The sequence below is a fragment of the Haliotis rufescens genome, unplaced genomic scaffold (genome assembly GCF_023055435.1).
Source record: "Haliotis rufescens isolate VD_foot unplaced genomic scaffold, xgHalRufe1.0.p SCAF_9, whole genome shotgun sequence".
Taxonomy (NCBI): Eukaryota; Metazoa; Mollusca; class Gastropoda; order Lepetellida; family Haliotidae; genus Haliotis; species Haliotis rufescens.
The window spans coordinates 45,285,376-45,357,464 of NW_025964383.1; the positions used below are offsets into that span (position 1 = coordinate 45,285,376).

The 72,089-nt window shown below is 40.1% G+C and overlaps 4 protein-coding genes across 4 annotated transcripts; 1 reads left to right on the forward strand and 3 right to left on the reverse strand.

The window, feature by feature from the left end:
* The first annotated feature begins 1,327 nt into the window (after positions 1-1,327).
* On the forward strand, positions 1,328-8,137 carry LOC124145114. Its single transcript, XM_048391398.1, has 6 exons — positions 1,328-1,388; positions 3,369-3,455; positions 5,878-5,975; positions 6,382-6,718; positions 7,139-7,582; positions 7,921-8,137. Coding segments are annotated over exons 2-6 (957 nt in total). The 5' UTR covers positions 1,328-1,388; positions 3,369-3,379; the 3' UTR covers positions 7,923-8,137.
* An 11,304-nt stretch (positions 8,138-19,441) lies between these two features.
* On the reverse strand, positions 19,442-22,347 carry LOC125377570 (C3 and PZP-like alpha-2-macroglobulin domain-containing protein 8). The gene is made up of 2 exons (XM_048391495.1): positions 22,251-22,347; positions 19,442-20,122 (listed from the first exon to the last, which is right to left on the reverse strand). The coding sequence occupies exons 1-2, from the start codon at positions 22,333-22,335 to the stop codon at positions 19,671-19,673; spliced, it is 537 nt and encodes a 178-aa protein (XP_048247452.1). The 5' UTR covers positions 22,336-22,347; the 3' UTR covers positions 19,442-19,670.
* A 156-nt stretch (positions 22,348-22,503) lies between these two features.
* LOC124149943 (C3 and PZP-like alpha-2-macroglobulin domain-containing protein 8) lies at positions 22,504-36,320 on the reverse strand. The gene is made up of 6 exons (XM_046521789.2): positions 36,300-36,320; positions 33,016-33,095; positions 23,969-24,066; positions 23,277-23,613; positions 23,009-23,115; positions 22,504-22,586 (listed from the first exon to the last, which is right to left on the reverse strand). Exons 2-6 carry the CDS (start codon positions 33,092-33,094, stop codon positions 22,536-22,538), a joined length of 672 nt encoding a protein of 223 aa, XP_046377745.2. The 5' UTR covers position 33,095; positions 36,300-36,320; the 3' UTR covers positions 22,504-22,535.
* A 12,231-nt stretch (positions 36,321-48,551) lies between these two features.
* Positions 48,552-60,962, reverse strand: LOC124149944. The gene is made up of 7 exons (XM_046521790.2): positions 60,951-60,962; positions 56,131-56,217; positions 54,823-54,920; positions 54,237-54,573; positions 51,129-51,235; positions 50,399-50,735; positions 48,552-49,552 (listed from the first exon to the last, which is right to left on the reverse strand). Exons 2-7 carry the CDS (start codon positions 56,204-56,206, stop codon positions 49,092-49,094), a joined length of 1,416 nt encoding a protein of 471 aa, XP_046377746.2. The 5' UTR covers positions 56,207-56,217; positions 60,951-60,962; the 3' UTR covers positions 48,552-49,091.
* Positions 60,963-72,089: the final 11,127 nt, after the last annotated feature.

Below are 72,089 nucleotides of genomic sequence, written 5' to 3' on the forward strand. Positions count from 1 at the left end.
ATTAGGCTCCAGGCTATAAAAAGACAAAATCACGAAAAAGGTTCAAAACTAATACTTCAGGTACTTAAAAGCTACGACAATCTCCGTAAACTAGGCGAAGACATTGAAATATCAGTGTTTGATAACGAACATGGCGTTAGAGCAGCTAAATCGACACTTAACTGAGAAAAAAAAGCATCAACCTTCCAATATATTGAAGCGAAATTAAAAATACTACTAAGGAAAAGTTTTTCCAAAAGTGGCAAAACAACTATCAGAAGTCAAAATGCAAACTAAAACACGTGCTACAAAAGCCACACCACGAACATGTTTTACGAACATCGTTAAATATTTTATATATTAAATACTTCACGCGATTGCGGTGGTGGTGAAATGGGGTTTAACGTCGCGTCCAAGATTATTGCACTTATAAAGCGACGTGCATGTGCGTGCATGTGTTTGTGTGCCTGCTTGTACCAGTCCGGACTGATGCCGATTTATAGTGATAGCTCACTGAGATACCATGCCACAGTTAAACATGAATACTCCACTCAGACACAGTATATTGACTCCGAGCCGACCAGTCCTCGTTTTAGCCCCTTAATGCCGAGCGCCAGACAGGGTAACAACAAGTACCATCTTTTAACGTCTTTTTGTATGACGCGGTCGGGGATCGAACCCCGGACCTTCCGCCACGCGATTGCGTATCATCTTCTGTTGCAAATCCTGAACTGCAGGGACAAACCACTCACATCAACGAAACAGAATACAGCTTAAAGACAGACGGAAAATGAAAACACAAAAGTGCATAAATTGTTTGCTTTCTCCCCATTGAAGACGAACGTGTAAAAATTATATTTATTTCAGTGTCATTGTTTTCTTACAACACCAATTTCCTATTTAAAAATATATCTTAATAATCATATATCGGTAAATTAATATGCATATTCTCAAAGTAAATTCAATGCATTAACTGACCGTCGCATACAAGATATTATATATTTTACATATGCGACTGACCAGTCACTCCAGCTGTGAGACAGTGGACCATTACGCACGTCTACCTGGCCAGGCTGACACAAAGGTAAATCCCTCAGATAGCCAGTGATTAGTGTGTTTACGTCCATCACAGGGTCGGCACACATGGTCAGTCCGACTGTACAATAAGGGTCAGTTTGGAAAGATAACAGCCTACTTGAATGCAATTCGTAAACAAACACAATCTTCAATGGTTACAAGTGACAAACCGCTGACACCTTGATGTTGTGAAAGATATAGGAATTCGTAGCATTTAGTTATGTAACGTAATGAAGGCCTGAGTTGTGTATAAACGGCGGTCGGTGGTAGCAACTTCATTCTGCTACCACGATTAAAAGCCACCACCTCAGCAGCCTGCTCTGGGTTTCAAAGTAAGAAACTATTTGACTTTAACTGTTAACTTAATCTTCTGCAACGATTTTAATACGTTAGGTTTAAGTTAGATCTATTTGGACTATATGGTAGCATTGTGGCAGTTACCACTGCGTAAATATCTAGTTGGCAATACTTTCTTTTGCGAACATATTCTATGTATAGTATATTAGTATAATATTCGCATGACAATTTCCCCATGTGAGTATGTGTACCAATATCATCAAAAAGTAAGTTCCTACATTCAAAGATACACACTCATAACAATGATAAATAGTACCAATGCAAAATGAGTCGGTTCTGTTCATTATATTCTGAAAGATGTTTTCTTTTTAGAATATGTCTACCAAATATCCACGCATGACAACGTGACTATTTCATAAACATTTTTTCTCGTATTAAATGCCTATGACATAACTATCTATTAAACCGTCAGGTACAATGTATTTCCATCTACAATATATATAGAGTCATAAAAATATAATCATGATAACAATTCAATACATGTAGAACACATATGCACCCTCATCACAATAGTATAATCGTTAAACAACAAATGAGGAAATGAAAATAAATGTATGATGTATGATGATGTATGCGTGTTGAAAACGTATTGGATTGTTATTGTGATTAAATGTATATGACTTTGCCTCTGTATAGGTGTTGCCCACGTATTGTATTATTATTATGAGTATAAGTATGCCTCACCGACAAGAACAACTCAGCAGCCTTCTTGGTTCCAAGGTTATAGCCATTTTTGGCCGCTCTACTACCGCTAGGGGCGGTCGGGAAGCCTAGTGGTTAAAGCGTTCGCTCGTCACACCGAAGACCCGGGTTCTATTCCCGACATGGGAACAATGTGTGAAGCCCATTTCTGGTATCCCCCGCCGTGATATTGCTGGAACATTGCTAAAAGCGGCGTAAAACCACACTCACTCACACACTCACTCCACTACTGCTAATTCCCCCGATTACGTTGTAATGTTGAAGTGCGCCATTTGCGATGGTATTCTTAAAAATACATTTTGATATTTGATAAAATATCATATGTAAATGTGCTTAACATATATGGTCTATTTTCTATTATTCAAAGTTTCAATTAGAATAGCCTAGGATTGAACCCCCTTATGCTTCTTTGTTTAAATAAGTTCAAGTCTCCTTCAAATACAAATGTATCGGGTTAACTATGTAAGCTTGGTTACATCCAAGAACAACACATGAACAGAAAGCATGTGTCAATTTGACGTTGACCAGAAATAGTAAACAATGGCGATACAGTTGACCAATCAGAGTAAACTGTATGTTCTACCCCATCTTCGGAACACTGAAAAGCACACGTTGCTCTTCGTCATCTACATTATTCTTACTTCTACTTCAAGGTAAGTCGTTTTCATGTGTTGTCACCTAAATAACACTTGAATTTATGTGTTTATTTTATGTTTAGTATGTGTTTTGATACTGTGAACATTTGACACTTGTATATGTTTGTTCAACGTCAGGAATATTATTAATAATCAGAGAGTATATGTATATTCTCGTTAAACGGCTTTCACAAATCACTCCTATCGTGAGTTGCATGCTAAATAACAATTACATGACCTGTCGTTAGTGAAGCACGGTATTCCGTAATGGCGTAGTCATTCCTAAATAAGATATCATTAGTATAAAATATAGCTGACGTTGGCAATGCTTGTATTTCGTTTATGTTGTTGTATGTAATCTATACAGCCATGTTCCAGTTTAGTTACTTAAACTGATATGATTATCTATCATCTATTATATATATATTATCATCATCTGTAGTAGGCACATATCTCACTGGTAGATTGGAATATTACACTGCCCATAATGTCATAAACTTGCCATTGTACAATGAAACACATGCGCTCCGCACTCACTATACTAGTTAACATGATACTCAGCGATATATACTCATCATCTCAGTGATTCTGACACTCAACAACATGTACTTTTTGTAGAACTAACAAGGATGACGACGATGCAGTTGTTGATGACGATGGTGGCTGCTGCACTGGTGCCGTCTGTTACTAACGGGATATGTCTGCGTGAGTATTTTGGATAGTCCTCCTTTCGGACCGACCATTTCATGTTCTTGGGAACAAAATTCCAGAACCCCCCCCCCCCCCACACACACACACCCACACACACACACATCCCCACACCCCCATACAAACACCCAGACACCACTCCCTCCTCTCACGCTCCCTTTTCCAACAGGTTACTAAAACGGACTAGAGTACAGATTGATTAACTTTTCATCTGAAGTTTTGAGTGTTTGCACAATCGCTGACGAAGAGGTCGGTCTGACCCCCTTCCAAAGTTCAGTATTCATGTGAGTACAAGTTTTGGCCAAAGGGTTCTATATGTTATGTTCGTGGTAACATTACTAATAGGCCAGTACCAGCTGAAAAAAAGGTAATATATACCTTATGTTCGTGGTCACATTACTAATAGGCCAGTAGCAGCTGCCTAAAGGGTAATATATACCTTATGTTCGTGGTTACATTACTAATACGCCTGTACCACCTTCTGCCAAACGGGTAATATATACCTTATGTTCGTGGTAACATTACTAATAGGCCAGTACCAGCTGCCTAAAGGGTAATATATACCTTATGTTCATGGTAACATTACTAATAGGCCAGTACCAGCTGCCAAAAGGGTAATATATACCTTATGTTCGTGGTAACATTACTAATATGCCAGCACCACTTTCTGCTAAACGGGTAATATATACCTTATGTTCTTGGTCACATTACTAATAGGCCAGTACCAGCTGCCAAAAGGGTAATATATACCTTATGTTCGTGGTAACATTACTAATAGGCCAGTACCACCTTCTGCCAAACGGGTAATATACACCTTATGTTCATGGTAACATTACTAATAGGCCAGTACCAGCTGCCAAAAGGGTAATATATACCTTATGTTCGTGGTAACATTACTAATAGGCCAGCACCACCTTCTGCCAAACGGGTAATATATACCTTATGCTCGTGGTCACATTACTAATAGGCCAGTACCAGCTGCCAAAAGGGTAATATATACCTTATGTTCGTGGTCCCATTACTAATAGGCCAGCACCACCTTCTGCCAAACGGGTAATATATACCTTATGTTCGTTGTAACATTACTAATAGGCCAGTACCAGCTGCCCAAAGGGTAATATATACCTTATGTTCGTGGTAACATTACTAATAGGCCAGTACCACCTTCTGCCAAACGGGTAATATATACCTTATGTTCATGGTAACATTACTAATAGGCCAGTACCAGCTGCCCAAAGGGTAATATATACCTTATGTTCGTGGTAACATTACTAATAGGCCAGCACCACCTTCTGCCAAACGGGTAATATATACCTTATGTTCATGGTCACATTACTAATAGGCCAGTACCAGCTGCCAAAAGCGTAATATATACCTTATGTTCGTGGTCACATTACTAATACGCCTGTACCACCTTCTGCCAAACGGGTAATATATACCTTATGTTCATGGTAACATTTCTAATAGGCCAGTACCACCTTTGTTCAAACGGGTAATATATACCTTATGTTCGTGGTAACATTACCCGTAGGCCAGCACCACCTTCTGCCAAACGGGTAATATATACCTTATGTTCGTGGTCACATTACTAATAGGCCAGTACCACCTTCTGTCAAACGGGTAATATATACCTTATGTTCGTGGTAACATTACTGATAAGCAAGCTTCTGCCAAATCTAAAAAAGCCTTATGTTCGTGGTAACATTATGTGAACCAAGGGGGAACAAATAACATTGTCAAAATGGAATTGCTGACTCCAGACTTAATGAAATTGGTCAAACGTCCTTAGGTTGTCACCTTCTATTTGTACCATTGATCCATTAATACATCGGCTGTGCCTGTGTGGGTGCCCTGCTTTACTCTGTGTTGATCTTAGGTGTGCTGATGATGTTCATTGTTTAAGAGATATTACCATTCATACATACGTACATTGTGGCGTTAAGGTCATGTGAAAGTCCTTGAGTATTAGTTGTACTTTGTGTTTGTTTGAAGTCAAGGTCACACACTGGGGTATAACGTCAGTAAGTTGCGTCAGATTACTTTATTGCAATTAAACATAACAAGCAAAGGTTAAATGTACTATACGTTATTTGTAAATATCCACTGTACTTTATCCAACACGTTCATTGTGTTTTCTACACGTGTGCTTGTGATGCATGCGGATGTGTCCGACCACGTAAGTTATGACTACCTACTCCAATATAAATACGTTTACTGAGTCAATGGAACAAGGACTACGTCCATGAGTTTGTGATGGGGATGCCATCTATTTCATGTCATGTCATGTCATGTCATACAAACAATATTAACATAGAATAAGCATTTACCATATGTAGCTGCATTTCCTTTGACTGACGAGTCTTAAAGATCTGGATTTTCCTTTCCTAATCTACACTTTTCTTCACAACATGTGGTGTAGCCTACGTGGAACTTGCGACTACCACAACTCACAACTACCAATCCCTCTCCGAACAGGGCGTGGATTTGGCTCCTGGTACAACGTCATTTAAGTTCAAGGTAAGCCAGGGACTATCACCATGTCAATATCTGTTCATATAAATAATCAGTATTTTGGGTTCCGGTATAAACGGACAGCCAAACCAAACTTTGATCTTGGTTATAACATGGGAAAATAATAAAGCCAACATTCTATTAATTCCGAACTTGCGACTACCACAACTCACAACTACCAATCCCTCTCCGAGCAGGGCGTGGATTTGGCTCCTGGTACAACGTCATTTAAGTTCAAGGTAAGCCAGGGACTATCACCATGTCAATATCTGTTCATATAAATAATCACTATTTTGGGTTCCGGTATAAACGGACAGCCAAACCAAAGTTTGATCTTGGTTATTACATGGGAAAATAATAAAGAAAACATTCTATAAATTCCGAGTCGTAAAGTTTACTTGGTTTCTCCAAGGTCCGCGCGTCAAATGATGCTCACCTGGTCCTGCTGCAGGCCGATGGCGTAACCGACGAGAACGCATACGAGGTGGTGATTGGTGGATGGAACAACACCCAATCAGTTATTAGAAAAGGCATGGCACAAGCCAACAGAGTGACAACCAGACACACGCCATTGTTTGCGTTCCACTCCCATGATTTCTGGATTTCTTGGGAGAATGGTGTGATCGCTGTTGGGACGGGGATGGAGGTCGGAGTTGGGACGTTCATGTCGTGGACGGATCCTTCCCCTCATGCCGTAAGGGACATCGCTGTGTATACTGGATGGGGATCCACGGGTCTGTGGCAGTTTGGTAAGTAGCCGCCAGCAGAGGTAGTTCCTGAGTGAGTGAGTTGTGCTTTATTCCTCTTTGTACAGTATTTCATAGTGTGACCTGCGCTGGATGTAGACGCTTTACCGTGAATATTGCAGACATTTGTTTCTTTAAAATGTTTACCTATAAAACTCAGAGCCGACGACTGGCTACTTGTGCACTACTGGGCATTTCAGCCTATGAAGAAACGTTTTCTTATGTTAATGTTTTTGAATATAGGATGAATATGTGTTCGGCTAAAACTATACAATCCTGTTGTCCTGTATGTACTACCTGGCCGAGCAATGACACGATATAGTATCTGTACACACAAGTTAAACAACCATAATTAACCAGAAACAGTTTTCTCTACAATATGAATACAACAACATAACTGTATTTGCTAAGTTCGTATTGCAGAGAGCAACCTTCCATTGGTTTGTTTGGAAACGGCCGACGACTACCACTACCACTCCGTCGATGACGGTGGATTTCACCTCAATGGACAATCATCCTTCACCTTCTGGGTTAGGGCTACCAATGACGCTCACATCGCGTTACTAAGAAACAAAGGCCTCTACGAGAATGACATGTACGAAATCGTCATCGGAGGCTGGCATAACACAAAGTCTGTCATCAGAGACAGGAAGGGAGGGCCAATCCTTGCGCTTGCGCGCCACGTTCCACTATCAGGGAACAAGCACCTGCCCTTCTGGATCAGCTTCAGCGGTGGCACAATCTCCGTGGGTGCTGGCACAGAGGTCGGAACACGTCAGTTCATGTCGTGGACAGACCCAACTCCAACACAGATCAGATACGTTGGCGTGGCAACGGGCTGGGGGTCCACGGGAAAATGGCTTTTCTGTAAGTAATCGTTTTTCACCCCATGACGTTACTGACATTATTTCTCGTTGTGTTGCTTCAAACTTAACAAAAAGTTCAAAAGAATTCTAATCCTGTCCAGCTGGCATTTAATAGCAAAATAGATATGTGTCTTACACAACCATCAAAGGAAATACTTTTATCAACTTATGTTGTCTGTGTGCAGTTTTGATAGCCACTGGCGACCACACGGTGAAAAAGCTGGAAGACTGTTTTTGGATGATAAATAGAATCTCGCCCTCATAATCTTGTTAGATTCTCTATCTCTGTATTAATGAAATAGATATGTTTCGCTCATGCCAAACATGTCTCTGTTTTAGAACCAGCCGCTCCACAAGTTGACAAAACTGGACTTTTCACATGCTGAAACCATAGCAATGGTTGTGAAGATGGGAAACAAATACCTGGCTCCACCTGTCGGGCGATAACAGCAGAACAATTGAAGATCCTATTCCAATGCATGTACATGAATGATGAACTTTTAATAATATAAAGGATAATCCCTTCCTTGCTACTTCTACCTTAGAAGTGCTGAAATAAAGTAACTACAATATGAATGAGTATTGTGTCTACAGTAGGTTATGCGCATACTTTATACTGCAAACTGAAGTGAACAGTGTATTGTCCAGTGTGGTACGTGCATATCTACAACAGAGTCACGTGAGTTGACACACTGTGACAATCTTCATGGGCCAGCACTTTAAAACAATCAAAGCATTCATACGCACGCACGCACGCACGCACGCAGGCAGGCAGCCAGGCACGCACGCACGCACGCACGCACTGTATAAGTGCAATGGTCTTAAAAAACAATTGACCTCATCTCACCTTAATGCCAGTTAGACATTCACATTTCTCCCTTGTTTAATGGGGAGACATATTTCTTCTTCCTTGCGGTAGCATTGCCAAGATGTGAAACAACGGTGACTCACTGACCTCAAGTCGAAAGCATATAAATAATTAATATTATTTTGAATGATATTATATTGCTGAAAAATGTGTTTCTTTTGAATTGACATGGTTTTAAATATCAGTATTCTGTCAAATGTTAATGAACAATTGTCATTCATCGGAAGTTGCAATCGTCTAAGCGATCAGTCATTGCACTCCTCAAATCTTCACAGCACTGGATTGTTCTTGGCGTCTTTTCCTGACATCAAAACATAATAGGTCCAAATGTTCTTTTAAGCGGCACAAGCGATTCGCTACCTCTCGGTAGACTTGTTTTCTACTCCTGGGGGCAGTACCAAAGTCGATCTGCGATATCTTGGCCCGATCTGCATGTTCTACCTTCTTGATGACTTCAATGAAGCGGTAGATGTTCGGATGTCGATGTGGAAACCTTCCAGATTGTTGTTTGATTTCGGACCTATCGTTGAGTGATGGTTCCACAATGGCAGCGGGAATCGTGCTCCGTCGTCAACCCAGTTGACAACCACATAGTCATTGCGTTCAACAGCTCTTGGAACGTTGGGAGTGTCATCAGTGGCTTCGATCCAGGTGTCTTTCATAACTGCTTGTGGATGCAGCTCTTCTTATCCACGCGCACACTTCAAGGTCTTCTTTGTACAAAAGTCCTATGTTCTGTGTCTCCCTCCAAATGGCTTGGCTGTAATGAAATAGGCTTAAGGAGATCTACGACAGATACCGGATCTAACTGCAATTCCTGTTTTAACCGAGCCAGGTCTGGGGCGTGGTCTTGACATTCCAGTTACAAGTGGTAAATTTAAATACTTTAGGTACATTCATGCTTTAACCTTTATTCGGTTTTAAACCAATTCTGTATTTCACGAAACAGTGTTAAAATAAGCAAACCTGCTTGTTCACCAATTTAGGTTTCTTTAGAAATATAGCATGTTTAAACAAACCAATCTTAAGTTGATTAATATAATCTTTTACTCAGTTTCAGTCAATCTTTCCAAAAGTTAATCCAGCTATCTTTACTTGGTTCATCCATTACTCTCATGGATTTACCAGGGACTGTTCCACTATAAAAAGGTGAATTCCCTTTGTTGTTTTAACCAAGTGTGGGGTCAGTGGGCTGTAGGTGTTTTGGGAGATAACCCTAAGTTCCAGACTTCCATAATTATATTGGTACCAGTGAGGAATGTATTACCCCTTAACGTTGCAGACATGGGGTAATGGTCTGATACATCAATTGGAATGTATCTATTAGTGGTAGGTTTCAGAAGTGACGCCTGGATCGTTTCATACTCAATAATTGAACTTTGAGAGCTGGAAGGCATCCTTCGTGTAACAGTACAGTCTCTGTCCATTTGATCATATGTTGATCATATGTTAATCATATGTTATCATGTTTATATGTAAATATCATGGTGATATCTTGTTTATCATATGTTGATGTCATTTTGAATATATGTTGATATCATGTTGATCATATTTTGATCGGGGCGGTCGGGTAGCCTAGTGGTTAAAGCGTTCGCTCCTCACGCCGAAGACCTGAGTTCGATTCCCGACATGGGTACATTGTGTGAAGCCCGTTTCTGGTGTCTCCCGCCGAGATATTGCTGGAATATTGCTACAAGCGGCGTAAAACCATACTCACTCACTCATATTTTGATCATCCATTAAATGTTGAACACATGTTGATATCACGTTGAGCACATGCTGATTACATACTGATCATATGCTATCATGTTAATCATATGTTATCATGATGAAGATGCGTGCTCATATGCTGATATCATGCTGATCATATTCTATCATGTTGATCATATGTTATCATGATGAACATGTGTTGATCATATGCTGATATCATGCTGATCATATGCTATCATGTTGATCATATGTTATCATGATAAACATGTGTTGATCATATGCTGATATCATGTTGATCATATGTTTTCATGTTGATCATATGTTTATCATATGCTGATATCATGCTGATCATATGCTATCATGTTGATCATATGTTATCATGATGAACATGTGTTGATCATATGCTGATATCATGTTGATCATATGCTATCATATTGATCATATGCTATCATGTTGATCATATGTTTTCATGATGAACATGTGTTGATCATATGCTGATATCATATTTATCACATACTGTCATGTTGATCATATGCTACAATCATGTTGATCATGGGGCAATGGTCTGATACATCAATTGGAATGTATCTATTAGTGGTAGGCTTCAGAAGTGACGCCTGGATCGTTTCATACTCAAGAATTGAATTTTGAGAGCTGGATGGCATCCTTCGTGTAACTGTACAGTCTCTGTCCATTTGATCATATGTTGATCATATGTTAATCATATGTTATCATGTTTATATGTAAATATCATGTTGATATCTTGTTTATCATATGTTGATGTCATTTTGAATATATGTTGATATCATGTTGATCATATTTTGATCGGGGCGGTCGGGTAGCCTAGTGGTTAAAGCGTTCGCTCCTCACGCCGAAGACCTGAGTTCGATTCCCGACATGGGTACATTGTGTGAAGCCCGTTTCTGGTGTCTCCCGCCGAGATATTGCTGGAATATTGCTACAAGCGGCGTAAAACCATACTCACTCACTCATATTTTGATCATCCATTAAATGTTGAACACATGTTGATATCACGTTGAGCACATGCTGATTACATACTGATCATATGCTATCATGTTAATCATATGTTATCATGATGAAGATGCGTGCTCATATGCTGATATCATGCTGATCATATTCTATCATGTTGATCATATGTTATCATGATGAACATGTGTTGATCATATGCTGATATCATGCTGATCATATGCTATCATGTTGATCATATGTTATCATGATAAACATGTGTTGATCATATGCTGATATCATGTTGATCATATGTTTTCATGTTGATCATATGTTTATCATATGCTGATATCATGCTGATCATATGCTATCATGTTGATCATATGTTATCATGATGAACATGTGTTGATCATATGCTGATATCATGTTGATCATATGCTATCATATTGATCATATGCTATCATGTTGATCATATGTTTTCATGATGAACATGTGTTGATCATATGCTGATATCATATTTATCACATACTGTCATGTTGATCATATGCTACAATCATGTTGATCATGGGGCAATGGTCTGATACATCAATTGGAATGTATCTATTAGTGGTAGGCTTCAGAAGTGACGCCTGGATCGTTTCATACTCAAGAATTGAATTTTGAGAGCTGGATGGCATCCTTCGTGTAACTGTACAGTCTCTGTCCATTTGATCATATGTTGATCATATGTTAATCATATGTTATCATGTTTATATGTAAATATCATGTTGATATCTTGTTTATCATATGTTGATGTCATTTTGAATATATGTTGATATCATGTTGATCATATTTTGATCGGGGCGGTCGGGTAGCCTAGTGGTTAAAGCGTTCGCTCCTCACGCCGAAGACCTGAGTTCGATTCCCGACATGGGTACAATGTGTGAAGCCCGTCTCTGGTGTCTCCCGCCGCGATATTGCTGGAATATTGCTACAAGCGGCGTAAAACCGTACTCACTCACTCATATTTTGATAATCCATTATATGTTGATCACATGTTGATATCACGTTGAGCTCTTGCTGATTACATACTGATCATATGCTATCATGTTAATCATATGTTATCATGATGAAGATGCGTGCTCATATGCTGATATCATGCTGATCATATTCTATCATGTTGATCATATGTTATCATGTTGATCATATGCTATCATGTTGATCATATGTTATCATGTTGATCATATGCTATCATGTTGATCATATGCTATCATGTTGATCATATGTTATCATGTTGATCATATGTTATCATGATGAACACGTGTAAATCATATGCTGATATCATGTTGATCATATGTTATCATGTGGATCATATGTTGATCATAAGCTGATATCATGCTGATCATATGCTATCTTGTTGATCATATGCTATCATGATGAACATGTGTTGATCATATGCTGATATCATGTTGATCATATGTTATCTTGTTGATCATATGTTGATATCATGCTGATCATATGTTATCTTGTTGATCATATGCTATCATGATGAACATGTGTTGATCATATGCTGATATCATGTTGATCATATGCTATCATATTGATCATATGTTTTCATGATGAACATGTGTTGATCATATGCTGATATCATATTTATCACATGCTGTCATGTTGATCATATGCTATCATGTTGATCATGGGGTAATGGTCTGATACATCAATTTGAATGTATCTATTAGTGGTAGGCTTCAGAAGTGACGCCTGGATCGTTTCATACTCAAGAATTGAATTTTGAGAGCTGGATGGCATCCTTCATGTAACTGTACAGTCTCTGTCCATTTGATCATATGTTGATCATATGTTAATCATATGTTATCATGTTTATATGTAAATATCATGGTGATATCTTGTTTATCATATGTTGATGTCATTTTGAATATATGTTGATATCATGTTGATCATATTTTGATCGGGGCGGTCGGGTAGCCTAGTGGTTAAAGCGTTCGCTCCTCACGCCGAAGACCTGAGTTCGATTCCCGACATGGGTACAATGTGTGAAGCCCATTTCTGGTGTCCCCCGCCGTGATAGTGCTAGAATATTGCTAAAAGCGGCGTAAAATCATACTCACTCACCACACACCACCAAATTAATGGACAACTAATTGCACAACCCTATATATCTATATATCCGCAAAACAATCAGATTTAGAAACAGAATTTAAACTACAGCACCACAAAACCGCTTAACAGTTCAGCACTTGAAAGACTGATACCGTGCTCTACTCGTGGCTACTTCCATACCATTGGACGTAAAATGTCACAATAATTTAGCTATATTATTATCTTATCCAGCAGGTAAGCTGTCGGCGGTTGACAGTAAGAACATCATTACTGGACCGTTTACACTGGTGTGTCTTGGAGGATTCCTGTTTGCAAGCTGCATGTGTCTTCGAAAATATTCGTTCAAATGCAGGTAAGTACTTATCAGTTCCACAGGTACATGTATATGATTCATCTCTACGTTTTGCTACTAGTACTCAAACTGATTAAAGGAGTATCGTGGCAGTTTAGTTCAATGTCATCAAGCGTCTACATAATAACAAAACGACAGGGCTGTATTTGTCAGAATTGGTCTTCAGATATTGTAGCTTAATATGAAATATGAAACAGCATTAAATAAAATACGCAAAAGATTATTCATGAATTTTGCAAATCACAACTGTTAAATTCCCTCAGTTACAAAGTTCCATATCGGCTCTTGTCTACTCCTCCCTGGCAGCTGGTGAGGCCAGAAGTAGACGTTTCTCTCACCCGTTTTATTAAATCTGACACAAACCAACTATTACATCAACAGGAATATTTACAGTTAGCATGTGTCACTGTTGTTGGATGACAATATTTATCATCTAGAATACCAAAAATAGCTCTATTTTCACTGCTGAGGCCAATGCTATCCTTACAGCCTTAGTATACATAAAACGACAATCTGCATATAAACAATTTATCATCTTTTCGGATTCTTTATCTTGTCTTCAGGCACTGAAAAAGTATCTTCAAATCATCTAATTATTTTAAACATTTTAGAACTTTGTAATGATCTTTCAACTTGCCAATATGACATCGTCTTTTGTTGGCTGCCCAGTCATGTGGGCATAAAAAGCAACACAACGGCTGATGTTGTTGCTTTAGCAACACTCAACAAATCTGTGACACCACTTCTAATTCCATACAGTGATTGTAAACCTATGATCAGATGATACATCAGGGATCTTATGCAAAAGACATGGGACACCCAAGTAGGTATAAATAGAATACATAAAATTAAGCCAACTATCGGTTAGACTTACTTGGGTTGTAAGTCCAGATTTGAAGAGGTCATTTTACGACGATGTCGTATTGGCCATTCACGATATACACACGAATATTTATTAAAAGGTGAGGATCCTACGTTTTGATCCCTTGGGATGAGAGAATCACAATCAAGCACGTACCGCTTGACTGTATTGATTTTGCCATTTTGCCATTACAAGGGATCAATATTTCAAAGACACGCCGCAATATAACTGGAATACTGTTAAAAGCGGGGTTAAACGAAACTCACTCACTCACTCGCTCGTCACGATATGGCTGAAATATTGCCGATGTGACGTTCAATTTTAACTCACTCACTCATTACAAAGTTTCGTGCCGCATTCACTAGCTGCCTTAAGCGACGATAATTTGTGACTATGGTGAATAATTAATGATGATAAGAAACGTGTGTGGTAAAAAAGGTGTTTTTTTATTGTTATATTTCCTTGGAGGTTGTAAATCATCTAACCAAATCAGTTTCATAGAAGAGTCCAAGGATGACGATAATCAAAGACTATATATCAATTAAAGATTAAGCCATCACTGATAATCTGTAGTTTGCAAGTACCAGGGTGTTATTTCCATGTCGCGCTTGTTGTCGTTTGATGTAAAAAAAAGAAAACATCTCCGAACTTTATATATATGAAATATGCATAATTTACATTGGCTCACGTGAGAACCCACGTGATAACTACTTCCTTCTATTTGAATACTCATGAGTATTTTGAGGTCTCTACTAAAACGAATCTATTTCCGTGTCACGATTTCTGTTTTTGTAGTTTGACCTGGAAAATTGTTTCTTAAACAACTCATCGACTGTTCAATATTTCTTCGTGAAAACGCCAAACGTACGCCATCGTCTATTTGAAATGTTGATCTCTCTGACTAATTAGGGAAAAATTCTTGATGCGTCGGAATTTTATTTATTTAGAATGGTAATTATATAGAGATGACTATTATCTGTGGCAAACCTTCACTTTTCACAGAGAGAGGTCTGCATCAGGTTTGGTACATCATCTGACATACTTAAATACTAAAATTGTTTTGTTTTCTTACACCACGGGTCTATGTAGAGAAAGTGAAAAAACAACCTAATCTGTACTGTCTTATACCTTTATGCCAAACGTTTTTTAAAGCCAGTACACGTGAATGTCATGTTCCATGTTTTATAACCTTTACCTGTTTTTCTAATTGTATACCCGACATTTCTAACTGTAATATCAATATTATACACGGCAGTAGGGTGAGATACAGTTTATTGTCATGCCTTTTCTGAGGTGCCGTTTCATACCATACGTCGCACATCAGTCAACCTGTACTTATACATTTACTCACCTACTACTAAAATACATATATTGTGTAGTACTAAAATACATATTTTGTCCATTAACTCATAGCAAAAGTTATTTCTGCTTGTTTATTTACACTGTACATTGAGCTAATACATATATCTTACATACTTTGACTGTTGGTGTGAATTATGGCCTCCGGTTTTCTCTTGTTATTGTTCTATACATTATGTAGTACGAGGCCCACACTCTCGAGAAAGTAAGTGCATGTTGTTTCATGCCTATAATATTCTGTATTATGGCAGCCTTCTTGTATTTGTTCCCTTCATGTTTATTTGATTGCAAGTAAAACTTTACGTTCCAAATTGTTTGTTTGCATGGATATCTTTATAGACTTGTCCTCAGTGGAATTATAAATATATTGCAATTCATAGCAAGAAAATAACCCCAAACTGCACCCCACACTCCTATTTAGCTTCTCCATCATGAGATGGCAGGCAGCATATTTTCTTGAATTTTCCGTTATTCACATGGTAGTGCATTATTTAGGACAAATTTATTCTCCTTTAGAAGCACTAAATGAAGTCAGATCAACTAATTACATAATCTGAGCAGTTATAGTTTACTGATCATGGAATAAATGGAATACGTAGGGACAATCATACATAAAGTACATAAAACTCTAACCAATAGTATGGAATACGTGAGTGAGTTAGTGAGTGAGTTTTGACCTTAAAGTTTACATCGCATCGGCAATGTTGCAGCCATATGGCGATGATACTATATTAACAAATACATTTAGAAATATAAAATCTGGCTACAAAGGACATAACATAATAAGATTATCACAGCGTTGTCGTTAAAACTTGCATGTGACGCTTAAATGTTATCACTATATAAAATAATACATTATACAAACGGACTATCGATCGCCAGCAACCGGCAACCAGCCACCGTACTACGGACCATGGGGATTTACAGTACCGGTACCGTCATGGTACCCATCCCTTTAGACACTGGCGACAGGTAGCATGTTGAACACATACCTGTATCAAGTTTCAAGTATATGGAGTGACGATTGGTATTTACATGTAGGAACTATGCGCTTTACTGAATAGGAATATTCTGCTGTGGTTGAAGGTCAAATCTTTATAACAATACTATGAATAACCCGGAAACGAAAGTAGTAAGTGGTACTGATATCGCATTTCCACATTCTTAATGCCTAAACTGAGCAACGCCGGATAAACAGCTTAACCACGATAACGATGATATGACCAGTGTAGTATACTATTAGAGCATATACAACCAGGGAATCAGATTTGTATATGTCATAGACGCTCGTCATTGCAGCATGTACATGCATAAATCACTGCACAGAAACGACTAATTAGTATTTACAAGCACCGTGATTAGTGGTGTGATGAGACAGATATCACAGTTACATGTATGTGTCATGGATAATTCACATGTACTGAAACTCCTGAGCTGTAAGGAAGCTGCTCTCTAGAAACCGCACATGCGTATCAAGTAATGGTTCATAAAAGATATAAATTAACATGTTATCTAAATTGTTGCATAATAACTTTACAAAAAAGTACTTATATTTTTAACAATCTTATTTTTTAGTGGAAAATATCAAGACACAATTCAAAATGTTGGGATATTTACGATAATATTATGGCTTACACATAGTTCTGATTTGAAAAAGGGGACAGATTAATCGATCATGGAAATCACCACCGATGTCATCTGTATCACATAATGAACGTTATCTATTTGTTAATAGTATTTTGTTCCATCTGCCTTTTTCAGTTCGAAGTCGGTGAAAATGTTCAATAACGACATATCCAAAATATTAAGATACAGTTGAAAACGTAGATCAGATTTAACAAAAACCTTTTGTACATTTTGAAGTGTTTCTATTTCGTTTCTCCATTATTGTAGATATCGATAGTGCTTTGTGCATGGTGCATGGTGCATTGTGCGTCTTGTGGTAATGACATTATTTGGCGAGTTGACTGACTAGTTCAGCTGACGTGACCCGGTGGTAGACATACACGTGAGGAGGCAGGACACTGAACAATAAAATGTAGTTCAACTGACGTGACTCGATGGTAGACATACACTTATCGAGGAAGGACACTGAACAATAAATTGTAGTTCAGCTGACGTGACCCGGTGGTAGACATGCCCTTGTCGAGTCAGGACACTGAACAATAAATTGTAGTTCAACTGACGTGACTCGGTGGTAGACATACACTTGTCGAGGCAGGACACTGAACAATAAATTGTTGTTCAACTGACGTGACTCGGTGGTAGACATACACTTGTCGAGGCAGGACACTGAACAATAAATTGTAGTTCAGCTGACGTGACTCGGTGGTAGACATACACTTGCCGAGGCAGGACACTGAACAATAAATTGTAGTTCAGCTGACGTGACTCGGTGGTAGACATACACTTGCCGAGGCAGGACACTGAACAATAAATTGTAGTTCAGCTGACGTGACCCGGTGGTAGACATACACTTGCCGAGGCAGGACACTGAACAATAAATTGTAGTTCAGCTGACGTGACTCGGTGGTAGACATACACTTGTCGAGGCAGGACACTGAACAATAAATTGTAGTTCAACTGACGTGACTCGGTGGTAGACATACACTTGTCGAGGCAGGACACTGAACAATAAATTGTAGTTTAACTGACGTGACTCGGTGGTAGACATACACTTGTCGAGGCAGGACACTGAACAATAAATTGTAGTTCAGCTGACGTGACTCGGTGGTAGACATACACTTGCCGAGGCAGGACACTGAACAATAAATTGTAGTTCAACTGACGTGACTCGGTGGTAGATATACACTTGTCGAGGCAGGACAATGAACAATAAATTGTAGTTCAATTGTCGTGACTCGGTGGTAGATATACACTTGTCGAGGCAGGACACTGAACAATAAATTGTAGTTCAGCTGACGTGACTCGGTGGTAGATAAACACTTGTCGAGGTAGGACAATGAACAATAAATTGTAGTTCAACTGACGTGACTCGGTGGTAGACATACACTTGCCGAGGCAGGACACTGAACAATAAATTGTAGTTCAACTGTCGTGACTCGGTGGTAGACATACACTTGCCGAGGCAGGACACTGAACAATAAATTGTAGTTCAACTGACGTGACTCGGTGGTAGATATACACTTGTCGAGGCAGGACAATGAACAATAAATTGTAGTTCAGCTGACGTGACTCGGTGGTAGATATACACTTGTCGAGGCAGGACACTGAACAATAAATTGTAGTTCAGCTGACGTGACTCGGTGGTAGATATACACTTGTCGAGGCAGGACAATGAACAATAAATTGTAGTTCAACTGACGTGACTCGGTGGTAGACATACACTTGCCGAGGCAGGACACTGAACAATAAATTGTAGTTCAACTGTCGTGACTCGGTGGTAGACATACACTTGCCGAGGCAGGACACTGAACAATAAATTGTAGTTCAACTGTCGTGACTCGGTGGTAGACATACACTTGCCGAGGCAGGACACTGAACAATAAATTGTAGTTCAACTGTCGTGACTCGATGGTAGACACCGACTCGAGTCAGGACACTGAATAGAATTATATTGTGGTTTAGAGTATAAATTATGGGTAGACCCTTGAGTAGAATTATATATAATAACACATACACATTCATGTTGCGGTCAGTTTTATTGGAGTTGGTGTTGGTTTTGCATACCTTTTCAACACTTGCAATAGTTTCATCACACTAAAGATACAGATCGTGCTTCCTGGTTATGAGAGCCGTATATTGGATAGACAGAAAACATTTGAAACTATTGAAAGCAAGCTAAAGGATGGATGTTAGTTACACTGAATCATGCGCATTTTGTTTTAAGCTTGATTTCATTAGGGAAAAGATTACTTAGAGAAAAGCCATTTTCCCGTGGACCCCCATCCTGTTGAAACGCCCACATATCTGATCTGTGTTGGAGTTGGGTCTGTCCACGACATGAACTGACGTGTTCCGACCACTGTGCCAGCACCCACGGAGATTGTGCCACCGCTGAAGCTGATCCAGAAGGACAGGTGCTTGTTCCCTGATAGTGGAGCGTGGATCGCATGCGCAAGGATTGGCCCCAGCTTTTTTTCTCTGATGACAGAATTTGTATTTCGCCCTCCTCCGATGACGATTTCGTACATGTTTTTATTGTAGACACCTTTGTTGCGAAGTAACGCGATGTGAGCGTCATTGGTAGCCTTTACCCAGAAGGTGAAGGATGTTCGCCCTTTGAGGTGAACGCCGAGGTCGTTGACGGAGTGGTACTGGTAGCTGTTGGCCGTCTCCATACAAACCAATGGAAGGTAGCGCTCTGTAACACGGACATAGTGAATAAAGTTACGTTCTTGTATTTGTCTGATAGAGAAGACTAGCTATGTCTAAAATCGATGGTTTTACCTATTCTTATCAAGACAACGAAACATCTCGTTTATCCATTTGAAGACAGATCAAAAAGCAAAATAATATTTCATGATTATAAAAGAACATGCTTCTACACATATATACTGAACAACAAAAGTTCCTGGAACATTGAATAAGATTTAATGCAAAGTTATGTTTTTTACCAAATCTAACACAATTTCGGTTTGCAACAGATAAAAGACTCCTGTAAGTGTTCAAATGGTTTAATTTGCCATACTGACTTTGGGAAATGCGTGATTTCATAACAAACTTGAACATGCCAAAATGTCAATTCACAAATCAATAGCGTGTGTGTCCACCTGTGGTTGCAATGCAAGCAACACATCTTCGTCTCATGAAATGGACCAGGCGTCGCACAAAGTCCTGTGGGATATCTGTCCATATCTGCTGGAGCATGTTTCGAAGTTCCTGGAGTGTCTGTGGAACACGTGGTTGACGTAATTGAAAGGTTGATCTCGTCGCGGTAGCGCTGTCCATTAAGATTTCCCTCTACCACTATCAAACTGGTCCTCTATCTTACTGTAATCCCACCCAATACCATAACGCTGCCGCCCCCGAACCGATCTTCTTCCATGACACAATGATTGACGTAACGTTCACCTCGACGTCGGTACACTCGAATCCGTCCATCGCTGTGGTTGAGGTGAAAGCGAGACTCGTCAATAAAGAGAACTTGTTCCCACTGCATGCCGTCCAGCGTAGACGCTGTCTGCACCACTATAGACGTGTTTGACGATGGGTTCCTGTCAAAATGGGACGTCTGGCGAGTCTTCTGGAGACAATACCTGCACATCTGAGGCGACGACGTAGGTTTGTGAAGATATTCGTCGAAGGCCAGGGATGCTTCTTGTAGTCACTGTTGCTGGCTGGAATCGATTTCGTAGGTGTGTTGTTCGAATCCAGATGTCATGTTGATTATTGGTCACTCGTGGCCTGCCACTCCAAGGATGGTCTCTGATCGCATTCGTCTGTTGCCTACGTTGCCATAAACACCAAATGGTGTTTCTGTGGACGTTAAATCGTCTTGCAACATCACGTTGACTCGATCCTGCTTCAAGCATGCCAATGACTCGCAGAGGCTCATTTTCGAACAGGCGTGGCATTTCGTAATGTTGAATTATTGCGTAATTTTGTTGTTTTTCTGAGTGGTTGTTGTCAGCACGATGCTGAACAATGCTTTGGAATCCCGTTAACGCACATGTTTTTATACCCATTCTTGGGTAGTGAAATGCATGGGGCTTGCATAAAAGTCAACCTTTGCAAGGAATGCATGCTTACCTGTAGCAGTTGCGTTTTTGTGACTTGATTCCATACATGTACTACAGTCTTGAAAACCAAACTTTACTTGTTTGAATAAGACACTAAAATATTGGTGTCACAGGAACTTTGGTTGTTGAGTATATTACCAAAAAAATAAATACATTTGAATGTGACGTGAGACACACGCACTTGAACAGCGACGTGTAAGCACGTGTCTATGCATGTGTACTAATTCGGACGAACGAAGGCTTTAGAGAGCTACCCCACTTGAACACTATGTCACAATATAAGAATGATACCCCAACACATACACACTATATTGGTTACCAGGCAGAGTAAACACACGTTCACGTTTCTTTTAACCTCTTTTGGGATGACGTGGGTGGGCTCGAACCCCGACCTTCCGCTCTTCCAGCAGATAGTTTGTGGACTAGATCTCAAATGTTAGAAGTAAACATTTAGTTTATCTCTACTTGATTCGTGTCATAGTAGGGCACGAGTACCCGCGTGGACTAAGACTTTGGAAATCACTGTGCAGGGTTGCGTCCCTTATTGTACCAGGATCAGCTGATCACTCAGCACCATTTCTATGCTTCTCTCTCAGCCTCTACAACCAGCGTATGTCACTTTATGATTACCTTCCACGTCAACATCACACGCTGTAAAATAATGTACAAAGAGGCAAAAAAGCACAACTCACTCACTCACCCAGGTACAACTAGTTTACAACTGACCGTCGCTGACACAAAGATACATACCAAATTTCCACAGACCCGTTGACCCCCATCCAGTTGACACCGCGATGTAGTTGACAGGGTGAGGGAAGGGATCCGTCCACGTCATGAACCTCCCAACTCCTACCACCGTTCCCGATCAAACAGAGATCACGCCACTCTTCCAAGAAATCCAGAAATCCCGGAACTGGGTTGCACTCAGAGGTCTGTGGTGAGCTATCACTCTGTTTGTGTACTGCTTGCCTGCTCTTATAGAGGATCCGGCGTTGCGCCATGCGCCAATCGCAACCTCGTATATGTTCTGACTGGTTACTCTACATACCGTTGCAGGGCCACGTGAGCATCGTTTGACGCGCGGACCTTGGAGAAAACAACTGAACTTTACCTCCTTTGATCTATAGAATCAACTTCTGTTGTATTTTCTCATCTTCAAATAACATTGTGGAATCGTCGGTTTAACCATATGCACTGCCAGCTGTCATACGAACTATATTATTCAATATAAAATATTTAATGATAATGTGTTTATTCATTCGTAACCTTGAAACCCCGTTTTGACTTGGGTTTGAATAGGTCCCAGGCACTCTATTGTTTACCATAAGAGGCGACTTAATTTGGTCGGATGGAAAGGCTTGCCGTTGTACCTGTACATCATTCGTTGGGCGTTGGAAATAATATCAACAACACCCGGATAATTTGACCCAGACCCTATTATTTACAGGCTGCAGTGATATAGCGTTAATTGGTTGACTGCGCGATAAACAACAACCAACAAGGCTTACCTTGAACGTGAATGACGTGGCTCCAGGCGTCAGATCCACACCCAGATCATGAAGGGACTGGTATCGGTAAACTGTGTTTGTTGCAAGTGAGACATCCGAAGTCGGGGCTGATCCACATGTATTGTAGAAAATGTTTTAATTAGAAGAAAAAGAAGATGATATTTTCAATTGTACTTCTGTTCACACTATGGTGCAGTAACTGAACGTCATCATTAATTATCTTGTGATACACGTCATTGTTTACAGACACTGGCACTAAACTACTTACCAAACTGCCACAGTCCTGGTGACCCCCATCCAGTAGACACAGCAATGTACCTGACGGCGTGAGGGGAGGGATCCGTCCACGTCATGAACCTCCCAACTCCGACCTCCACCCCCGATCCAACAGAGATTACGCCATTCGCCCAAGATATCCAGAAATCACGGATCAGGGATGCACTCAACGGAGTGTGGTGAGCTGACGCTTGGACGTTGTGCCCTCTGCGTGATCTGATCTGTGATAGAGTGTTGCTCGATGCGCCAATCACCACCTCGTATATGTTCTGACTGGTTACTCCATCATCCTGTAGCAGGGCCACGTGGACATCGTTTGACGCGCGGACCTTGGAGGAAACAATTTACCTTAACAACTCTGAATTTGTAATTTAGAACCAGTTGTCTTTATTTTTATCTCTTTTGATAACCACGATGAATCAATCAATGGCTTGGCTGTTCCTGTATACAGGAAATGCAAACTAGTGATTATTTACATGAACTCCCAGTGACATGGTATAAGTTCCTGTCTTACCCCGTGCGGTGGGGTAGCCTAGTGCTTAAAGCGTTTGCACGTCACGGCAAAGGCCCGGGTTCGATTCCCCACATTGGTACAATGTGTGAACCCATTTTCCGGTGTCCTATGCCGTGGAATATTGCTAAAAGCAGCTTTCAACCCTACTCCCTCACTTACTCCTGCCTTACCTTGAACTTGAATGATGTAGCGCCAGGAGCCAAATCAACACCCAGGTCATGGAGGGACTGGTAGCTGTACGTTGTATTAGTTTCAAGTTCCACGAAGGCTACACCACATGTAGTTCAGAAAATATTAGATTAGAAAAGTGAAATCCTTATCATTAAGACAGTTACGTCAAAAGAATAGTGGCTGTATATGGCACATACCTATTCTGTGTGAAGTTCACATTTTTACTAGAAAACGGCATGACATGACTTCATAAAACATAGATGCAGTCCCATCACACACTCATGCACGTAGCCTGTGCCCCATTTACACAGAAAAAATAGGTCCCCGTTGGACATATAGATCAGTAAATAAGTCCCTTGCAATACACTCACGATTGTAATAAACACGGTATATGACGGATACGAGTGTACTTATATATTTAGTACCATTTTAAGGTTTGCTATAGCGAAATTCAGCGTAAAAAAGACGTCGTTGGTATAAGATAGGCGTATAAATGCAATGTTAGCAGCTGAGGACACGACCATGCATTTGTTCAGAGCACAGCTTTTGTCCAATATCGATTATAAAACACCTAAGACATTCAAGAGATTGAACTGTGAACAGATGTCTTTTGTAGATGTGCAAACTTCACAGACATATCCGAAATTGGCGCACAAAAGGAGATACGCCTGCAACTTACACAGTCATATCTCATCAAGGGTCCAGCATTGTTCTCTGTTTCCTCAATGACAATGCCTCTGTTTTAATGCTTTTACTTCGGATGAGATCAGACCATGGGCCACTTAAAGTACGGGGGCCATTCAATATATAACCAGCCTAACCTATTTGCTACTGCTCCTCACTTCTTCTTTGTCCACATAATCACCATTGAGGTCTATGCACTTTGTCCAGCGATGTGTGAGAGCTAAAAGCCCGTTGTGATAGAAACCATGGGGTTGTTCGTGTAACCACCCCTCCACTGCTGTCGTGAGTTCATCATCGGACCGGAAATTACGTCCACGCAGTTCTTTCTTCAAGTTTGGGAAGAGAATGTAGTCGCTTGGTGCCAGGTCTGGTGAGTAAGGTGGATGAGGCATGTTTTTGAACCCGTTCCGCTTCACTGTGGCAACCGCAAGTCGACAGGTGTGCACTCTGGCATTATCATGTTGGAGCAGCACACCTTTTGTGATCTTTCCACGACGTTTGGCAAGAATAGCAGTCCGCAAACGGTCCAGGAGATCGGAGTAGTACTCTCCAGTAATAGTCTGGCCACGTGGCAAGTAGTCAATGAGCAAGACCCCTTTTGGTATCCCAAAAGATGGTTGCCATTACTTTGCCAGCCGATGGTTGAGTCTTAAACTTTTTGGGACGGGGTGAAGCAAAGCCAGTCCACTGCTTACTCTGTTCTTTGGTTTCTGGGTCATAGTGGTGAACCCAGGATTCATCACCAGTAACAATTCTCTCCATAAAGTTGTCTGCATCAGGACTGCATTGCGTCAAAAGGGCTGACACATTGACGCACGTACAGCCTTCTGATCACCACTCAGACATTTCGGGACCCATCGGGCAGACAGCTTCCTCATACCCAGACGATCATGCAAAATGGTATGGACACTTCCCTCTGAAATGTCCAAGGCCTTGCCCATTTCTGACACCTTCATTCGCCTGTCTTTGACAACCAGTTGTCTCACAGCTTCACTGGTTTGGTCATTGGTCACCTCTACAGGCCTGCCAGGGCGTGGCTCATCTTCCAGGTTCACCCGACCCCTCTTAAATTCTGCAACCCAGAATTTGACCTGTGCACACGAAGGTGCACTGTCACCATAAACATCTGACAATTCATCATGTATCTCCTTTCCCGGTTTCCCTTTTAAGTAGAGGTACCTAATAACAGCCCTGTATTCAACCTTTGACGAAAATTTGGCAGAATCTACCCTTGCCATCTTTAGAGATCACGTGCGTGACTTCAAGTACAATTTCCTCAGTGAAACAGTGACATACATTGGTGCACAGTACGTGACAAGCATGCAACCGTTAAGATCTGATAAATAGGTTAGGCTGGTTATATATATTGAATGGCCCTCGTATATTACAGCCGTTTCAATCAGGACCACCAACCAACATTTTACGACTGACTCCCTTGATAGGACGCAATCTTCCTGAATGTGAAACAACCAGCTTCTGAGATGTTTTACGATGAACTCGTCCCTAACAGGTGTTTGAGAAATACAGACAATTAGTTTAAACAATTAGACACAGCTGTGGCTACTTATAGATTGACGGATATATCTTAGAATTGTGGCTGTAAAATGTTTCAGCGAAATACGAAGATGCGTACTATTTCTGGTTTTTTTCTAAATAAACTTTTTCGCAAAAATATTTGGCAGTCAAATTCTGTTTTTTATCATCAGTATGAAGCAAGACTTTAAGGGGCCAATTATTTTTTTGCGATAATAACTTTGGCTCCTCAAAATATCATGTAACATTAGAAACATCAGACATGATGCAATTACAAATTCTAACTTTTTCCCATTACAGTGCAGTTAGAGTATTTCCCTTTGCACAAGAATCTTATATCAATCTAGACGATCGAACCCTAAGAAGAGTTTTCTGTAAATTTAGAATATTTTTGTCATACCTTTAAGATAAATAGCTCAAGAAAACGTAAGAAAATGTAGATAACACTTATGCCCTTGAGAAGTGTTATGTTGATACATAAGTACACCATGATTAGAAGAAGGTATTTTGTCGATCTCGAGGGGTATATGGTGTGATGTACCCAATGTGTGAGTCTAGGTATCCCAAGCTGCCAGTCTCACATGCATCACACCATATGCCACGATGGATCGGCTGACAACAAACACATCTCACCGACATTCACTCATACAAACCCGGAATATATGTCCGGAGGTTCACTGTGGTACCACAACTCGTTGCACGTCTCTTCAGTAAAAGAGAACACAACGGGCAGACTCTGTTATGTTTGATATGGTATTTGGGTTTAAGGGCGATTTGGACTATTAAAGGTATATTTGCACTCAACACTTTACATCGGTTCTTTGAAAGGCATTTAGAAGTGATACACGTAAGGAAGAGAATACATGGGCGTCAACCTCTTTATTATGAGGAACACAACGTTTCAGGGTATATGCTTACTCCTTCATCGGGGGAGAGAATGCCACGAGGCAGAGAACATATATATGTATATGTAAGGAAACAAAACAAAATTAACAAGATAACAAAAGGTGGAAAATATCAAAGGATAGAAACTAACAAGGGAAGCCGACAGATGATTGGCGCTGATATAGGTGATTAACAACCCACAATAGTAGCCAACACTGTACAGTAATTAGCGCTGATAGTATGGAAGCCAGTACTTAAGTATCATTGAAAAGGAATAGGTAATGGACACTGGGCAAACGGGAGGCTGGGGGTAATTAGCGCCGATAGGTGAACGAATGGACATAGCAAAAAGCAACACTTTAAATGTTTTTAATAAAGAGCAAACGGAAAAGTAAGAACTCTTTCCATTGAAAATATAGTCAAGACAAAAATAGAAAACTGTTCAAATGGTTTAAAAGTCAGTGCACAATATATGTATACATTTAATTTCTATAATCTATCAGATTTTCAAGATGCTGTCACAAAGTCTAATATTGCTCGCTAAATTAAACCATAAAATACGTTGGAGCCCACAAGTGTAATACGATTAATTGAGCTGTCTCTCTGTGATACTACACTTCTTTAATTTAATCTGATATGAGTGTGGTCATGGTATTCAATTATGTAATGCTTCACTGTCTCGGAAGTATTTTCGTCACAGTGTGTACATTCAGGGGAGACCTTTTTATCAAAGACACTGCTGTGAGCATTTAACCCACAGTGTCCAAGTGTTATAATTATGAGTTAATCTAAGATGACGATGCAAAAATCATGATCATAATAGCGTTTATACACAACAGTCACGAAGTTACAAACATCTGGCATCAACCTTTGTTCGGAGCAGAGGAGAGAGCCTGTGGTAAAGTTATGCCCCTTGTTATGTTAAGACGCGTGTTGATGCGCTCCGTCAAAAATCATCTTAATGTCGTATTATGACCGAACTTGACAGAATTGAAGCTAAAATACGTGATTAACATTATACCAGAGACCGAAGTAAGACAAGAAATGGTGTCGATCGACGTCTATAGAGCAAGAATTGGACTTTTCACTCAACCAAAAGGCATCCGTTAAGTAGCACTTGACAAACATGGCGAGTATTCACCGACTGTCGTTGGGTCTGATATACACTTCAGAATCGTTGTATGTACAGCTGTGTTTATCTTGCATATTGGTTTAAACTATGCTGTTTTGGACGCATGTGAAAATGTTGATGTGTGTTCATATTTACCAAAAAGCATGTTTGTGAACTTGCTTACACCAGTGACGTCACGTCATTCAAAACTGAATTGTCAGCTTGGCCATCTCAATCTTCACGTGCTCCAGTCGCTTGCCTTTAAGGTGGTAATCTGCTCCCCGCTGAGGTTATAACACATATAATCCTGTGTGCAAACGGTATCGAAATGAATCCTGGACCACTTACCTCAGCATAAGTCAAAGATACCATTTTGAAGGAAATCCAATGCGTGAAATGTAACCTCAGAAGTCAGATAACCACACTCTCAAATGAGGTTCGAGATTTGAGTACCAGATTTAATAACATTGAATCAAAGATTACCAAACTTCAGAGTGACATGGAAACACAATCAGAGAATACGGTACGAGGACCTTGGTTTGATCCACGGTAAGATGGAAAACGTGGAAGAGAAACAAGCACAGTTCGATGGCGAGATCGACAAGCTAGAGGCATTCAGCAGGCGTGACAACGTTATCCTCTATAACGTGACAGAGGAAACAGGGGAGACGCACACTGATTGCAAGGTCAAGATACTATACATCTTGAACAGCAATGTTCAGACCAAGACATGGGTTAGTGATGACGTTATTCGTGCACATCAACTCGGCGCCCAACGTGAAGATACTTCTAAACCAAGACCGCTTTTTGCTAAATTACGGCTATCAGATGACAAGATCGAAGTATTGAAAGCTCGAACAACACTCAACAACTTAAAGCCGTGAAAGAAAGAGGGCTGATTGGATATTTCAAGAATGGTAAGCTGTTAACTAAACCACGAAATGATGAACATAACCATGGCACCCAGGAATCAGAGAGCTCCAAACGACAATTGAGGAGTACCTCACGGCGTGGTGGCTACCATAGGAAATAACAATCCGGTCAGGTCCAGTATTCGACACAGAATGGAAATAACACCGGTAACCATAAACATTTGTCATTGTTGTCCTGGAACATTGTTGTCCTGTGGCCCACATAAAATGTTTGATGATTGTGACTTTATTGCCTACCTCCAATCGTTTGATATTGTGTGTATCTTGGATACATTTATATAATATTTCCCAAACTTAAACTGGCTGCCTGGTTGCCAAATGTACTTTGCCCCATGAGCTTAAACATCATTTTCAGGTGCATGTTCCGGTGGTGTGTGTCTCTTCGTTAGGCAAGATGTTGTGAACCAGTGCATATATCTTAGCACCGATATTGAAAACTTCATATGTTTGAAATTTCCAAAATCTGTGTTTAATTTAAAATATGATTGAATGTTGTTGTGTACATATGTCCCTCCGGCAGGTTCTACATTTTACAAAGGGAGAACACATTCAGGTTGCCTTATGGAACAAGTGGAAGTTTTTATATTGGAGCATTGGTCTGATTTCACTTCTTCACATGTGCTACACTGCGGTGATTTTAATGCGCGCACAGGCGACGAAAATAATCCCATTTCTGAGGACAGTGATGACTTTGGACATGATGATTTATACATTGATGTAGACAATGCCGCTGTTGAACAGCGTGTATCTCACGATGACACTATCAATAGATTCGGTCGCATTTTATTAAATCTATGCATTGTTCTTCGTATGTTTATACTAAATGGGAGAGTTTTTGGTGATAGAGCAGGCGAGTTTACGTTTGTAGGAGATACTGGTTCTAGTGTTGTTGATTATCTTATTGCATCTGTTGATTTTTTTCCAGTATGTAGATATGTTAAATGTTGCTGATCGATCAGATTCAGACCATTTCCCTCTTGAGTTATCCTGCAGGTTTCCTTGTAGCAATCGTGCCATACATAGTTTAGACCGTGAGAATAGTACATTTTCATGGAACGAAACAACACTTAGAGGGCCCTTGCATATTCATGAAAATTCCTTGATGGATAAATTTGTAGCTAATGCAGAGGAGGGGATTACATATTTGGTACAGTATGTTCTGGACTCGGAGTCCTGTATGAAGAAACAGACTAAATATGGTGAAAATAAACACGATAAGCTTGTAGGGCAGCAAGATCTGAATCCAGGAAGGCTTTCAGAAGGTATAGGTGTTGCCGCAGTGAATGCAACAGAAAACGCTACTGTAAACTGAGAAATGTGTATAAAACCTTTTGTAGGAAGTTCACATATGATCTTAAATTGTCACGGCTAGTCAGAATAAACAGCACTTTATACAGTCCGAAATTATTTTGGAAAACCATAGTTCTCTTCAGAGACATTCTACCCCCAGAGGACCTGTATCCCCAACAGAATGGTTACATCATTTCAAGAAGTTATTCTCAAAGGATGATTCTATATAATTGATAGACAATGAGTGCTTTGAACGTGATAATGATGGCGTCAGTGAAAATTTTAGTGATGTTGACATGCTTCTGTTAGAATCGCCTATCACGGAGACGGAAATATTTAATGCTATATCTCGCTTTAAAACTGGTAAATATGCTGGGGTTGATTGTGTTATAGCTGAAATATTTAAGTACTCATTACCTGATATTATGCCTTTTTTGGTTAAATAATTTAATCGGACTTTTGATAAAGGTGTTTGTCTTTCTGTCTGGTCAAGATCTATCACTATCCCGTCATTCAAGAATGGAAACGTTAACAATACCGGGGTATTTCTCTCGCGAGTATTCTTGGTAAAGCATTTACTTCTGTCATCAATAATAGATTAACACTGTGGTCAAATATGAGAGCGTGATTTAGAAAGGACTATTCGACTTTTGACCACATATTTACTTTGTATGCAGTCATTGAAAACTATTTATCGTATAGGAAACGTGAGTTGTATGCGCCCATTGTTGATTTTAAACGGGCATTTGATTCTGTAAATAGAGCTAAATTGTGGAGCTGTTTGAAAAATAAGGGTTTCGGAGGCAAAATGCTTGCTGCTGTAAAATCAATGTATGCAAATGATAAAATCATGTGTTAGCTGTAGTGATACTAAAAGTGACTTTTTTTTATTTACGCCAAGGATGTGTTTTAAGTCCTATTATATTCTCACTGTTTATACATGAGTTATATGTTGATACACAGTCTGGTAGTCCTGGCGTCCAGCTCTTCTCTGATATAATAGAACTTTTCATGCTACTTTTTGCAGATGATGTGCATTTGATGTCTAGTACTATTATTGGTCTACAGAAGCAGCTTGACATACTTTCGGAAGTTTCAGATAAATGGAAACTTAGTGCTAATCTTGATAAAACAAATATTGTTGTATTCCGTAGAGGTGGTCGAGTGGCCACAAGAGAGTAATGTTTATTTAAAGGTACATGTATTAATGTTGTGAATGAATACAAATACCTTGGCATATTGTTTATCCATACACTGAATCTGAATAAGTCAGTAACTAATCTCACAAACAGAGCAAAGAAAGCTCTTTTACAAGTCAACTGTGCCATGTCTAAGCTTGGAGTTATTTCACCGAAAATGTATTTTACATTATTTGATTCTCAACTACAACCTCATTTACTATATGTGTCTGAGATATGGGGTTGTAAAGAGTTCTGTACAATTGAAAAGGCTCATCTTCTCGCTTGTAAAAAGGTTAAGAATATTGCTATGACAACACCTAGTAATATGGTTTATGGATAATGCGGGAGATTCCCATTGTACATTGGATCCTACACTCGTTGCTTGAAATATTGGTGTTAAAATAATAATAATGCCTGAACACCGTTTACCTAAGAAAGCCTACAACATGCTTGTACACCTCGATAGTCTTGGAAAGAACACATGGGCTTCTTGTTTTCGTACATGGCTTTTTACATATGGCTTTGGTTTCATTTGGTTGTCCCAGACGATTGGTAATGCAAATGTTTTCATTAAATGCTTTCGCATGCGTGCCATTGATATGTTTCATCAGAAATGGCATCACGATATTTACGAAAATTCAAGATATGATACTTACCGCCGATTCAAGTCATTGCTTGAACCAGAATCTTATTTATCAAACTTATGTACAGGAATTTTCGTAACATCATTATTCGTTTTAGACTTGGCTTGAATGATCTACGAGAGACGAAAAATTAACACAGGGGGATTTTCACCTATTGAGAAATCCTTAAGGTTATGCACATTCTGTGGCATTGTTGTCGAAGATGAATATCATTTTTTGTATATTTGCCCTTTTCACGAAAATCTGAGAGACAATTACCTACCGCAGTGGTCTTTATCTCATTTTAATGCGATAACATTGTCTCATTACTGTCCCGCAAGGATCTTCTGACACAACATCAACTGGCTTTGCACATGCATAATGTGTTTTGGTTACGAAGTGAATTGTTACCTTGACTTTGTATTTACTACACAAAAGAAGTTAAGGATCACCCGATTCATTTATATTACTACAGGTAATCTCTCATTTCAGGGCAGATTAACAATTGTAATATGAAAGAATCGATGATCCTTAACTTCTTTTGAGTAGTATATATTAAAAATATGTTATGTTACTCCGTTCTATATGGGCATGTGGCCTTTCATGTGGATTTCACCAAAGTGACATGAAGCTGATGTAACTGGAATACTGTTAAGTCGAAACACTAACTCACTTCAGCGACTGTGTGTAAAATCCATAATAAACGTAAACAATCACATGCTATACCGGTTTTTTATTGTTTATATGTGATCTGTCTGACTTACAAAAGAATCACTTCAGGTAAGATGGATTGTACTAAATACTCACGCAGACAGATCCCGTCAGCAACAGATGGCAGCAACAGTGCAGCAGCCACCACCGTCGTCAACAGCAGCATCGTCGTCATCCTCACAACAATAAGTACATATTGTCGACTATCATGTTCATTGATATAATAAAGACAGTGCTAATGGTCATGTTTCCAAGTCGGAAAGATTTGAGGAGATTACTCGACGGATGTAATATCTTATTCGGATATATATGGCACAGGTAATAACTGTATAACATATGAATATAAATATTTGACTGAGGAAAAGAATTACATGGCATGTGTACGTTGAATGGACATATACATGTTTACTAACATTTAGACTCTAAAATAAAGTGATCTTATTTAAAAGTAAATATAGTCAAATATGATTTAAAATCCAAATTGAGTCCAGAACAATGCTTAATTTCTGAAGCTTAAGCAGTCTGGACTGCCAAATCATTCTAGACTTGATTTGGATGCTTTCCAAGATTATTCTCTGGGGCCCGTAAGACAGACTAGAATGCACGGCAATGTGACACACTGTGTAAAATGCAGCAAGGCACAGTTTAAAGTTCTGTGTATACGTAGGTCTAATACGATAAACGTGATCAAATGAGGAGTTTGGGAAGCTTGACCAGTGTTGGTGCTAGGTGAATTGTATTATCACCGGTTAAATTGCTATTCCCACTGCCACTCTTTTGTATATTGTGATTGTAATGACTTTGCACTAATTTGTATAGATTTGTAAATGAGGTGAATTGTTCAACATTTCTTTGTTTCTTTTTGTGGTTTTACACTGAATTATATTCCGTACCGATTTCTGGGTTAACAAATTGTTAAAATTTTGAAGTCGACACGTGACAATATTGTTAATTGAAACAAAATGTTCACCAATAAATCTGTACGTAAAAGAACCTAGTGTGAAACAAAAGATTAACAATTGTATTACAAAAATAACTATGTTTACACATCATCACAAATTACTTACAGCAATTACAATGGCAGTACACAATCGAGTGGTTGTACGATATTCAATGGCAGTGCATAAAATGTCCGTGGTCATAATCAAATACAAAAATACAGTTCGGAAAATATAAAGCAGGCATTATTGATATGCTTAAACAATGCGGATTTAAATGCACATTTTGATGAAATATTAAAGAAATTAATAAGCATATTTAATTGACTACAGTAACGAAATAGGAGTATATGCTGAGTTTTGAGGTCTGTAACTGTATAAAGACTAACTGTTTTAGAATATTCAAATGATTTTTCATTATGTTAAGTTTAGGTTAAAAATGAATATAAAATGCGTTATTGATGTAGCACATTTTACAAGTGCGTATGGTGTTAGTCTACACGTAGAGCAAGTGGTTTTGACACTTTTCGCCTACAAGTGCAGCACTTAAACGCACAGAGGCAAAACTGTTGCTCAACTTTCGAGATATTTTCTGGCCATTTCACCGATTTTGTTTTACAAGATCTCGACACTTTCGTGGCACTTGTTAGACACTTTTTAACCAGTATCGCGGCCCTTTCAATCCATAATTACGCCCAGTTTTGCGACACAATTTTGTTTATTTGTTGTTTAATGCTGCACTAAGCAGTATTCTAGCTACGTTCTGTTTTAACGGGGCGGCTATTACATTCATCGCGCTGAAGGAAGAGCTCAGATCATACTTCCATTTGAAGGTGACCCCATTAAATTCAAAAATGCTATCTGGAGATATACACGTTTCTTGAAATTAAAAAAAACTTGCTTAACATATGTCATGATATTAATCCTGGTACAATAAGATTATATTGCTCCCAATGATACTGTTTTAAATCATTGGGTTCATTTTAATATGTATTAGTAGCCATTCCACGAGAGTGGTAAATAAAAGCGCGATGGTCCGATCATGATCAGCTTTCAAGTATTGTGAGCATTTGTAAATTCAAATGACTGTACTGTCTTACGTGTATCTCAAAACAAACATTAACCTCTGGTATCACGCCCAATGTCCACTGTCCATTGCGATGTATTATTACACAAGCCCATGCATTTGTCAGTCTACAGAAAGCTACCATTTAGACTTGACAAAGTAAAAACAAGACATATTCGTTACTGGGATCGACATTTAACAACATACAAACCTTTGTTACATATTTTTCGTATGGTGTTATATTCATTTGATTCTGAGTACCTATCTGTTCCGGCATCATGAGCAATTTCAAACTTTCTAATATGATTGTAAAGTTTTGCTAGTTGTTCGTCACTGCCAATTGTGCTATCAAAGATTTGACATACAATTGGCGACATACATGCACACATATTTCAAAGCTCTTCAATAAATTATCCATCTTGTTTAGCCAGTTTGTGTGGATATTTCTAAACAATATAGTAAGTTTATCCTCGCAAAGGTAAATCTATTACCGAAATAACTATTTGCTGTGATAGAATGCTTGCGGAAAGTACTTCCTTTGTACACTCCATTCATGCCGATTTATTTGTATAAAACCGATTTCACTATTGATATTGATCTCGCTGAAGTCTGATGATTGTCAATCGTATGTTTCTGATTTTCGCCATTGTAAAGTACACAACGTTGCAATAGATCATACGAAAAAGATCATGTTCAAATGCCGAATCTCAACTGCATAATGCGCCGACGATTGTCATGTGCTCTTTCACGCGTACGTGATTCACTCTTCCTGAAATTCGTGTGTCACTCAAACTGGACGCGAACGTCAATAATTCGTCCTGAAATTCGTGTGTCACTCAAACTGGACGCGAAAGGCCATTATCCCGTCCTGAAAATCGTGTGTCACTCAAACTGGGCGCGAACGTCATTGTCCTGTCCCGAAATTCGCGCGTCATTCAAACTGGGCGAGTATATGATTCACACTTCCCGTGACTCGTTGGACACTCAAACTTGGCACGTTCTGCCACCCGAGCGGAACGCGTTCATCCCTAGGCAGTCGTTAATTTAATGTTGTGTGGTACTCCTCGCAAATATATAAGGTACCTCTGCCTAGGAAATACTTTTTCACCTCTTTTATAAAGCCACGGAGATAGGTAGCTGAGAGTGATTTGGCCAGTGAAACGTTCAAATCGCTTCTGGTACGATTGCTATCTACCCCAAGAAACATATACAAATATGAAAATTCTGCGGTTATTTTGCAACGCAAACCCCAACTCAAATATATGAAGCCAGAGTGCCATACCATGCCACTTTGCGTACAAAGACAACACACACAAAAAATGAGCATTAATCTTTTATCTGGACATAAGTTGAAGAAAAAATAAAGTTTGTCTTACCTGGCTGGAGAACAGTTGATGTTGTTCAAAATGATCAAAATTGGTCAGTCTTATATAGATGGTAACTTGTGACAATATTGATTATCATTATAACTGTCGACAATTTATTCAAAAAATTAGAGTGGCCCCATACATATTGAAATCCTGATCGAGGTGATTACAGCTTACCTCATACAGTGTGTACCCTATCAGATAGAACCCTTGGCCATGCACACAGGCTGTTACCTATCAATATAACAAACGGAACTAAAACATGACCAGCACCATATGATGGTAGGTGTTGGGTGTCTGACAACTGTTTGGAAGGCTAATAGCAACATTTGTCAAAGTCACAATACAATTGCACCACACCTTCGAGTAAAGTGTTACAATTTACAACGCCATGAACCATCCCACCAAGTACCGTTCTGAAGGTGACGAAAGCTCCTATCAACCTTTTAATCAGTTTACACTTCGTAAACACCAGCCATGAACAGTATCAGATGAATTTCGAGGAAACGTTGGAGCTTTCCGGAAATATCATCCAAATGTTACCGATGGCATATATTTTTCAAAAATAATGATATCACACTACATTTATTATACTAACTACCAGTACTACTGTGCTAATACAAATATCAAATCTCTGTGGGACGTTGATTGATGTTTATTTGCATACTCAAGTCAAAGACGTTTCAAGTCAAAGACGTTTATTGTATCAAAGGCCATCGGCCCATATACAAGTTCAGATAAATACAGTGGGTGAGAATTTACAGATTGGAAGATACAACAAAAATTATAAAAATATAATATTCATTTAACAATCGGTGATAATCATGAGGACTTTCTAGGGTAAGGTAATTAAAATTCTGAATTTCTACTCAACATGTTATTTCGTAGTTCCATCCCATGTTTTACAAATAAAGACAGTTTAAACATTACATCGGCATCATTCGATGACAAAATAGAAACAAACGCTATTCTACTCGTCTTAGATAAGAAACATACTGGTATATATTTAGTGCGTAATTCTGCATAATAAGGACATTCAAAGGTAAAATGTATTTCGTCTTCTATAGCAGAGTTACAGAATGGACAAATTCTTTGTATTCTTTCAAGTGATATATTCCGTCCATAGTTAATCATAAGTTTTGACAAGCCAAGTCTGTATTTAATATATACATTTCTTAGGTGACTATTTGTTAAAACTGATAGATATTTTTCTGGCTCTAATAGAGTCTTAAATGTTCTGTACAAATCATAACGTGAACTGTTTTCCAAGTTGCATTGCCACCCTTGATAGAACATATTTATTGCTATTTTACGAAAATCATTTAGAAATAAATGTTGATCACCAACAGATTGGTTAAGCCATATATACCCATATCCATGTGAGAATAATAGTGTCCTAATGTGCGATACCCATGTAACCTTACCGATACTATCTAAATGAAAGAGCATGTTATAAGCTTTTTTCGGAAGCCAATGTTCTGGCATACGGATGAAATTAAACCAATATTTTAAACACTTTATTTGCGAATTAATGTAAAGTGGGTATCTTCCGGAATTTCTCCATATATCATATTATTTGGTGTTGCTATTCCAACGCGAAGAAACTTTTTACATGCCAGTAGGTGAATTCTTTCTAAACATTCATATCTTCGGTAACCCCACACTTCAGATCCATACAATAAAATTGGCTGTATTTGAGTATCAAATAATTTGAAAAATACTTTTGGTGTAATAACTCCAAGTTTATGTGAAACAGACATTATATTAAGTAAAGCTCGTTTCCCTCGCAGTGATAAGTCAGATACACATTTGTCCATATTTAGTGTTGAATTAAACATTATGCCGAGATACTTATAACCATTAACTACATTAATTTGTTGTCCATTTAAGTACCATCTTTCCCTAAAATTTAAAGGACCCCCTTTTCTGAATACTATAATTTCTGTCTTATCTAAATTTACAGATAAATTCCATTCCTTAGTATACTTATCAAATACATTCAACTGATTCTGTAGACCAATAACAGTGTCAGATAGTAAAATAACATCATCGGCAAAAAGGAGCATAAGAAGTTCAAGGATGTCAGGATACATCTGTATACCATGCTTACCGTTACTTGAGATTTCATAATATAATTCGCTAATGAAAACAGAGGACTCAATATACATCCCTGACGTAAACCAGATGGGCAATCGATAAAATCAGTAACACCATAATCACTACGTACACATGACTTGATATTTGAATACATTGATTGTAGTATATTAAACATCTTCCCTTGTAGTCCAGCTTTTCTTAAACAACACCATAATTTATAACGATCAACTGTATCAAATGCCTTTTTAAAATCAATAAAAGCAACGTAAACCTTGTGTTTACGACGTGTTAGACATTTTTGAATTGCAGCATATAATGTAAAAATATAATGTGGGACGTTGGTTGATGTTTATTTGCATACTCGTATATGCATGGGGTTGGCGTATGAATCTCGGTAGAAAGTGACAATTTAGAGACGATGGCTTGCGGTATAGACAGTTTTACTCAAAACAGGTAGGTATATACATACAAAAAACAATATGTGCCAGGCTAGCACATAGTGGTAGTGGTTGTTGTCTTTGTTCCCCAAAGCACCAAGCCTAAGCCTAGATAGGCTAAGGGTAAGACCTTTCTCTCCCTTTCTCTGATTTTCATTCTTGGTCCAATGCTTATATAGCCAAAGTCATCTGGCATTTAAGTCATATTCATAAACAACAGTAATTCATCAGTAGTCCAGGCAATCTAGGCCATTTTTTCACTAAACTTGGAACAAATTGCAACAGAATTTATTTTACCATAATGCATTTCTACAAGGTCCCGAAAACAACATACTAAAAGTCCCAAGCAATCCCAGTTTGGGAAATATGTCTAATTTGCATAATCCAATATGGCCACCAATTATCAATATATCTTGCATATGTCAGATGAGGGTCAATGTTTTGATGAAAAAATGCATGTGTTGTCTTGCGAAATATCCATGTTATGTTTCTACTCCTGAACGTTTTCGATTATTCCCAAATCTGCAAAAATTCAATATCGCCGTCATGATGTTCATGAATCACACAATCATGTAACGGAAAGAGCAGTGGATCAAACGTTTTCAGATTTATATTCAAATATTGGTATTTGGTGGCTGCAATGGATTTCCACAGATGAACTACAAGGGAGATAACTCATCGATTCTAGTGAAACAACTGGTTTGGGGTAAATTCTGAGAGGACCTCATATAGGTCTTCCTTGTTTCCAACAAGTATTTACAGGAATGAAAACGAAACTTGTTATAGCCTTTATTGTCATGTTAATAGTGAGTGAGTGAGTGAGTTGGGTTTAACGCCGCTTTTAACAGTATTCCAGTAATATCGCGGCGTGTCAGCTTAATGTGGGAGGGAAGCCCGAAGTGATGCAGGCCTCAGACAATTACCACTTCGGTGAAACCCACGAGCACGGGTATGGTGCTGACAAACCTAGAAACATAATCGGGGCGAACCGGGATTCGAACCCACAATCATAGGTTTCTGGCGTGCCCTAGGGACGCAACTCTGCACAGCGAATCGCGGCGACTTAGACGACTGGGCCACCCGTGCCCCCGTCATGTTAATAAGTAGATTCAGACAATAACAATCAACATTGATATCTAAACTCGCCAAAACATGTCATTTAAGAGATAAATATTGATATTTGGTGGTTATATTGAATTTATTCAAATGATTGAGTATTCTACATACATCATTGGGTCTGTTTACCCCAGTGTAGAAGTTCAAATCACTCAAATATGTCATCAGATGACCAACAGTGTCTTGATATTCTATGTCTAGCCATCAAACTCTTGGCGGCCATCTTGGAATGTTGGGCCACCAGGGGGCTCTAGTGATGGAATTTCTTATATAAAAGTGTTAACTATACTTCAATAAGTTAGTGTGCCAAGTTATATGCATATAAGTCGTAGCACACTGTTTTAGAGATAAACGATTCAACAGTGTAAACACACATTTAGGAAATTTGGCGGCCATCTTGAAATTGGCGGCCATCTTGAATTTTTGCAGATTTGTAAATTGTCGAAAATGTTCATTTGTTGTGAATATCTTTTTAGAAACATAATATGGATATTTCGCAAGACAACACATGTTTTTTTCCATCAAAGCATTGACCCTCATCTGACATACATGTATGCAGATATATTGATAATTGGTGGCCATATTGCATTATGCAAATTAGACATATTTCCCAAACTGGGATTGCTTGGGACTTTTAGTATGTTGTTTTCGGGACCTTGTAGAAAAGCATTGTGTTAAAATAAATTCTGTTGCAATTTGTTCCAAGTGAAACCTTATTTTGCCTGGACTACAGTGACATACTTGCACATCACGTGCAGGATGGCAGACAGTCGATGTACAATACAATGGGGATTAACAATTGGAAAAAGCATCTTATAAAAAAACGGTATTTAATTGTTTTAAGGCATATTAAAAACTTCACATTTTTAAAAGTATTCCCATATATGATTTACAACGGACAAATGTATCAGAGAAGGTAATTTTTAATCATTTATGTCCAAAGAAGGATTTTAATTAACGGTGGTAACCATAATTTGTTCCAAGCACGGACTGCTTGTGAACACATGATTGGGAAGACAACGCCATTGTTGCTGCAAAATGGTGCCAAGATCTTGCAAATTCTGTGGTTGGTTCTGGAGAGTGCCCAGATTTCTGACAAGGGCATGCCAGACGTGTTCGATGGGATTGAGGTCGGGAGACCTTGATGGCCAGTCCATGACGTTGACTCCTGCATTCTGAAGGAAATTTCTTATCAAAATTGCTGTGTGTGGTCTGGCATTGTCGTGTTGGAAGATCCAACCGGGTCCATGTGTTGCCATAAAAGGCAGAAGTTCTGGTGCCAGTACCTGGTCGCGGTAAGCAGCAGCGTTTAGGTTGCCACGGATGACAAGAAGCCTGGAAAGTGCATTGCCACAAAAAGCATCCCACACCATGACGCTTCCGCCTCGAAATCTGTCAACTTCCTGTACACAACACTGGGCGTAACGTTCATGACGGCGCCTGCACACCCTCGCCCTACCATCAGCAAATCGAAGATTAAATCGGGATTCATCACTGAAGACGACTTGATTCCAAATGTCGCTGTGCCCACAATTGACGTTGACGTCTGTGTAATTGAGTCAGAATGGGCCCGCAGTAAGGCCGTCGTGCTCGAAGGTGAGCAGTTCTCAGACGGTTTCGAACAGTTTGCGCACTCAGTCTACCCCTAAACAGTTCATTTCTGGTTGATGTAAACGTCAAAAATCGGTTACGGAGGTGACGTTAGACAATCTGACGATCCTCTGTACGTGATGTCATACGTAGTCGACCTGGCCGAGGGCGATCTGCGGTAGTACCCGTTAGCTGTAGACGCGTCTGTAAATCATAAACAGTCCGTCGACTACAACCCATCGTCCTTGCGACTTCAGCTACGGACGTTCCTGTCTGCAACATGCCGTTGGCACGTTCACGTTTCACATTTGAAAGGCGTGGCATGACAAATGGCCATAAAGACTTTTGTTTTCTTGTGTTTTTCTTTTTGTTTGTTAATGACAGCTAAAAAGTATGGCTGAAAACACGTGCGGTATTATGGCCACGTGGCCAGTTGCACGTGAAAAAACACTTTTTCCCCTATAGTGCTGTGCACATGATTTTGATCGATTCACCTGCACAAAAACGGGTGTTAGAAGAATACAGTACGTGGCCATTACTGTTTAAATACACAACAAGGGCCCACAATGATAACTGGTCAAAATGTTAAAATTTTAGGATTGTGAAGTTGTTAATTTGGTTCAGTACATATGTCATGGCTACAGGGTAATTAAATGGTCATTCAGACAATGGGTGTCTGAAATCGGTCGTTACGACACAAACAACCACACTGCTTCTACTGGTATTACTGTTATTTTTTATATCAGTATTACTGCTGCCCACACAAAGATGAGTACCATCATTATATTATCTATTAGGTTTTATCATAATCTTGTCTGAACCCCACTTTAATGTCGTACCATGGACTACTAGGTCGCATGGATTTGTTGCCCCGGGCTCTGTTTCCCTGCACCACAAAGGCAGCAGTGAAGATAATGAAAGCAGTTATACTCGGGACGCTTTTTATTCTTGCTAGCTTATGTGACAGAAACTCATCCTCGAATCAGTTTCAATTTAGCCACATTGCTCTTCACAGACTCACTGACTCTCTGACTCGATCAATACTTCCATGATGTCGCTACATGTATACTAGCTGTGCTCCTCTCCCTGCAGGCGAGAGTGTGCATACGGTCGACAGCTATGACACAGTGCTAGATGTTACACATGGCTACATATATTCGTGCAGACAGACAATATCAAACATTTCGACACTCCATAAACACACTGGTAGCTTGTACATAAAAAACAATACGTATTAATTCAATTTGAAGCCTCTTAGATAATGTGCAAAGGTAAGCGAAATATACGTACTTTAAGCAACAACGTGATATTACTTACTTAAGCGTTCAACATTATCTATAGTCAACGTTAAAATTCGTTTCTTATGTCGGCCGGGCACTGTCGGCCGGGAAAACAGTCTGCCATTCCTATTATTTAATGAATATGACACAAACAACACGCTATGCTTTCAAAGGAGACCACTAAGACCGCCTCATTTCGATCTATGCATAAATATTCAGAGTGATAAAAGATTCTCCACAAGACTGTATGACAAGTGGGATGACTTCAACGTTCTATTTGTCAACTTTCCCTTCCTGTCGAGAAATATTCCAGCAGCTCCAGCCTTTGGTGTTTACATTTCCGGACCTTTGAGATACCATCGAGTATGTTCATTTATGGTGGACATGTGGAGGACATTTCCAAATTTGACGCATCAGTCACAGAAATTATGTCCGTTGCAATTCCCTATTTTCACTTGAACCATATGTTCCCATGTTTTTTTTCAGGTGAACAATTGACTTGCCTTGCCAGTTGATAACGGTTGCCATTGGTGGGTCAGGATACGCTCACCTTTTCGCGAACACCTGGTTTCATTACTTTTTGATTGTGATTCATAACACATGCTCATGGTTTAGTCGGAATTGTAAATCGACTCTGCTGTATGCATATGGAAAGGGTTTTGTCGCTTTATTTTTCTACATACACTAAATAGATTTACGAAATGTACATAAAATATGTTTCAATACTTGTTCTGACATTTGTCATGATGTCATATGCACGTGTTTGTCACAATGAAACCCGACCCGTGAAGATCATGATTAGAATTGGTCGAGGCGACTTACATCGTGAGGCCTAATGGGTCGGCTGGTTGATGCATAACATTCTATCCCAATTGCATAGTTCGATGCTGATGATGTCTGTCACTGGATTGTCTTGTTCAGGCTTAATTATTCACAAACAACCCACTTCTACTACTACTACTACTATCACTACTACTACTACTACTACTACCACTACTACTACTACTACTACTACTACTACTACCACTACTACTACTACTAATATTGCCACTAACACTGCAATAATAAAATATATAAAGCTAATGTTTCAGACGTTCAGACTTCATTTGAAGTGGCGGGTTACGTTCCAGGATAGTTGATGGATATTCTTCACGTTTACAGTACTATTGTGGGTAGGTATACCAGAAATGGCCTTCAAATATCTTGTCCACTTGGGGATTCGAAACCATGTCTTTGTAGTGACTTATGGATTCCTTAATCACGGGTGTGTGGGGTGGGTGTGTGTGTACGTGGGGGGGGGGGGGGGGGGGGGGGGGGTGAGGTACATGTAGCCTAGCCGTTAAAGCGTTTGCTCGTCACGCTGTAGACTCGGTTTCGATTTCCCACATGGGCTCTGGAATATTGCTAAACGCGGCGTAAAACTCATTCACTCACTCACTTGATCACTCACTCACTCACTCACTCACTCACTCACCTTAACCACGGTGTACCCCGTCTCCACTTACATGAAAGATAAGTATATAACTAATGGTACAATTTGTTCACATGTAAACGAATGAAACCCTTTCAAGAAAGCTCACTATCACATTCAACATGTGCATGTTTTGCTTTTTAACTGCACATATTTACAGGTGTGTTGGCACAGAGGTTTTTGAATGTTCAGTAGTCAAAAGCAAGGAGACACCTAAACTTCATGATCGGAGCCGGACACCTGTGGTAAATCAGTTCGCTTCAAACACATAAGGGCGGCCGGGTAGCCGAGTGATTGAAGCGTTCGCTCGACACCCCGAAGACCCGGGTTCGATTCCCGACATGGGTACAATGTGTGAAGCCCATTTCTGGTGTTCCTCGCCGTGATATTGCTAGAATATTGCTAAAAGCGGCGTAAAACCATACTCACTCACTCACTCGCTTCATACACAGAGTGTCCGGACTGAGATCACCAAGAACACTTTCTCGACGTTGTTTCTAGTATTGACAATGCTATTAATCACTGGTCTAATTGTGCGGACCATCGTGTCTGTTTCATGCTGGTGTTGACGTGAAAGAGTCCCAGACACGCATTGGTTGTGTCATGAGCTTGGACCTGGTCTCAGTGGTATGTTGTGTTCACAAGGCTGCCAACATGTCAATAAAGTCTCCGTCGGAGGCAGCATTTTGAAATGGGGGAGGTGTGGGGTTCATAAAGAAGTGGTCTCCCGTGCACCGTTGACAGTGAGCTCTATTTTATACCTCCCACACTGTGACCATGTTGAAGTAACTGGTAAGTTCTTAATATCCCCTTTCAGTTAACTCAGTGAAAACACGTCTTGCCGCTCATTTAGTTTATTTCTGAGTGCGTTACAGTGTACGCAGAAACCAGTGACGTTACGTTATGACATCACGGTAAAGAATATTCCGCGAAAGCGTAGCACGTAAACAATAACATGACACCAACAGTGACTTGTGTTCACGCACCGCGATGTGAGTTGTCAGTGCACTATGAGCCTCCAGTGTTGTGTACATGACGGAGTACTCCCCCTTGCACCGTTCATGGCAAACAGTGCATGACACACACACCCACACACAGTGACAATGCTATCTTGACTGTTCTGGCGGTGACTGATATACACCGGCATGCGAGCTGTCAGTGCACTATAAACGGCAACTGTTGTGTACGTGAAGCAACCTGATTAGTCTCCCTTGCACCATTATAGACACTCAGTAGTTCACACACAACCAAAGTGGCTACATACGGTGACCATTCTTCTTCCTCACCGAGAATGTAATGATCGGTAACAAGATGTTCTATAGTGTGTTATGTAATCATTCTCAGTGGTCAAAAGATGTTTCAATGTCTTCAGTACGTATATAGCTTTTATTTAGTTATACCTCGTATACAAGCTCACGTTTTCGCGAACACCTATTTGATTGTGATTCATGAACACATGCTTCTGGTGATAGTCGGAATCGTAAAACAGACTCTGCTTTAGCAGATATTTGTTATGATTATCTATTTAACCATTCGATTACCGTATTCATCACTTGTCAACTTATTAATGCCACCTTCACCTAATCCAGCTCAGGAAAAGAAGCTATTCTGAGTTACAAATACATTGTCGCCATAATGTATACCCCTGCAATGCGCCGGTACTTGAACAGTATCAAGGGTTCATAACGTACTCAGCCTGAAACCCAGGTGTAGGATCTCACTATGATTATTGTGTTCGGGAGTAATAAGCACGAACATTTGCGCCAATATGTATGATTGTCGGAATAAACTCAGCCGCGGCTGGTATGGTCCTCAGCCTTATTGGTGAGCCTGAGAAGTACATTCCTAACTTAATACCAGTGCAATATGAGACGGGGACACGGGTGGCCCAATCGTCTAAGGCGCCGCGATTCGCTGTGCAGAGTTGCGTCCCTTGGGCACGCTAGAAACCTATGATTGTAGGTTCGAATCCCGGTTCGCCCCGATTATGTTTCTAGGTTTGTCAGCACCATACCCGTGCTCGTGGGTTTCACCGAAGTGGTAAACGTCTGAGACCTGCATCACTTCGGGCTTTCCTCCCACATTAAGCTAACACGTCGTGATATAACTGGAATAATGTTAAACGCGGCGTTAAACCCAACTCACTCACTCACTCAATATGACACATGCAATAGAAAGTAACACTGTGTTTGCCCTGCAATCAGTCATTGTCTGGTGCAAGCAAACCCTCTCCCATCCCATGGGAACACATTGACCTCGTTCTCCTCATCAAGTTCATAATGCATATGACGATGTTATGGTTGTACATGTTTGTGGACATGAACACACATAAATTTGAGACCAGGCTTGTCAATGTTTACCTTCTCTTGTATCAGGTATTCTTGTTCAAATGTTGTTTCAAGTACAAATGTCGAAAACGTCCATCATTATTTGATTGTTTTGAACAGGATGGCTTCAACATGGACGACCCTTCATTAGCACGTGTTGTTTGCTGCTGAGCAGACATCTGCTGTTACAGTATTACGTATTGCTACCTGGCTGTGCGTATTACAGTATAACGTGTAGCATGCACGATGTAGGCATCACAACATACGTATGGCTACTACAGCGTACCTAATGTAGCATTACGTATAACAAGTACGGCGTTTAAGACTATTACGATTGTCTGGTATGTTGTATGTGTTATGGTATTATGCATTGGTAGTGTACCGTACACATCCCAATATAACGTACGGCTGGTATGATGTGACGTATTGCTGTAAACCATACACATGAGGTGAGGTGAAAGGGGGCTGAAATAACTAGTTGTCATGAAAGAAAACAACTCTCAAGAAATTTTGACCCGTGAAGATTCCGGGGTAGAATAGGTCTTCAGCAACTCTATGCTTGCCGTAAAAGGTGACTATGCTTGTCGTAAAAGGCGACTAACGGGATCGGTTGGTCAGGCTCGCCGACTTGGTTGATGCATGTCATCGATCCCAATTGCGTGGATCGATGCTCATGATATCAATCACTGGATTGTCGCGTCCAGACTCGATTATTTACGGACCGCCGTCATATTGCTGGCACATTGCTGAGTGCGGCGTTAAACAACAAACCAACCAACCAACTCAAGAAATTTGAATGGGTGGGCCTTTAACCTAGACATGCAGCTATATTCAAAACAATCATGGTACTTGACCGAAGTACATTCGATGTTTGAAAACACTTGTTTATTAGAGGTTGACAACAGTCGTGGTGAAGCTCGAGTCTCCCCATTCTGTTTAGAGTTTAGGGAAAGACAACAGTCACGTTTTAGCCTGAGTCACCTCATTCTGTTCAGACGTCATGGAAAGACAACAGCAATGACAATGTTCCAGGAAGATGGGGAACAAAAGGAGTATGTCTCATGCATCATACAATGGAGTAATGTCAAAGCGGTATTGGCATTTGGGTGAGGTCACGGGAAATGTGGTTTAAAATATTCAACAAGCTTAGAGCCTTTCAAAATAGTTGTCTGATGATTTTGGTGGGGCTGTACTGACATGTTGATCAGTGGGATATCCATGTCATTTACTGGTTCATGGTTGTGTCCATGAACTTTCAAAAAATTAAATCAAGGTTAAAATGCATCTAAAAACATGAGAAAATTGTAACAAATTAAACCTTTGCAATGATGATTACCGCTGCGATAACTTCAATGATATGATTGCACACATGTGGTGACAGAAAGTATCTAGTTAAAAGGGCAATCTATAGAGAAATGTCATTTCTCATTTATCATCGTGATTGTTTCGATGCTTGATCGAATCAACTTGACAACGAAAGGTCAGGTTCGATCACCTTAAAAAGATACCCGTAACACTGGCAGAGGAGTGCGGTCCTTGGCAGCGCTCTTTTGTCCCACTCTGTAACGAGCCTACGCTGTCTTGTTTAAAGGATAAATTTTGAGCGATGGACCGAAGCCATAGTAAAGGTATGAGAGCATAATTGCGTTCATCATTGTGTGTACGTGCCTTTATGAATGCTGATGGAGACAGCTCGGGGCCAACAGACCAATCACTCCTTGACTTAAATGAGCCTTGGCTGACCAGGCGAGTTGTAGAGTCATGGCTTGCATTGACTATGATGCAATATATTAGGTAACCGTAGTAGGGTGAAGTTAAGCCTATACGCAGTTACGACAATAGTAGTTCAACTGTAATTTGTGATATAAAGTATGTGTATAATCTACAAAAGCGTTACATGTTATAATACAAACACATTCATATTGCAGTCAGTTTATTTCAGTGCAAAACATTATACAGTGTATATATTGTAAATAACGTTCAACGAAAGAGATTACAGAGAATAAACTGAATATATTGCAGCCTTGGTATTAATTATTGAATTTATATCAGATGAAACATAAATGTTTGTAAAGCTTGTAAGCCAGAATTAGCAACGACAAATTGAATTCTTCTAACTGTTATGAAAAATGTTCATTATTCATATATTTTCACTTGAATATGATCCTCACTTGCTGTGATCCCTTCCATCGGGCGGAGACAGGTATTTGGTTCTCCCATGTAAACAACAGTTGCAATAGTTTCATCATATGAAAGATACAAATCTAAATATATCAAAACCGTTTCGACACTCGTGGCTGTGACAGCCAGACATTGTAGAAAGATAAGCCAGATCAACAGACAGAGACAATGGTATTTAATTTAATGGTTGTGTAAGACACATCGAGTTTACTGTTGAAAGTAAGCAAAAAAAGATTGGAATTATTTTTAACACTATATAGGTTCCACTGACGACCAAAAGTTTTGGTTTAAGCTTGAATTCCTTAGGCCATATTCTTAGGGAAAAGCCATTGCCCAGTGGCCCCCCATCCAGTTGCGACGCCGACATATCCGATCTGTGTTGGAGTTGGGTCTTTCCACGACATGAACTGACGTGTCCCGACCTCTGTGCCAGCACCCACGGCGATTGTGCCATCGCTGAAGCTGATCCAGAAGGGCAGGTGCTTGTTCCCTGATAGTGGAACGTGGTCCACATGCGCCAGGATTGGGCCTTGCTTCTTCTCTCTGATGACAGACTTGCTATTTTCCCAGCCCCCGATGACGATTTCGTATATGTCTTGATCGTAGTCGTTTTTGTTGCGAAGTAACGCGATGAGAGCGTCATTGGTGGCCTTTACCCAGAAGGTGAAGGATGTTCGTCCATTGAGGTGAACGCCGAGGTCGTCAACGGAATGGTAGCGGTAGTCGTTTGCCGTTGACAGACAAACTACTGGAGGGCTGCCGTCTGTAATGTGATCATAGTAAATACAGTTATATTATTGTATTTGTCTTACAGATAAAACGGGTTAGGATCAGTCTGGAATTAATTGGTTGGGTTATATTTGTACAGACAACCAAATGTGTCTTTCACCCGTTTGATGGAAGATCCAAAAGCGAAAGAAGATTTCATTATTATAGACGTATTCACCTCTTATAAGAACAATATAAAAATATGAAGGTGGGATGAGATGAAATGGAGTTTAACGTTGCGTTCAGGATTATTGCACATGCAAAGCAACGTGTATGCACATGCCTGTGTATGAGAGCTCATTCGGACTCATGTCGGGTTTACAGTGCCAGACCACTGACATACCATGTGACATATTCAGAGGGATATCATTCAGTCACACAATACTGACTCCAAGCCGACCAGTCCTTGTTTTATCCACTTAATGCTGAAAGGGTAACAACAAATACCATCTTAAGGCGTCTTTAGGATGACGCGGCCGGAGATCAAATCTCCGACCTTCCGCTCTCCGGGCAGACGCTCTATCAACTAGACCACGGAGGCGATCCTCAAACATCAGACGAAAAAATACTTTAATTTATTCATGTCATAGTAGGACTCCAGTGGTCTAAGACGCTGGAAATCACTGTACTTATTGTACCAGGATGAGCTGATCACTGATGATGATCGCTGTCAGCACCATGTCCGTGCTCCTCTGTAAACCACTACAACCAGAGTATGTAACTTTGATTGTCTCCCGTAATACATAATACTTACAATAGTGACATGTAGGCATTGAGCACAAGTCACTCACTCACTCAGGTACTACCAGTTTACTACTGACGGGGATGCTGAGCTACTTACAAAACTCCCACAGACCCGTTGACCCCCATCCAGTAGACACAGCGATGTAGTTGACAGGGTGAGGTGTGGGATCCGTCCACGTCATGAACATCTCAACTCCGACCACCTTCCCCGCCCCAACAGAGATCACACCATCCTCCCAAGAAATCCAGAAATCACGGAACTGGGTTGAACTCAGTGGTGTGTGGCGAGCTTCAACTCTGCTGTTGAACTGCTTGCCTGTTCTGATAACTGATCGGGTGTTGTGCCATCCGCCAATCAATACCTCGTATATGTTCTGATTGGTTACCCCATCCTCCTGCAGCAGGGCCACGAAAGCATCGTTTTCCGCGCGGACCTTGGAGAAAACAACTTAACTTTACAACCTTTAATCTAAAGAATAATTCATTTACTATTATTCTATCACCTTTAACTATTATTAACATTATGGACTGGCTGGTTTGAACTGATAACATATGTACTGACCGTTAAAAAACGATCTGTATTAACAATATGAAGATGTATAATGACAATGTGTGTGTTCATTGGTTGCCTTGGAAGTCCGTTGGGAACTGACTTAGAATAGGCCATAGCGATCTGTTGAATTCCATAAGAGGCCACTCAGTTTGTCTGATGGTCAGGCGTGCCATCGTACCTGTACATCATTAGTGGAACTCGATTATTTACGGGTTGCCGTGATATAGCTTGAATTAGCTGACTGTGCAATAAACAACTAACAAACAACACTTACCTTGAACGTGAATGACGTGGCATCAGGCGCCAAGTTTACACCAAGATCATGAAGCGACTGGTATTTGTAAACTGTGTTTGTTGCAAGTGGTACAACAGACGACGGGGCTGTTCCAAGTGTGTAGCAGAAAATGTTAAAATTAGACAAATACAATCCCTATTATATATACTCCTAAAAAAAGAAACGCAAAGCCAGATTTGTGCCAGGTAGGAAATTACATTTATACGAGGAACCGAACAAGGTATTGAGCAAAAATGGTGTGGAGCGAACACTTGGTGATTGTAGTCATCTCAGTTATCGGTACATAGGACAAGTCCAAGGTGAAGGTCAGCTACCATCAATATCGCGTATGTCCCCCGTTGGAATCAATAGCGGCCTGACATATCCTGCCAATGGAAGAGACTAGTATGCGAATCACATCCTGGGGAATGGTATTCCACTCGGCCTGCAATGCAAACGCCAACTGCTGCAACGTCTGGGGTTGTGGTTGACGTAGCCGTCTATTCAATTCATCCCAAAGGTGTTCTATCGGGTTCAGATCCGGAGATCTGGAGGGCCAGGGTAAACCATGAACGTTGTTGTGTAGACAGGCTCTTGGGATCCGCGCAGTATGCGATCGAGCGGTGAAGTTGATCATTAAGATTGCCCTGGATATGGACCAAACCTGTCCTGCCACGATGAGAGATATTCGCCCACATACAAATGCTACCCCCACGAAACCTGTCTACGGCCTGTATGCAGTTCCCGGCGTAACGTTCTCCCCGGCGTCTATAGACCCGTGCTCTTCCATCCCCTCAATGGAGGAGAAATCTTGATTCGTCACTGAACCACACATCTCTCCATCGCAGTTGAGGTCATACCCTGTGTTGAGGACACCAATGCAGTCGTTGTTGACGATGTTGTCGAGTCAATATGACGCGGCGAACAGGACGTTTTATGCATAGACATTCTGCTCTCAAACGGTTTCGCACGGTTTGGTCGGAGATTCTGCGCAGTCCGAGTATGCGGGATGCGGTTGAGGTGGCTGTGGTCGTCCTTACACGTAGGTGGCACAGTCAGATGTAGCTATCTTGGGCGGGTAGGTTAGTCTTGGTCGTCCCGACCTTGGCCGATCACGTGTTGACCCTTGCTGTTGAAACCGATCCCATAGCATTGTGATGGTGCTGAGCGCTACATTGAAAACCCTGCCTACAGCCGATCGGGATTCCCCTGCCTGCAAGCGGCCTACGACGTTGATTCGTTGAACTTCTGTTAATCTTGGCATGTTGTTGAACTGTCACTGTTCGATTGACGCAGATGCCAGGCAATACACAAAATCGTTTGTGTTTCCCGACTAATGGTTTGCATGTCCTTGTTGTGATCATTTTGAAATGGAAAATGTATCACTGACACTACAGCACATCTTGATTTGGCACCTCTTGGACCGCTAATTTTGTTTTTATTGCTAAAATGTCCATATTGCGTTTCTTTTTCGAAGAATATAATTGATGTTTTCCATTAAACTTCGGTTGGGACAAGTAGCAAGCCTCACATGTAGTTTATATAAACTGTGAAAACAAATTTAAACTTGAGAAAAGGAAGTCACACGTTTTCTATACACAAAGAAAAAAGTTAAGCACACCCCTATTTCTTAACCATGACAAATGGCTAAAATCATGGGATGACTGACCATAGGAGCTGGGCCATACCAATGTCATCGGATAAAACATACATTTGACAACAAATAAAGATTGAAGCTGAAGTTGAAGCTGCAGGATTAAGTAAACGAGTTATGGGAAAATGTTCCTTAAAGTCTCTACTTGACACGACACGTGAAACAGATCAGTGGAGGGTATAACCGCCATGTGCCCGGAAGACGCATTCCATCCTACTTCTCATGCCTCCAGTCAGACGTTGGGTCTGTTGATGGGTCAACAACAACCACTCCTGATGCAATGCTGCATCCAATTTGCATAAATCTTGTACAGGAGGATATCGTGCCTGTATGCGCTGCCCCAGAATATCCCAACATGTTCAAAGGGGTTCAAATCTGGGCTCATTGCTGGTCAGGGTAGAGTCGTTATTGCATTGGCCCTCATGTAATCAACGACTGCATGCGAACGATGAGGCCGGGCATTGTCATCCATGTACTGAGGTCGAGTAGCAAGAGGTTGTCAAAATGAGGAACGACGACTGGCCTCAAAACGCCCCGGATGTACTGAGCCCCTGTTAGGTTGTCCCTTATGACCAAATCCAACCTGCAATCATGAGAGATACACCCCAAAACCATTACCGAGCAACAGTCGGTTTAATGTTCCTATGGGTGTAGGCCGTGTTCCGGTGCCTCCAAACTCTCGATCTTCCATCAGTGACGTGGAGCAGAAAGCGACTTTCGTCTGACCAAGGGATCCGTCTCCAAGTTCTCAGATTCCAGTTCTGTCGCGCAATACACCATGCTAAACGAGCAGCTTTGTGGTGATCTCTCAACAAGGGACGCTTTATGACTCGTCAAGCCCTCAGTCCTGCTGCTTTCAGACGGTTCCTGACGGTTCTGGTGTTGAAACGACGATTGAGTAACCACAGCTGTTTCAGACAAGTACTTGTTAAAAAGGGTTCTCGGCGTATGAGACGAAGAAGGTCCCTGTCTTCGCGATGTGTCGTCACAGGAGATCTTCCAGAACTGGGACGGTCCTGAGCATGTTTCTCGACTAAATGGCTTGCGACAGTGTGATGATACCCCCAATTCCGACCAATGGCACTACAAGACATTCCTGCGTTATGCATGCCATTATTTGCCATCTTGTGATAATCGCCTTCGTGCCATGGTCACACAATGTCCTGGAATAACTTTTTAAAACCGAACTTAAGAAAGCAATTTTAACGTTTGGATATACTGCTTTTAGAGATACTCGAGGGTAGCACGATTCACTGGCATACCATGACGCATGACCGATTACATCATCTCGAGAAAACATAATTCTTCCCGGAATTATATCTTACACGAAAGTGACAAATATTGGGACCAAACAATAATGAAATATATTAGACTGTGCTTAACTTTTTTCTTTGTGTATATTTCTTGTCATGCATATCATTGTTTACTGCTGACGGTGACGCTAAGGTACTTACAAAACCTCCACAGTCCCGTTGACCCCCATCCAGTAGACACAGCGATGTACTTTATGGCATGAGGGGAGGGGTCCGTCCAGTTCATGAACTTCCCAACTCCGACTTCCATCCCCGATCCAACAGAGATCACGCCATTCCCCCAGGAAATCCAGAAATCACGGAACTGGTCTGCACTCAGTGGTGTGTGGCGAGCTTCTACTCTGCTATTGTGTTGCACCCCTGCCCTGATAGCTGATCGGGTGTTGTTCCATCCTCCAATCACCACCTCATATAGGTTCTGATTGGTTACCCCATCATCCTGCAGCAAGGCCACGTGAGCATCGTTTGCCGCGCGGACCTTGGAGAAAACAACTTACTTTTAGAACTTTGAATTTATCGAACCAGTTTTCTTTAGTATCATTTCTTGCAATAACGACGTGGCTATATAAGTGCAATAATGTTGGACGCGACGTTAAACCCAATTTCACCTCACCTCACCTCTTGCAATAACGACAATGAATCACACACTGGTTTGACAGCATAGGAAATGAAAAATAGTGATTAATCCTATGAACTCATAATGACATGGTGTAAATTCCTGGCTAACCTTGAACTTGAATGACGTGGCGCCAGGAGCCAAATCAACGCCCTGTTTGTGGAGGGATTGGTAGCTGAAAGTTGTTGTAGTCTCAAGTTCTACGTAGGCTGAACGACATGCAGGGCAGAAAATGGTAGATTACAAACGTAAAATCCCAATATTTAATACAGTTCAGTCAAAAGAATGATAGTTGCATATGGGACATGCTAATTCTATGATATGTTTACTAATTTCTACAAGGAAATTGCTTATATGACATGACCTACTAAAATAGACGGAGGAAATCCTATCACACACTGACTCACGTAGCCTGTACCCTTATGACCCAGAAACAATAGGTTCCCATTGGACAATAGATTACTATAAGAAATCCCGTGATGTCTTCCTGATATCATGTCTTCGACCTTATAAATCATCAGAACTCTTAATAAACACAGAGTAAGGCAATGCATTCACAGGCTCAGCAAATGTATCAGGACTTTTAAAGTCCCAAATAGGTCACGCGATGGTTTAACGAGACTACCACGAACTTAATGTATATATTACCCTTTGGCAGAATGTGGTACTTGGCAATTAGTGATGTTACCACGAAAATGAAGTAGATATTACCCTTTGGCAGAATGTGGTACTGGCCTATTAGTATTGTTACCACGAAAATGAAGTAGATATTACCCTTTGGCAGAATGTGGTACTGGGCTATTAGTGATGTTACCACGAAAATGAAGTAGATATTACCCTTTGACAGAATGTGGCACTGGCCTATTGGTGATGTTTCCACGAAAATGAAGTAGATATTACCCTTTGGCAGAATGTGGTACTGGGCTATTAGTGATGTTACCACGAAAATGAAGTAGATATTACCCTTTGACAGAATGTGGCACTGGCCTATTAGTGATGTTACCACGAACATAATGTTTATATTCCCCTGTGGCAGACGTATGAGTAATTCTACCATGGACATGAAGTAGATATTACCCTTTGGCAGGAGGTCGTACTGACCTACTAGTTATGTTGTCTCTGAGTGAACTATGAGCTTAACTTTGAAGAAGCACAGAACAGTACCCTGCAATATTTTATGAAGGACTGTGTCAGATCTTGTCATTGTCAAGAATCTCTCAATATTAACATAACATATTCAGCAAGAGAGTCATTGTGTTATGGTGTTAGAGCATTGCCCTAAAGACACAACTGCTCAAACTTATCAAAACCTAGTAGTTCAGCGACCGTAGAAAAAATACTGGCCAACGATAATCAGCCCAGGCTAAACTGGTTCTTTATTTGCTACCTATGGCAATGAAGACTGTCCTAAATACTCACGCAGACACATCCCGTTGGCAACAGACGCCACCAGAGCAGCAGCCACTACAGTCGTCAGCAACAGCAGCATCGTCATACTTCTTAGTTCTACAAATATAGCCGTGGTGTCATGTTCACTAATATATTGAGTACAGAGCTACTTGCAATGTTTCCAAGTCGGAAACATTTAAGAGTAATTTTCAGACTGAGGTAATATCTTACGGCACAGGCAAGGATAAAATTAATATGACACAGGTGATAACGTGTGTTTAATGTAAATTTGATTGACGAAAACAATTACATGGCGTATGTACGGTAAATGCACACATAACCATTATACGAAGCATTTAACATTTACTGGGGTACCTGGGTAATGATTCATAACATTTAGTGCAAAGATACATAGAGTAATTGACACTTTCATAAAGAATATACGGTAAAGTGCACATGGAAAATCTATGTGAGGTATTTTGTGCCGATTTGATTGAATTCGGAAAGGATTTATGAATAATATTAAAAATAAAACTTAAGGAATAAAATCCATATGTAGGTCATATATACGCAGATTTATTCGAATAAAGATGCGAATTTCAAAACATAGTTTTGTTCCACAGAGAGAAATGGTAGGTTTTATTGGTGATTTTTCGGGTGACTATGGTAATGCATTACGAGTACTCTGTTGACTACGTTTCCTATTATTACGGAGCTAGGCAAAAAACATAACCACGAAATGAATATGGTAATGGTATATGTAAATAATGTAGATTTGAACGAACATTTTTATGAAGTACATGTATTCACGAAATTAATTATCATATTTAAATGACTACGGTAATTAATTGGAGTCAATGCCGTGTTATTCTGTTTATTACTGATTTGTATATGTAATATTTTATGTTTAGGTTAAATACATAAACAGAATGCGTTATTGCTTTATCATATTTCGTAAGTGCGTAAGATGTTAGTCTGTTCGTACAGGAAGTGCACGAACATTTCCCGACGACTTATGCATCACTAAAGTATAAACTGATTGCGTATTTTGAGGCAAAAACCCGAATTCTTGCGCCACGTTTGAGATATTTTCGCGCTATTTTCACGATATCACCTTATACGATCCTGGCACTTTCCTGGCACTATTGTGCCACCTTTGAAACACTATTGATATGAAACACAATACTCACGCTATCTAAAGAGGTGCCTGGTTGTCACTTGACGCACGTCAAGCAGTGCTACATTACTAGGTGAAGTAGGCAGTTACATGTGTGTTGATTATTACAGTCGATGTATAGGTTATTGGTGCAGACTTCTTCACTTGGAAAGTTCCAGGTAGCCAAGGGCTTGCTTTGATATGTTAGGGATTTTTTAGGATAATGGTACAATGAATTGATTCTCTCACATTCGTAAGTTATAATTTGTAACTGGTTTATCATTTGTCTGGATCACTCAGGATTGTGGTAATATTAAAGTTTTTCAGCATGATTTCACAGAGATGTAAAGATATATTGTTACAGATATTTGCATGATCAGATATCAAGTTCCTCTTTTATAAATTTGTATTATGGTTTCAAAACTATAATGGATGTTCAAAAGTACATAATAAAATTATTTCCTTCTGAGGATTCATCAATAGTATATTGTAAATTTCGTTGTGCATCACAGTAGATGAAAGTGCAGTACAAAGCAGATGAGGACCCCTAAATGTGTTTTTAATGTCGTAACTGTAATACACGTCATATTGATAAGTTTCATTTTATCTTGGAATACCCTTATATTCAGTGGAGTAGTCAAATGTTTTGGCAGCCCCCTTATCCAAGTTTCTGTCATCAACGAACGCTGCGGTTATAAAATGTATATCTGTATAGCTAAAGAGAAACCTACGCAGATTAGAACAAGCATGGCGAAGACGGTAATAAAAGGATCGAAACACGCCATCATGTCGATTAAGATACTGTGTTTATGTCAAAGCTGGACATCCCCTTACAATGTGTTGGGCAGTCTCACTAAATTCATTGCATAATTTACATTCATATTTACAGTTTAATGCAAAATCACACATTGACGGTTTCGAGTCGGAAGTGACTGGTCCTGAGCAGCAAACAGAAAGCCTTCTGTTTCACTTTTCAGCCAAGCCGACTTCATCCAAGCGAAAGACTCTGCAGGGTTGCTGTTCATCTCAATATGTCTTGTTCCGATGACGTGTACAATGCCGCCATCACCTATCCCCTATCAGCCACATTCACTATATTGCCAATGGCCACCTCTCATAGGTAGCATCTCAACATCAACCAACTCCACCATCATCATAACATCACTGTGCGATGCACATAAAACTGAATATAAAAACAAGATTGTGCAGATGCTATGAGCCAAGTCAGCCGATACATGCATAAAGGAATGCCAATAAAGATTCAATGACGTAATCATTGAAATATACCTTATGACAGATTTGGCGGTGGATTGGTTATGGTGTATGGTTGCATCACTATGACTGACTAAACCCAACTCGACGTTTTGTTTTTCAGGACGGCAACGTTGGTGTTCACCGTGCATGAATCCTCAATACCCTCCTCCAGCACCACAACTGCCATAGAATGCCGCGGCCAGCAATGAGCCCAGACCTTTCCCTATTCAAAACGTAGGGAGACGTGTGCGTCAACGCCATAGGCCGCAGACCACGTTGGCTGAAGTTGCCAGGCTTTGGAAGAGGAGTGGCACAGGCTACCTCAAATCACCTTTGGGAGACTCGTACGCAGCATGCCTCGTCGTGTGAAGGACTGTTCGACAATTCGTGCCGGTATTACGCTCTACCGATCTAAGAAATGTCATCTTTGAAATTTTGTCCGATCTTACCCCTATCGTTCTTCACAATCGTTGGCGGTCATAACCTATCCCGTTACACTGCAGTACCGGTTGTAGTGTTCTCAATTCATTCTTTGCCATCACATAGCCATTACTAGAATTAAATATTTCTTACAATATTGGAAACCTTAAGTTATTTCCGAATAATCCTTACTTTTTGTGAAGAGTACATTATTTTCTTGAGAGTATCGAGCCTCTTTTGTTCAGATTTGTGTGTGTGTGTGTGTGTGTATGTGCGTGCGTGCGTGCGTGCGTGTGTGCGTGCGTTTGTGGCATGGTTGTTCAGTGCGTATTATTCATGCTAACCATGTGTTACAACTTTCCATCACAAGGCGCAACTATTACTGCTTGCACTTAACATGTCAAGAAATAGTCATTGAAGTACGAGCGTTAGTCCCAGTATCTTGCATGATATTGTATTACGTGTAGTTCTTGTTGACCTTGATCATGTTCAATCTAACAAATTTATTCAGCAAACCAATTGCCATCATAAAAACTATCCGGTAACATTTCTACGTACTATGTTTATTTCCATAACCTAAAATCAGAAATAAGCTCAAAATATCAGAATATTATTCCTGGTACAATACGATTTCATTTCTCACGATCAAAATGTTCAAAATCACTGCGCCTAAATAATGATATTTCTATTTGTAGCTTTCACAGGGAAGTGGTGAAAAAAGCGCGGTAATCCCATCACGATCCGTTTTTATATGTGAAGACTTTTCTCGAAGAAAGTGAGTGAGTGAGTTGGATTTTAGTCCGGTTTTAGCAATATTCCAGCAATATCACGGCGGGGGACACCAGAAATGGGTTTCAGACATTGAAACCATGTCCTGAATGGAACCCGGGTCTTCGGCGTGACGAGCGAACGCTTTAACCACCAGGCTACCCGACCATCCGTTGTGATGCCGGTGTAATGCCGGCGTAATGCCGGTTATTATAATAGGTTATACAAACAAATAATGTTCAACAGTTGGCTTCTCAACTGTATAATGCACCGACGACTGTCACGCGTCCTGCCATGCGTCCCACCACGCCTACGTGATTCACGCGTCCCGTCACTCGTGTGTCACTCAAACTGGACGCCTACGTGTTTCACGCGTCCCGTCACTCGTGTGTCACTCAAACTGGACGCCTACGTATTTCACGCGTCCCGTCACTCGTGTGTCACTCAAACTGGACGCCTACGTGTTTCACGCGTCCCGTCACTCGTGTGTCACTCAAACTGGACGCCTACGTGTTTCACGCGTCCCGTCACTCGTGTGTCACTCAAACTGGGCGCGTTCTGCACTGCGTCCTACCACGCCTACGTGATTCACGCGTCCCGTCACTCGTGTGTCACTCAAACTGGGCGCGTTCTGCACTGCGTCCTACCACGCCTACGTGATTCACGCGTCCCGTCACTCGTGTGTCACTCAAACTGGGCGCGTTCTGCAAAGCGTCCCACCACGAGTACGTGATTCACGCGTCCCGTTACTCCTGTGCCACTCAAACTGAGCGCGGTCTGCATTGCAACCCACCACGAGTACGTGATTGACGCGTCCCGTCACTCGTGTGTCACTCAAACTTGGCGCGTTCTCCCACCCAAGCGGAACGCGTCATCCCGAGGCAGGCGGTAATACTGTTTTGTGTTGTGTTGTACTTCTCGCGAATATATATTGTACCTAGCCCATGAAATACTCTTTCACCAAATTTTAAGGCAAGACCTGCCTGCATGGAGATAGGTAGCTGAGGGTGATTTGGCCTGTGAACGTTCTCACCACTTCAGGTACCATTGCCATCTACCCCAAGAACATATACAAATATACAAATTCTGCGGTTATTTTACAACGCAAACACACGCTCAAACATATGAAGCCAGAGTGTCGTCAGTCTTTCTTAGTACCATGCCTCTTTGCGTGCCATAACAACACAAGGTAGTAACATAGCATTAATATATTATCTGAACATAACTTGTAAAAAAATACGGTTTGTCTTACCTTGCTGGAGAACTGTTGACAGTGTTCAAATTGATCAAATTTGTCAGTGTTATATAGATGGTAACTTGTGACAATATTGATTATCATCATGACTGCAGGCCTTTGTTTATTCAATCGAAGTGGCACCATTCATATTAAAATCCAGATCTAGGCGATTACAACGAACACATGCCGTGTGTACCTTGTTATCTAACACCTTGTACCATGTAAGCAGGATGTTACCTGTCAATAAAACAGGCGGTACTAAAACCCTTCCCAAGATTTGATGGCTGGCAGCTGCATGGGAGAGACTTCACAACACAAGTGCACCACACCTCCCAGTCAGGTTCCGAAGGTGCCAAAAGCTCTTATCGACATTTTGTATCAGTTTACATCAAACCTCATATCTGTTTAACAAACATGGTGAGCCTTCCACCAACAACGGCTCATTGCGAAAGTTTTAAACCAAACGAGCACAGATTTTAAACTATTTTTGCTTTTAACGTTTAATCTCGTGAAAAGTTCTGATAGTGGAAAAGCGTTTAAGTTGAAATTTCAAGATACTAAGTTGAAATTTCAAGATACTAAGTTGAAATTTCAAGATTATTCACTTCAAACGTATTTTTACATCTTAGGATGTTAAAAAATTATTATCTTGAAATTTCAACCTAGTATCTTGAAATTTCAACTTAATATCTTGAAATTTCAAGATAGTATCGACAAATTTTTAAAAAACAAATGGCCCTAAAAGGCTTCCGTAGATACATGTTAGTATAAAGTCAAACTACCCATTCTTGTTCATGAATCAGTGACCACATCCCCTTGCCATATATGATAGCCAGTCTATGGGTCACCACGGGCGTGCTGCAAACACGAATGGCACAAAACGAACATGCTAGATGTGTAAATATTCATAACAACACAAAAACATCTCTTGGAAATTTACAGCAGGGCAACACTCATGACTTGCCATCAGCGTGTAACGTCACGTCAACAAGACAACCATATTCGGTCGGTACTTTTACTGATTCGATACTAAGCTAGCGCATTAACAGCTCGTAAAATCCTTGACTGAGACCAGTTAGTGGCAGAACACGACACAACCGGTTGAGGGAGAACAAAATCCGGCCTCGACGTCCGGCGTAACGAATAAATAGTGCGTCTATGTCACCGTCAGATACGCCTAGCTTGAAGCAGGTTCTGAAGCAAGACTGGGACAGTATATCTGGACAGCTCTGATGCTCGTGCAAGGCGTCAAGATGAACGTTTAAGCGACGCTTGAGTTACCCAACGTCGTCAGTTTCGGGGTGGAAGTGTAATGGTATGGGGTGGCATCACAACTCATGGGAGAACCAAATCAACAAGCTGGACCATCAGATCCCGTTAGTCGCCTCTTTCAAGCATAGTCGCCTCTTGCCGCAAGCTGAAGACCTATTATTATAACCTGGATCTTCACGAGTCTGGCCTGTGTCGACGCAAATGATGGTCACACCCAATTTTCACAATCGAGTTGTTACACAACACCACTTTCGGGGCGCGTCGGACTGACTCCTGTCTGGAGTATGGGTTTTCCCAATGCCTTTGTTATAACGAAGCGTTAGTCAGACTGATGACCAAAATATGATTGAAAATAACAAAACATTTACACCACATTATATGAAGCATAGTTATTGTTTCAATTCGTATTTGATTCAACATTTTGTTGATGTGAAGGTTGCCATTATTAATGACTAAGACAAAAAGAACAGGTAAGAAAATTATGTATAAATAATGATTGTTTTGGAATCAGATATGGATCTATGACAGACAGACCCAAAATACAAACAAGATGAAAAAAATGAATACATGTACACGCTGAATAAACGGGTGGATCACAACACACTTTATGTTACAGTGGTAGATGTTGTGCTGGTAATCCTCAGTAGTTGACAAAGAACTTTTACCAAACAATAACTATGAATATTTCGGTTGACATAAGCCTCACAAAGGTTCCAGTTGTTGATTTATTGATGAAATGATTGGTGGAGCGTTCTCATCTCGTTTGGGACTAGCTGTCACATATCACTAATAGTTGTGGTTCCTCCTCAGCATAGCCAAGGCCTCCAGCATTGCAGGATAAACAGGGACGCCCTTTTAATATAAGATACTGATGTGTTTACATCGAACACGATATGGTTTGGATTTTGAACCTGTTTCGTTCAAAATCAGTTTGTGATCATAACTTTCTCTTGTATCCTGATGTTCGAACGGAGAGAATAAACAATTCAACACAAAACTAACAAAAGGAACAAATCTCATAAATTAATGATGATTGGAATAAGTTTTTTTGTCATTTTCTGCTGCAAATACAAAGTTTTTGGCATTCTTGTTACCAGGCAAAGATGAAATATCAATTGTTTGTTCCTTGAATCGAAGAATAAGGCAAACATGGCTTCTGGTGTAATCGTCCCAGTACATGATGTTTCCGTTACAAATACAGTCGGACCCCGTTATCTCCAGTTACCAGTAGTAGATAAGTGATAAGTATCCATCCACACATCCACATTTGATGACGTCACAAGTGCACCTAGTAACCTCACGTGACTGATGACGTCACATAACCTTGACCTTGGGGGGTGGGGGGTGTTGATGTTGTTGTCATGCGATCAATGACCTCGTATTACCTTGACCAATAACCTCGTTTAACAGTTGTATCAACAAACCATTTCCGGACAGTTGAAAGGAAAAACACTTGTGTAAACACGAGATTGTTTTGAAAGAAAACACTTAAATCAACGAGCGCGTATTTGAAACGTCTCCAGTTACTGTTAGTCGAGTGAGTGAAGCTACAGATTATTTTTTATCATTTGTATCAACAAGGCATTCCCGGACAGTTGAAAGGAAAAACACTTGTGTAAACACGAGGTTGTTTTGAAAGGAAATATTTAAAACAACGAGGGTGTGTTAAAAACGTCACCAGTTACTGTTATTCGAATGAAGCTACAGATTATTTTTTATCAGTTGTATCAACAAGGCGTTCCCCGGACAGTTGAAAGGAAAAACACTCTTGTAAACACGAGGCTGTTTTGAAAAGGGAACTACTCATATCAACAAGGCCGTCTCCAGTTAGTGTTTGAGAAAGGTCACATGTATATGAAAAAAAATATATGAATAAATGCAGGAGTTGGTGATAGTTTTTTTCATTTACCATGGAGGAGTCAGCAGTACACACATCCATGACTCGTTCCACCTCAACCGACTCATGGAAGCTCTTTGGGAAAAGAATACCCAAAACAGAAGCTGTCTTTTTTTCTCAAATCGTTATCATTTATATCGTAGTGATAACTTGCATCGTGAATTTGAGTCTAAACCAAACCAATTCCAACATGTGGACCGCATTGCTCAGTTCACATACTACCTAACCCAAAAAACAAATCTAAAATAGAGCCACCCTTAACCCGCATGTGTCATATCGATAAATAAGCCAGTGATTTTAATTTCATTAAAGCAGAACGTTTTAGACACACAGAACAAGTTCAATATTTTTTCCCCTGCTGTTGAGATGGACGACTGATTCCCTCCCCAGCACAGTTGAAAGGAAACACTTGTGTAAACACGACTGTTGTGAAAGGAAATACTTGAAAAACAAGTGCGTTTCTGAGACCGTCTCTAGTTACCGTTACTCGAGCCCTACTGTAATTTGAATACACCTGTTTTTTTTTACCCTATAAATAACAGTGTTGTGACCTAAAATACTGCATTTGGTCTCTCTTGGTTCATGAATGAACATTGTGCTTATTCTCTATACCACAGAACTTTTTGGTCTCAATTTGGGAGAGATATATTTTCTGTGTGAAGGTAAGAGTTTAATTTTTTTTATTAATAGACCATATCTTTTTAAAAAATGTATTTTAATTATACGTTTTATGTTATTACAAGTATTTCATATCATTGTTTCAATTTTTTAAAAACCCATTATCTGAGGATCTATTATAATTGTGAAATCATCATGTTGGCTTCATTAGTCTACACAGACATACCAATCTATTTTTATTTATTTTTAATAATTTATTTCAGAAAGATAAAAAGTATTCAAAGAACATTGTTTGCTAGACTTTATGTAAAAAAAAAAATGTCTACCCCATTTACAACACCTGTGTATACATGTGAGTTTTGTCAAAAATCCTACAGCAACAAACAGAACATTGTTAGACATCAGAGAAATTGTGGCCCAGCTTCCAAACATTTTGATTGTCAAATATGTTCCAAATCATTCAACCGTAGTGATAGCTTACAAAGACACATAAAAAGAAGTCAACACAAAGATCCACAACCATCTACTTCTACTTCTACCTTTACTTTTACTTGTCATACATGTTCGACCACTTTCCCATCTGTGAAAGATCTCACTAAACACAGGAGACAAACCCATTCAATTCAACAAAGTGGTGGAGGGGCGGCAGCTAAACGTAGGAAAACTAATGTAGATAATCAACAGTCATGTTCCAGACAAGCAATAAATGAAAATGTCAGGGAATTTGATTTTATTCCTCAGGGCAAAGAGGGAAATGATCCCTACTATTATTTTGTGAAAATTCAACCTGACATGATTCATCACTTGAAAACAGAAATTGAAACAAAATATAGTATTAAATGGGGACTTTGTACCCAATTTAGATTCAGCAAAACAAACTCTGATGGTCTGACTACATTTAGTGAGCCTTACTTTAGAACCAAAATGTCTTTAGCCACCCAAGCTGATGATTTGGATGCGTTGTACACTGAAGTCATAAATACAATCATGAAACTAATGGACAATTACGAAGGAGATAGTTCAAACTTAAACTTTGAAACTGTGTAGAGAGTGAAATTATCCGTGGTCAAATTTCAACCCTTTCGCGGAAGTTCATATCTTCCCCTCCCCCCTTCGTTAGAGAAAAAGCACTGCCTGTTAGACATTAAAAATGTGGATGACAACCTCTGTTTTGCCTATTGCGTTTTGGCTCATCTGTTCCCCGTTCAGTCTCAACTGGTCAGAGAACAAGTGAGTCACTACAAGGACAAACTACACGAGTTAGATTTGAAAGGGTGTGAATTTCCTATGAGTCTCAGTCATATTTCAAAATTTGAAAAAACAATCAATGTAAGTATCAATGTCTATGGTTTTGACGAAGATGAGAACCAACAGCATGTCATCTTTCCATTACGAATCAGTTCAGTAACTTCCGAAGTACCCAAAGAGCGTCACATCGATCTCCTCCTGTTAACTCAAGAAGTAGAGGAGGAAGACGAACCCCCGCTGTCTCATTATGTTCTGATCTCAAGTTTGCCAGCTTTGATCAGAAAAACTGGAGACTGTCACAGCAAATTCATTTGTCGAAAATGTTTGTGGTCTTTCACCACTGAAGACAGACTACAAAGGCATACCCCCTACTGTTATCACAAAGCACAGCGAATTAAAATGCCTGAACCAAACAAAGCTTTTCGAACATTTGGGTTGGGCCACTATGCCAAAACAGTCAAAGTCCCCTTTGTGATCTACTGCGATTTTGAATCCGTGTTGTCACCTTTAGAACATAATGCGACACCTGGGAGGAGAGGAAGTCACCACCACGTCCATAAGCACATTCCCTGCGGTTACAGTTATCAAATTGTATGTCGGGAAGCCGACATGTACACATTTCCATTGAGAACCTATAGCGGGGAACGGGCTTCAGAGCATTTCATGACGCATATTTTGGAGGATTACGATCAAATCATGGACATCTTAAATCATCCCGTGCCCATGACATTAACAGATGAGGAAAAGTTAGCTTTAGTTTCGGAAACCCATTGCTATCTTTGCGGGGAGAAAGTACAGAAGAATGAGCGACACATCGATCACGATCATTTGACGGGTCGAGTCAGGGGTCTTTGTCACAATTACTGCAACGTCAACTACAACGAAGCCAAATTTGTCAATGTCATTTGTCACAATGCTTCGAGGTATGACAATCATTTGATTCTTCAAGCAGCAGAACTGTTTGCCGATCGAAAGTTGACGTGCATAGGTCAAAATTCGGAACACTTCAACATGTTTCAAATAGACCAACTTCGTTTCTTGGACAGTTTCAAATTTTTAAACACCAGCTTACAAAATTTGGCCAACAATTTGAGAAGCAAAGGAGAAGAAGAATTTGTCTATTTGGCAAAGAACTTTCCCGAACATGTGGCATTGCTGACTCGAAAGTTACCCTACTTTTATGAGTATGTGGATAGTTTTGAAAAATTAGATCGAACAGAATTTCCGAGTCGTGACGACTTTTATTCTTCCTTATCGGAAGACACCATTTCTGAACGAGACTATGCCTTCGCCCGTCACATTTGGGAGACTTTCAAAATTACATCGGTGAGACAGTTCATGGAATTGTACGTTGCCGTAGACACTTTGATTTTGACCGATGTGTTCGAAGCATTCCGTGACATGTGTCTGAGCTACTACAGATTGGACCCGTGTCAGTACTTTACTCTCCCGGGGATGGCCATGGATGCTTGTCTTTTGATGACGGGGGTGAGCTTAGATCTTATGACTGATCCAGATATGTACAACTTTGTCTCAAACGCAGTGAGAGGAGGCGTGGCGAGTATCAATCATCGCCACGCTCAAGCCAATAACAAACACATGTCCGATTTCGACCCGTCCAAACCCGAATCTCACCTGATGTACTTTGACATTAACAATTTGTATGGTGCAGCCATGAGTTGTCCTTTACCTCGAGGTCATTTTGACTGGGTAGACGAAACGGAAATAGAGTCTATTGATTGGTTGCAACTCGACCCCGAAGGTAGCGTGGGTTACATTGTAGAGTGTGATTTGGAATATCAACGTCACCTTCATTCTGTCCATCAGTCTCTGCCCCTCGCTCCCACCAAAGAAAGCATTCCCTTTGAAGATATGTCCCCCTATCATAGAGAATTGCTCGCAGAGCTTGGTATCAAAGGGGTGAAAGCCACGGGAACCAAACTTTTTGGCACATTGAAAGACAAAGAAAATTATATCATTTACTTTGCTACTTTGCAGCAATATTTACAATTGGGTTTGAAACTGAAAAAAAGTACACAAAGTTTTGAAATTTACTCAGTCCAAATGGATGAAGCCCTACATTGACTTTAACACTCAGAAACGAAAAGAAGCCACGGATGACTTTTCCAAAGATTTGTTTAAACTTCTCTCAAATGCCGTGCATGGGAAACAGTTGCAAAATGTAAGAAATTACAAACAAATTGAATTAAGTGCGACCGAGGAAAGACTGCGAAGGTTTTCATCAAAACCCAATTTCAAAAGTGTAAACATCTTTTCGGAAAATTTGGTCGTGGTAAGCTTTGAAAAGGTGTCTGTGACTTTGAACCAACCTGTCGCCGTTGGCTTCACCATTTTGGAACACGCAAAAAGACTTCTTTATGACTTTCACTACAATGTCATGTTGAAGGAATACGATAGTGACAATGTCAGGGTCCTCATGACAGACACGGATAGCTTGTTTTATCAAATCTGGTCCCCCGTGGGTACTCCTGTCCGCGATCCTCAAGACTTTATGTCAGCTAACACCCACCTCTTTGACACCTCACACTATACTGTAGACCACCCACTTCATTCCATGGAAAGACACAAAGTCATCGGTTTGATGAAAGATGAAGTGGGTGGCAAAACCATCGGAGAGTTTGTCGGACTTCGTCCCAAAAACTATAGTTTTATTTTTGACAAAACTCCCGGTGAAAGGGTAGAGAAACGCACTGCTAAAGGTGTGCAGAAAGCTTTTGTCCGAAACCATCTCCGTCATCGGATGTTTAAAGATTGTCTTTTTAAACACCAACAAAACATGGCAACATTTCATCAAATTCGATCCATTCATAACACACTCTTGACAGTCAAAGTGACCAAATTGGGTTTAACTCCTCAAGATGATAAGCGATACTTGCTGGCAGATGGCATCGAATCTCGACCCTATGGATTCAACCCTATTTAGAACTTTGTAACTAACATTCCCCATTCCAAGAAAATATGAGAAAAATGAGATCGTTTAGCAAACAATGACCACATCAACGAAATGATGAAACCTCTGGAGTGTTCCTCGACACGTGAAAGCTAGTAAACACATTTCATTTTTGTTGTTTTTAAAAATACTTTTGGAAAAATATGTTGTGAAATAAATTTTTAAAAAACAGTTAGTAATGAAAGCTAGAAAAAAAATGGCAGAAACAAAATAGGTTTGACATCAACACATAGAAAAATGGGGTTTGACATAAAACTGAAAATAGATTTTATCAAAAGAAAAACAAAAAACAAACAAATAAAATAAAACAATAGAAATATGTTTGAGAGTAACAAAATATGTTTGCTAAAAAAAATCAAAACTCATACAGAAAAAAAAATGTCCAGGATATAAAGTTTAAAAAAAATAAAATAATGTGTTTTCTATAAACAGGATGAGTGGACGAGCAACTTCCTATCACTACAGGGTGAGAGGGGGAAGAGGAGAACTTATCCGAGATTGGGCACAATCGAGACAATCTCTCCTTGCTGCTTATCTTGCTGGATGTCGATCTTTGGAGAGAACCCTGAGAACTCATCGTCAACAGAATAGCACATCAGCGGATATATTAACAGGACCTTTCACTATTAGCGTCCGGGAAGTGAGTATTCCCGAACCAAATCATAATCTTCGATCAAACAGAGAACAATTTGAAATGGTCCTTGAAAAGCTTTACTTGGACCGCCTATGTGTCAAAGTGAATGAATTGTGCAATAGTAATTGTTATGGGTGTGAGATAAATCACCCATCGCAACGCAATCATCAGTGTTTGATGATGAAGTCGGATGAACGTGCGATGATGTACTTTGACGATGCTTTAGAAGCTGTGTCCCATGGCAACATCCTTGAAGAGGCGAGGACACAAAAGAATTCTTCTGGAGTTGACTTCCCGGACATTCAAAACCTGCCTTATGAGAATGTTGATGACTTGAACAGACATTTTTTAACTTCCAGTAGGAAGGAACGATTGGAGGCCAAATTGATTGAGATCATATGATGAGATCATGAAAGTATTCATTTACGTATCATAAATTGATGAAATAATGCATAGTCAGTGAATTGATTTGATATATTGTAAATAAATAATATGTCTGTTACTCAGTGTGAATAAAAGTTAAAATAAAAGAATAATGTGTTCTTTTCATGCATGTTTGTCTTTCTTTGTCGAATGTATTATGAACAAGAGATAACAGAATGGTTATCAGAGAGAGTTTGAATAGTATTCAACCCATAAATATACTACATAAACACCCACTCAACAACCAATGAAATGTTTTTTTCATGTAGATCCAATCATCAAAGGTTTTCATGAACACGTGATCAACAAACTAACCAACCAACCAATGAATTTGAAATAATAGAATAGTGTCATGCTCGTCATTGCGCTTAAATCACACGCATTTCATCCTGTACCTTCAGAGACTCGAGTTGTGTCAGAAAAAACACGGTTACTGTATCATGGAAACAAGGTTAGTGTTCACTCCATTTTGATTTACAATTAACATAGCTAATTTCTTTTAAGTTGTTAATCATAGTTTTAGTATTCACTCGACATAGCTATTGCCTTTTAATTTGTTAATGCTGGTATTTGTCACTTTTTGGTTTTAAAAGAAAAAAAATAAATAACAAAAAGCTGTCACAGAAATTCTAAATTCAGTCATTCTATCTTTAAACAGAGTGGGAAGAAAAGACAAATCTACTTTCTATTGCTGGAAGCAGGTCGTGAAAATGCCGCACACCCTAAACGAGGCAGTCATTCGTCAATCTCACGAATGGTTTCCAAGTCGAGACGAATGCGTGAAGGATGCCAAGCGCAAGTTTGAAGACGAATTCAACGTCACGAAGCGAGTCATCATCAAGAAATCTCGCTGGGCACTGTCCGCAGACGAGGTCGCTATGGCGGAAAAGATGAAACTCGTGGAAAACCTGTTGACTTTATGCTACTGTATTCAAGTCACCAAGATAATCAAACGACTGTCTCTGAACTGTGTTTCGGGTGCATGTTCGATGCGGAAGGTGAACGGGACTACACCTGCAACATGTCTGAACAACAACTGGTTGAGAAATACTTTAACATGACATTATCCGACGTAGACGATGGAGAGGTGCACGAAAGCTGGAGAAAACTGCTGCTAGAAGACCCGAGTTTTCGAGATGTGAGAGACTTTAACTTGGTCCCGTATCGATGCAAAGACTATCGTGACTCTCAATTTAAAACGTCTCAATGGAAGGAGGGATTGAAAGATTGATGTTAAAGTTAGACAAAAGAATGTGAATGTACATTTTTAGAAAAATAACCTTTTGACAGCCGAATGGTGAGATGTTTTCTCGAGCGCTATGTTTGTTTGTTTATTTTAATTATGATATTGAAAATAAAAATCAATGTTGAAAATTTGTTTTGTTTTGTATTTCATCTTCAGACACGCATAGATGACAATGATATAAAACGAAACATCATCCATTATATTCTATCATTACACAATGAGCTCGAGAGAGATAACTTCTGACAAAGTACTGGAAGATTATTATTTCACTCCCAGAAATCCGGGGGCGTTTTGGGGTCCGGGTAAACTCAAAAAGGTGTTGAAAGGTCAATTGAAAGTTCCAGCGAGGGGTGTCAGACGGTTTGTCAACAATCAAGATGCTTACAGTTTACACAAACCCGTCAGATACCGTTTCAAACGAATGAAAGTCAGAGTGAATTCTATCCACGAAATGTTTGACGTGGATTTGGCCGATCTGTCTAGGTTTACGAAGTGGAACGATGGTGTAAGATACTTGCTGGTGGCCATCGACATATTGAGCCGCTTTGCATTCGCCCTTCCGTTAAACGATAAGAAACCAGAAACCGTCTTGAAAGCTTTCAAACAAATCCTCGAGCAGCGACGTCCCGAGAAAGTGAGAGTAGATGGTGGAAGCGAATTTAAGGGCGCGTTCAAGACGTTTTTACAAAAACAAAAGATAAAACTCACCATAGCTCGCAACGAAAACATCAAAAGTAATTACGTGGAACGTTTCAACAGAACACTGAAATCGCTGATCACCAGATACATGACCCACAATAACCTCAAACATTATCTGGACGTTCTGGCGGATTTAGTATCCAATT

Excerpts from the sequence above, each read along its gene's own strand:
- LOC124145114 (XM_048391398.1), top strand. The coding sequence starts at position 3,380 with ATGACGACGATGCAGTTGTTGATGACGATGGTGGCTGCTGCACTGGTG. Across the intron at positions 3,456-5,877 it reads TACTAACGGGATATGTCTGC|CCTACGTGGAACTTGCGACT; the intron begins GTGAGTATTTTG and ends CATGTGGTGTAG. Across the intron at positions 5,976-6,381 it reads CAACGTCATTTAAGTTCAAG|GTCCGCGCGTCAAATGATGC; the intron begins GTAAGCCAGGGA and ends GGTTTCTCCAAG.
- LOC125377570 (XM_048391495.1), bottom strand. The coding sequence starts at position 22,335 with ATGACGTGGACGGATCCCTTCCCTCACCCTGTCAACTACATCGCGGTG. Across the intron at positions 20,123-22,250 it reads AACGGGTCTGTGGAAATTTG|AGCGCTACCTTCCATTGGTT; the intron begins GTATGTATCTTT and ends TCCGTGTTACAG.
- LOC124149943 (XM_046521789.2), bottom strand. The coding sequence starts at position 33,094 with ATGACGACGATGCTGCTGTTGACGACGGTGGTGGCTGCTGCACTGTTG. Across the intron at positions 24,067-33,015 it reads TGCTGACGGGATCTGTCTGC|CCTTCGTGGAACTTGAAACT; the intron begins GTGAGTATTTAG and ends CATGTGGTGTAG. Across the intron at positions 22,587-23,008 it reads CCACGTCATTCACGTTCAAG|GTCCGCGCGTCAAACGATGC; the intron begins GTAAGCCTTGTT and ends GTTTTCTCCAAG.
- LOC124149944 (XM_046521790.2), bottom strand. The coding sequence starts at position 56,206 with ATGACGATGCTGCTGTTGCTGACGACTGTAGTGGCTGCTGCTCTGGTG. Across the intron at positions 50,736-51,128 it reads CCACGTCATTCACGTTCAAG|GTCCGCGCGGAAAACGATGC; the intron begins GTAAGTGTTGTT and ends GTTTTCTCCAAG. Across the intron at positions 49,553-50,398 it reads AACGGGTCTGTGGGAGTTTT|ACGGCAGCCCTCCAGTAGTT; the intron begins GTAAGTAGCTCA and ends ATCACATTACAG.